Source organism: Pieris napi, chromosome 5 (genome assembly GCF_905475465.1).
Source record: "Pieris napi chromosome 5, ilPieNapi1.2, whole genome shotgun sequence".
Lineage (NCBI taxonomy): Eukaryota > Metazoa > Arthropoda > Insecta > Lepidoptera > Pieridae > Pieris > Pieris napi.
Window position 1 is genome coordinate 9,994,532 of NC_062238.1, and position 60,447 is coordinate 10,054,978.

The window sequence follows — 60,447 nt, forward strand, 5'->3', positions numbered from 1 at the left end:
TGAGATTCTATAGTGTGCAGTGGGCACCCAACTATATCGATACTCCTGTGTAGGCTTAGAACGTAGCAATACGCTCTAGGCCGAGGGTGGCAATTACAAGTGGTTAGTAATTGGACATTCCTTTTTAGGGAGGAGAAGGCTGATGCCCTGGCGGCTAGGCTTCGTGTGGTGCTGTCGGAGGAGGCCTTGGTGGGGAGGCCCGTCAAATGTGCGGACCTCCTTATTCGGGACCTCGACGACAGCATCACTGAGAGGGATGTGACGGAGGCGGTGGCTGCCATGGGTGGGTGCCTGGCTGAAGCGATCAAGCCAGGTAAGATTTGGAGGCGTGGGATACGGGGCTTGGGGGAGATGTTCCTCCTGTGTCCGGTCGCCGCCGCCGAGAAAGTGTGCCAAGGAAAGCTCCTCATTGGGTGGAGCTCCTGTCGGGTTGAAATCCGAGAGGATCGCCCTTTGAGGTGCTTTAAGTGCCAGGAGTTTGGTCACGTGCGGGTCACCTGTACCTCGGCGGTGGACATGGCGGAGGCGTGCTTTAGATGTGGGGTTGTAGGTCACAAGGCCCATGAGTGCAGCTCGAAAGAGCTGCATTGTGTGGTCTGCTCAGCGGCTGGGAAGCCGGCAGACCACAAAATGGGGGGTAGGGCTTGCAACCCTCCAAGGCGGAGGGGGGCCCCGTATGCCCCTGTAGGGTCCAGCACGGTGGTGGGGAATGCTCCCATGGAGGTTAGTGTAGAGCTGTCAAACAAATAAAATGTCTGACAGCCTTACTAGCCTCCTTCAGGGGAATTTAAGGCGCTCCGCTGCGGCTCAGGACTTGTTCCTGCAGTCGATGGCGGAGTGGGGGGTGATGGCGGCCGTTGTTACTGAGCCCTACTATGTGTCGCGACAGAGCTCATGGGTGGGGGACCTTCGAGGTGATGCGGCTGTGATTGCTCGGCCGCATGGACCTCCTCTCTCTCTAAGAGAGAGAGGTTCTGGGTTCGTTCTGGCTGATTGGGGGGAATGGACGTTCGTCGGAGCGTATTTTTCCCCCAATGAGCGTCTGAGCCATTTCGAGGGTTTCCTTGATGCCATGGGCCTGGCCATACGGGGGGCTCTTCCGCGGCCCCTTATCCTCATGGGAGACCTTAATGCGAGGTCTCCCACCTGGGGTGACAGGGTGTCGTGTCGGAGGGGCCCGGTTTTAGAGGAGTGGGCGGCGGAGTTGGGCCTCGTATTCTTAAACGAGGGAACGGAGCCCACCTGTGTCCGCCCGCAGGGCAGTTCAAGGGTGGATGTGACCCTTGCTTCTGCGGCGGCGGCCCGGGTTACAACGGCATGGACTGTGCTGGACGGAGTGGAGACCCTATCGGATCATCGTTATATCCAGATGTGGGTCTCTACTTCGATGAGGTGGGATGTGCGGGGGCAGACTCGGATGAGATTTCCTCGCTGGTCCATATGCCGACTGGACCGTCAGATTGCGCAGGAGGTGGCAATTGTCGAGGGGTGGTGTGCGCCCACTGGTGTTCTGGATGTAGATGAAGGAGCTGGCAGACTGAGCCTAAGTCTCCGAAGGGTGTCGGATGCGGCAATGCCCAAATGGAGGCCGCCGAAGGGGAGGAGAGCGGTCTACTGGTGGACGTCGGAGATTGGCAATCTCCGAAGCGCATGTGGTGAGGCCAGAAGGGCCTACTACAGGAGCCGTCGGAGGAGGGGAGATAGCCCCAATGTCACGGAGGGCCTTCGGTTGATCTATAATGATCGCAAGAAGGCTCTCCAGGGGGCTATCTGTGAGGCAAAGGAAAGGACTCATCAGGAGATGCTTCGGGGGTTGAATGATGATCCATGGGGGCGCCCCTACCGATCGGCTCGTAAGAGGCTGAAAGGTACGGGGATGCCTCTCGTGGAGAGTCTGGAACCGACCTTCCTGAAGCGGGTGGTGGCGGATCTGTTTCCTTTGCCTCCTGACACTATCCCTCTGAATATGGCGGCGTCTGTGGGGGATGTGGCGGGCGGAGAGGAAGGGATAGCTCCGGAAGTCTCTGATATAGAGATGGAGGCTATCCTTACCCGTCTCAAAGCCCGCAAGAAAGCACCTGGCCCAGATGGTGTGCATGCGCGTGTCCTGGCAGTAGTCCTCCCTCATATGGAGGTCTCCGTCCGGGAGTTGTACACCGCGTGTTTGCGCGGTGGACGGTTCCCGGTGGCTTGGAAGATGGGACGACTGTGTCTCGTGCGGAAGGAGGACCGCCCGGCGGACAGTTCGGCGGCTTACCGCCCTATTGTCCTTTTGGACGAGGCGGGCAAGGCGCTGGAGTGGGTCGTGGCGTCTCGGTTGTGCCGGCACCTCTCTGTTGAGGGGCCGGATCTGAGCGAGGCACAGTACGGCTTTCGGGCGGGTCGGTCGACGCTAGATGCTCTTCGGGACCTGAGGTCTCACACCGGTGGGGTGGTTAGCGGGGGTGGAAGGGCATTGGCAGTATCATTAGATATTGCCAATGCCTTCAATAGTCTCCCTTTTGGCGTGGTTGGAGAGGCCCTTGAATTTTTCGAGGTCCCTCTGTATCTGCGCCGGATAGTGGGGGACTATTTTGCGGAGAGACAGATCGTGTACTCCAATAGAGAGGGCACGGTCTGTTACCACCCTGTGCGGTGTGGGGTACCTCAAGGCTCGGTCCTAGGGCCACTCCTGTGGGACATGGCCTACGATTGGGTATTGCGGGGCGCGCTTCTGCCAGGATTGCGCGTCTTCTGCTATGCAGACGATACCCTCGTAGTGGCCAGTGGGGCAAGCCCCAGTGGAGGTGGCTCGACTTGCAACGATTGGCACCTCCCTTACTGTTAGACGGATAGGGGCCCTGGGACTTAGGGTGTCTCTCGATAAGACGGACGCCCTATTGTTCCATGGCCCTAGGAATGGTCCACCTCCTGGGGCGGTCCTGATGGTGGAAAGTGTAAGGGTTCCGGTGTCGTCCAAGATGAAATACCTTGGTCTCGTCTTGAACGGTCGCTGGAACTTTGAGGCCCACTTTAAGGCTCTCGGCGGGAAGTTAGTGGGGGCAGCGGGGGCGCTAGCAAGGCTTCTGCCTAATATTGGGGGCCCTCAGCAGAGTGTACGGAGGCTGTACTGCGGTGTCATACGCAGTATGGCCTTGTATGGGGCCCCAATATGGGATGATAGGCTGGGGGCGAAGAACTGCGCCCTGCTCAGGAGGCCGCAGCGAGTGATGGCGGTTCGGGCAGCTCGCTGCTATCGGACTGTCTCATTCGAGGCGGCGTGCCTGTTGGCGGGGACTCCGCCCTGGGAGTTTGAGGCGGTGGCCCTAAGTGGCCTGTATCGTCTCAAGTGTGAGACGAGAGCAGGTGGCCGATGGGCCGAATTGGTCGGACCAGCGAGGAGGCAAGCCAGGGAGGACACCTTTAATAGGTGGGCCCATGATCTGGCTATGCCAAGGGCGGGTTTAAGAACAGTGGAGGCGATTCGCCCATTTTTACGGGAATGGGTGAATCGTCCGGGTGGGGCTGTGTCCTTTCGGATGGCGCAGATGCTGTCCGGGCATGGGTGCTTCGGACGGTTTCTGCACAAGGTGGCGGGACGGGAAATCCTTCCCATCTGCCACCATTGTGGCGCCCCGGAGGACACGGCGGAGCACACCCTGGCTGAATGTGCCACTTGGTCGAGGCAACGCCACGACCTAGTGTCGGTCATCGGGACGGACCTCTCGCTGCCGAGCGTTGTTGCAGCAATGCTTGGTAGCCAAGAGGCATGGCGAGCGGTAGCTTTCTTCTGTGAGCGCGTTTTGCTGCAGAAGGAGGCTGCTGAGCGTCAGCGGGAGGTGTGTGGCGATGGCCGGAGGGGTTGTGCTCGGCGAGGGCGTGGCGTGGGCGCAGGGGCTAGACGCGAAGAGCGTACGCCCAACAGCGTTCAGCTGCGCCGTCGTTGAGCCCTTATGCGGACATATTCGCCTGAATTTCCTGGGTTGAATGCCTTGTGCGACCCCCGGGGAATTCAATGCGGTGCCAGATGTCATTCATTCAGAATGGATGTGTCTGGCACTGCAGGTGATATGGAGGGCCTAGGAGGAATTTTTAGTGGGTCGGGTTTCTCCCCTCTGGTTAGCAGAGGGATAAGAGATAACCATCCCCACAGTCCCCGCGGTAGCGACTGCATACGCCCGCGGGCCTGCAATTGTGCATTTTAACCTCCTTCATAAAAAAAAAAAAAAAAAAAGTATATGAATATTTGGTCGCCGAGAAGCCAAGGCTTGAATAAACAATTATTATTTAGATCGGAGCTGTCCAAAAAAACAAATATTATTTAGATGGGTTAGGTTAGGTTAGGTTAGGTTAGGTTAGGTTAGGTTAGTATATGAATATTTGGTCGCCGAGAAGCCAAGGCTTGAATAAACAATTATTATTTAGATCGGAGCTGTCCAAAAAAACAAATATTATTTAGATGGGTTAGGTTAGGTTAGGTTTGGTTAGGTTAGGTAAGGTTAGGTTAGTATATGAATATTTGGTCGCCGAGAAGCCAAGGATTGAATAAACAATTATTATATAGATCGGAGCTGTCCAAAAATACAAATATTATTTAGATGGGTTAGGTTAGGTTAGGTTAGGTTAGGTTAGGTTAGGTTAGTATATGAATATTTGGTCGCCGAGAAGCCATGGCTTGAATAAACAATTATTATTTAGATCGGAGCTGTCCAAAAAAACTAATATTATTTAGATGGGTTAGGTTAGGTTAGGTTAGGTTAGGTTAGGTTAGGTTAGGTTAGGTTAGGTAAGTATAAGGGCCTCATAGCCAAGCGGCTTTGTATGTGACCGTGGTGGGTGTGAGGTTCCGGGTTCGATTCCCGGTCCGAGTGTAAATTTATATTTATTCTCGGCCTTTGGTAGGGCTGTACGGTGCCGGGCGAGTGTTTAAACCGTACATAGTGGGCACAGTTGAGATTCTATAGTGTGCAGTGGGCACCCAACTATATCGATACTCCTGTGTAGGCTTAGAACGTAGCAATACGCTCTAGGCCGAGGGTGGCAATTACAAGTGGTTAAGTAATTGGACATTCCTTTTTCGGGGGCCCTCAGCAGAGTGTACGGAGGCTGTACTGCGGTGTCATACGCAGTATGGCCTTGTATGGGGCCCCAATATGGGATGATAGGCTGGGGGCGAAGAACCGCGCCCTGCTCAGGAGGCCGCAGCGAGTGATGGCGGTTCGGGCAGCTCGCTGCTATCGGACTGTCTCATTCGAGGCGGCGTGCCTGTTGGCGGGGACTCCGCCCTGGGAGTTCGAGGCGGTGGCCCTAAGTGGCCTGTATCGTCTCAAGTGTGAGACGAGAGCAGATGGCCGATGGGCCGAATTGGTCGGACCAGCGAGGAGGCAAGCCAGGGAGGACACCTTTAATAGGTGGGCCCATGATCTGGCTATGCCAAAGGCGGGTTTAAGAACAGTGGAGGCGATTCGCCCATTTTTACGGGAATGGGTGAATCGTCCGGGTGGGGCTGTGTCCTTTCGGATGGCGCAGATGCTGTCCGGGCATGGGTGCTTCGGACGGTTTCTGCACAAGGTAGCGGGACGGGAAATCCATCCCATCTGCCACCATTGTGGCGCCCCGGAGGACACGGCGGAGCACACCCTGGCTGAATGTGCCACTTGGTCGAGGCAACGCCACGACCTAGTGTCGGTCATCGGGACGGACCTCTCGCTACCGAGCGTTGTTGCAGCAATGCTTGGTAGCCAAGAGGCATGGCGAGCGGTAGCTTTCTTCTGTGAGCGCGTTTTGCTGCAGAAGGAGGCTGCTGAGCGTCAGCGGGAGGTGTGTGGCGATGGCCGGAGGGGTTGTGCTCGGCGAAGGCGTGGCGTGGGCGCGGGGGCTGGACGCGAAGAGCGTACGCCCAACAGCGTTCAGCTGCGCCGTCGTTGAGCCCTTATGCGGACATATTCGCCTGAATTCCCTGGGTTGAATGCCTTGTGCGACCACCGGGGAATTCAATGCGGTGCCAGATGTCATTCATTCAGAATGGATGTGTCTGGCACTGCAGGTGATATGGAGGGCCTAGGAGGAATTTTTAGTGGGTCGGGTTTCTCCCCTCTGGTTAGCAGAGGGATAAGAGATAACCATCCCCACAGTCCCCGCGGTAGCGACTGCATACGCCCGCGGGCCTGCAATTGTGCATTTTAACCTCCTTCATAAAAAAAAAAAAAAGGTTAGGTAAGTATATGAATATTTGGTCGCCGAGAAGCCAAGGCTTGAATAAACAATTATTATTTAGATCGTAGCTGTCCAAAAAAACAAATATTATTTAGATGGGTTAGGTTAGGTTAGGTTAGATTAGGTTAGGTTAGGTTAGTATATGAATATTTGGTCGCCGAGAAGCCAAGGCTTGAATAAACAATTATTATTTAGATCGGAGCTGTCCAAAAAAACAAATATTATTTAGATGGGTTAGGTTAGGTTAAGTTAGGTTAGTATATGAATATTTGGTCGCCGAGAAGCCAAGGCTTGAATAAACAATTATTATTTAGATCGTAGCTGTCCAAAAAAACAAATATTATTTAGATGGGTTAGGTTAGGTTAGGTTAGATTAGGTTAGGTTAGGTTAGTATATGAATATTTGGTCGCCGAGAAGCCAAGGCTTGAATAAACAATTATTATTTAGATCGGAGCTGTCCAAAAAAACAAATATTATTTAGATGGGTTAGGTTAGGTTAGGTTAGGTTAGTATATGAATATTTGGTCGCCGAGAAGCCAAGGCTTGAATAAACAATTATTATTTTGATCGGAGCTGTCCAAAAAAACAAATATTATTTAGATGGGTTAGGTTAGGTTAGGTTTGGTTAGGTTAGGTAAGGTTAGGTTAGTATATGAATATTTGGTCGCCGAGAAGCCAAGGCTTGAATAAACAATTATTATTTAGATCGGAGCTGTCCAAAAAAATAAATATTATTTAGATGGGTTAGGTTAGGTTAGGTTTGGTTAGGTTAGGTAAGGTTAGGTTAGTATATGAATATTTGGTCGCCGAGAAGCCAAGGCTTGAATCAACAATTATTATTTAGATCGGAGCTGTCCAAAAAAACAAATATTATTTAGATGGGTTAGGTTAGGTTAGGTTAGGTTAGGTTAGGTTAGGTTAGGTAAGGTTAGGTTAGGTTAGTATATGAATATTTGGTCGCCGAGAAGCCAAGGCTCGAATAAACAATTATTATTTAGATCGGAGCTGTCCAAAAAAACAAATATTATTTAGATGGGTTAGGTTAGGTTAGGTTAGTATATGAATATTTGGTCGTCGAGTTTCCGAGGCTTGAATAAACAATTATTATTTAGATCGGAGCTGTCCAAAAAAACAAATATTATTTAGATGGGTTAGGTTAGGTTAGGTTAGGTTAGGTTAGGTTAGGTAAGGTTAGGTTAGTATATGAATATTTGGTCGCCGAGAAGCCAAGGCTTGAATAAACAATTATTATTTAGATCGGAGCTGTCCAAAAAAACAAATATTATTTAGATGGGTTAGGTTAGGTTAGGTTTGGTTAGGTTAGGTAAGGTTAGGTTAGTATATGAATATTTGGTCGCCGAGAAGCCAAGGCTCGAATAAACAATTATTATTTAGATCGGAGCTGTCCAAAAAAACAAATATTATTTAGATGGGTTAGGTTAGGTTAGGTTTGGTTAGGTTAGGTAAGGTTAGGTTAGTATATGAATATTTGGTCGTCGAGTTTCCGAGGCTTGAATAAACAATTATTATTTAGATCGGAGCTGTCCAAAAAAACAAATATTATTTAGATGGGTTAGGTTAGGTTAGGTTAGGTTAATATATGAATATTTGGTCGCCGAGAAGCCAAGGCTTGAATAAACAATTATTATTTAGATCGTAGCTGTCCAAAAAAACAAATATTATTTAGATGGGTTAGGTTAGGTTAGGTTAGGTTAGGTTAGGTTAGTATATGAATATTTGGTCGCCGAGAAGCCAAGGCTTGAATAAACAATTATTATTTAGATCGGAGCTGTCCAAAAAAACAAATATTATTTAGATGGGTTAGGTTAGGTTAGGTTAGGTTAGTATATGAATATTTGGTCGCCGAGAAGCCAAGGCTTGAATAAACAATTATTATTTAGATCGTAGCTGTCCAAAAAAACAAATATTATTTAGATGGGTTAGGTTAGGTTAGGTTAGTATATGAATATTTGGTCGCCGAGAAGCCAAGGCTTGAATAAACAATTATTATTTAGATCGGAGCTGTCCAAAAAAACAAATATTATTTAGATGGGTTAGGTTAGGTTAGGTTAGGTTAGTATATGAATATTTGGTCGCCGAGAAGCCAAGGCTTGAATAAACAATTATTATTTAGATCGGAGCTGTCCAAAAAAACAAATATTATTTAGATGGGTTAGGTTAGGTTAGGTTTGGTTAGGTTAGGTAAGGTTAGGTTAGTATATGAATATTTGGTCGCCGAGAAGCCAAGGCTTGAATAAACAATTATTATTTAGATCGGAGCTGTCCAAAAAAATAAATATTATTTAGATGGGTTAGGTTAGGTTAGGTTTGGTTAGGTTAGGTAAGGTTAGGTTAGTATATGAATATTTGGTCGCCGAGAAGCCAAGGCTTGAATAAACAATTATTATTTAGATCGGAGCTGTCCAAAAAAACAAATATTATTTAGATGGGTTAGGTTAGGTTAGGTTAGGTTAGTATATGAATATTTGGTCGCCGAGAAGCCAAGGCTCGAATAAACAATTATTATTTAGATCGGAGCTGTCCAAAAAAACAAATATTATTTAGATGGGTTAGGTTAGGTTAGTATATGAATATTTGGTCGTCGAGTTTCCGAGGCTTGAATAAACAATTATTATTTAGATCGGAGCTGTCCAAAAAAACAAATATTATTTAGATGGGTTAGGTTAGGTTAGGTTAGGTTAGGTTAGGTTAGGTTAGGTAAGGTTAGGTTAGTATATGAATATTTGGTCGCCGAGAAGCCAAGGCTTGAATAAACAATTATTATTTAGATCGGAGCTGTCCAAAAAAACAAATATTATTTAGATGGGTTAGGTTAGGTTAGGTTTGGTTAGGTTAGGTAAGGTTAGGTTAGTATATGAATATTTGGTCGCCGAGAAGCCAAGGCTTGAATAAACAATTATTATTTAGATCGGAGCTGTCCAAAAATACAAATATTATTTAGATGGGTTAGGTTAGGTTAGGTTAGGTTAGTATATGAATATTTGGTCGCCGAGAAGCCAAGGCTTGAATCAACAATTATTATTTAGATCGGAGCTGTCCAAAAAAACAAATATTATTTAGATGGGTTAGGTTAGGTTAGGTTAGGTTAGGTTAGGTTAGTATATGAATATTTGGTCGCCGAGAAGCCAAGGCTTGAATAAACAATTATTATTTAGATCGGAGCTGTCCAAAAAAACAAATATTATTTAGATGGGTTAGGTTAGGTTAGGTTTGGTTAGGTTAGGTAAGGTTAGGTTAGTATATGAATATTTGGTCGCCGAGAAGCCAAGGATTGAATAAACAATTATTATATAGATCGGAGCTGTCCAAAAAAATAAATATTATTTAGATGGGTTAGGTTAGGTTAGGTTAGGTTAGGTTAGGTTAGGTTAGTATATGAATATTTGGTCGCCGAGAAGCCATGGCTTGAATAAACAATTATTATTTAGATCGGAGCTGTCCAAAAAAACTAATATTATTTAGATGGGTTAGGTTAGGTAAGGTTAGGTTAGGTTAGGTTAGGTTTGTATATGAATATTTGGTCGCCGAGAAGCCAAGGCTTGAATAAACAATTATTATTTAGATCGTAGCTGTCCAAAAAAACAAATATTATTTAGATGGGTTAGGTTAGGTTAGGTTAGATTAGGTTAGGTTAGGTTAGTATATGAATATTTGGTCGCCGAGAAGCCAAGGCTTGAATAAACAATTATTATTTAGATCAGAGCTGTCCAAAAAAACAAATATTATTTAGATGGGTTAGGTTAGGTTAGGTTAGGTTAGTATATGAATATTTGGTCGCCGAGAAGCCAAGGCTTGAATAAACAATTATTATTTAGATCGGAGCTGTCCAAAAAAACAAATATTATTTAGATGGGTTAGGTTAGGTTAGGTTTGGTTAGGTTAGGTAAGGTTAGGTTAGTATATGAATATTTGGTCGCCGAGAAGCCAAGGCTCGAATAAACAATTATTATTTAGATCGGAGCTGTCCAAAAAAACAAATATTATTTAGATGGGTTAGGTTAGGTTAGGTAAGGTTAATATATGAATATTTGGTCGCCGAGAAGCCAAGGCTTGAATAAACAATTATTATTTAGATCGTAGCTGTCCAAAAAAACAAATATTATTTAGATGGGTTAGGTTAGGTTAGGTTAGGTTAGGTTAGGTTAGGTTAGTATATGAATATTTGGTCGCCGAGAAGCCAAGGCTTGAATAAACAATTATTATTTAGATCGGAGCTGTCCAAAAAAACAAATATTATTTAGATGGGTTAGGTTAGGTTAGGTTAGGTTAGTATATGAATATTTGGTCGCCGAGAAGCCAAGGCTTGAATAAACAATTATTATTTAGATCGTAGCTGTCCAAAAAAACAAATATTATTTAGATGGGTTAGGTTAGGTTAGGTTAGTATATGAATATTTGGTCGCCGAGAAGCCAAGGCTTGAATAAACAATTATTATTTAGATCGGAGCTGTCCAAAAAAACAAATATTATTTAGATGGGTTAGGTTAGGTTAGGTTAGGTTAGTATATGAATATTTGGTCGCCGAGAAGCCAAGGCTTGAATAAACAATTATTATTTAGATCGGAGCTGTCCAAAAAAACAAATATTATTTAGATGGGTTAGGTTAGGTTAGGTTTGGTTAGGTTAGGTAAGGTTAGGTTAGTATATGAATATTTGGTCGCCGAGAAGCCAAGGCTTGAATAAACAATTATTATTTAGATCGGAGCTGTCCAAAAAAACAAATATTATTTAGATGGGTTAGAATAGGTTAGGTTAGGTTAGTATATGAATATTTGGTCGCCGAGAAGCCAAGGCTTGAATAAACAATTATTATTTAGATCGTAGCTGTCCAAAAAAACAAATATTATTTAGATGGGTTAGGTTAGGTTAGGTTAGTATATGAATATTTGGTCGCCGAGAAGCCAAGGCTTGAATAAACAATTATTATTTAGATCGGAGCTGTCCAAAAAAACAAATATTATTTAGATGGGTTAGGTTAGGTTAGGTTAGGTTAGTATATGAATATTTGGTCGCCGAGAAGCCAAGGCTTGAATAAACAATTATTATTTAGATCGGAGCTGTCCAAAAAAACAAATATTATTTAGATGGGTTAGGTTAGGTTAGTTTTGGTTAGGTTAGGTAAGGTTAGGTTAGTATATGAATATTTGGTCGCCGAGAAGCCAAGGCTTGAATAAACAATTATTATTTAGATCGGAGCTGTCCAAAAAAACAAATATTATTTAGATGGGTTAGGTTAGGTTAGGTTAGGTTAGGTTAGGTTAGGTTAGTATATGAATATTTGGTCGCCGAGAAGCCAAGGCTCGAATAAACAATTATTATTTAGATCGGAGCTGTCCAAAAAAACAAATATTATTTAGATGGGTTAGGTTAGGTTAGTTTTGGTTAGGTTAGGTAAGGTTAGGTTAGTATATGAATATTTGGTCGCCGAGAAGCCAAGGCTTGCATAAACAATTATTATTTAGATCGGAGCTGTCCAAAAAAACAAATATTATTTAGATGGGTTAGGTTAGGTTAGGTTAGGTAAGTTAGGTTAGGTTAGGTTAGGTTAGGTTAGTATATGAATATTTGGTCGCCGAGAAGCCAAGGCTCGAATAAACAATTATTATTTAGATCGGAGCTGTCCAAAAAAACAAATATTATTTAGATGGGTTAGGTTAGGTTAGGTTAGGTTAGGTTAGTATATGAATATTTGGTCGCCGAGAAGCCAAGGCTTGAATAAACAATTATTATTTAGATCGGAGCTGTCCAAAAAACAAATATTATTTAGATGGGTTAGGTAAGGTTAGGTTAGTATATGAATATTTGGTCGTCGATTTTCCGAGGCTTGAATAAACAATTATTATTTAGATCGGAGCTGTCCAAAAAAACAAATATTATTTAGATGGGTTAGGTTAGGTTAGGTTAGGTTAATATATGAATATTTGGTCGCCGAGAAGCCAAGGCTTGAATAAACAATTATTATTTAGATCGTAGCTGTCCAAAAAAACAAATATTATTTAGATGGGTTAGGTTAGGTTAGGTTAGGTTAGGTTAGGTTAGGTTAGGTTAGTATATGAATATTTGGTCGCCGAGAAGCCAAGGCTTGAATAAACAATTATTATTTAGATCGGAGCTGTCCAAAAAAACAAATATTATTTAGATGGGTTAGGTTAGGTTAGGTTAGGTTAGGTTAGTATATGAATATTTGGTCGCCAAAGGCGACCAGGACGCCGAGAAGCCGAGGCTTGAATAAACAATTATTATTTAGATCGGAGCTGTCCAAAAAAACAAATATTATTTAGATGGGTTAGGTTAGGTTAGGTTAGGTTAGGTTAGGTTAGGTTAGTATATGAATATTTGGTCGCCGAGAAGCCAAGGCTTGAATAAACAATTATTATTTAGATCGGAGCTGTCCAAAAAAACAAATATTATTTAGATGGGTTAGGTTAGGTTAGGTTTGGTTAGGTTAGGTAAGGTTAGGTTAGTATATGAATATTTGGTCGCCGAGAAGCCAAGGATTGAATAAACAATTATTATATAGATCGGAGCTGTCCAAAAATACAAATATTATTTAGATGGGTTAGGTTAGGTTAGGTTAGGTTAGGTTAGGTTAGGTTAGTATATGAATATTTGGTCGCCGAGAAGCCATGGCTTGAATAAACAATTATTATTTAGATCGGAGCTGTCCAAAAAAACTAATATTATTTAGATGGGTTAGGTAAGGTTAGGTTAGATTAGGTTAGGTTAGGTTAGTATATGAATATTTGGTCGCCGAGAAGCCAAGGCTTGAATAAACAATTATTATTTAGATCGGAGCTGTCCAAAAAAACAAATATTATTTAGATGGGTTAGGTTAGGTTAGGTTAGATTAGGTTAGGTTAGGTTAGTATATGAATATTTGGTCGCCGAGAAGCCAAGGCTTGAATAAACAATTATTATTTAGATCGGAGCTGTCCAAAAAAACAAATATTATTTAGATGGGTTAGGTTAGGTTAGGTTAGGTTAGTATATGAATATTTGGTCGCCGAGGAGCCAAGGCTTGAATAAACAATTATTATTTAGATCGTAGCTGTCCAAAAAAACAAATATTATTTAGATGGGTTAGGTTAGGTTAGGTTAGATTAGGTTAGGTTAGGTTAGTATATGAATATTTGGTCGCCGAGAAGCCAAGGCTTGAATAAACAATTATTATTTAGATCGGAGCTGTCCAAAAAAACAAATATTATTTAGATGGGTTAGGTTAGGTTAGGTTAGGTTAGTATATGAATATTTGGTCGCCGAGAAGCCAAGGCTTGAATAAACAATTATTATTTTGATCGGAGCTGTCCAAAAAAACTAATATTATTTAGATGGGTTAGGTTAGGTTAGGTTTGGTTAGGTTAGGTAAGGTTAGGTTAGTATATGAATATTTGGTCGCCGAGAAGCCAAGGCTTGAATAAACAATTATTATTTAGATCGGAGCTGTCCAAAAAAATAAATATTATTTAGATGGGTTAGGTTAGGTTAGGTTTGGTTAGGTTAGGTAAGGTTAGGTTAGTATATGAATATTTGGTCGCCGAGAAGCCAAGGCTTGAATAAACAATTATTATTTAGATCGGAGCTGTCCAAAAAAACAAATATTATTTAGATGGGTTAGGTTAGGTTAGGTTAGGTTAGGTTAGGTTAGGTTAGGTTAGGTTAGGTTAGGTTAGGTTAGTATATGAATATTTGGTCGCCGAGAAGCCAAGGCTCGAATAAACAATTATTATTTAGATCGGAGCTGTCCAAAAAAACAAATATTATTTAGATGGGTTAGGTTAGGTTAGGTTAGTATATGAATATTTGGTCGTCGAGTTTCCGAGGCTTGAATAAACAATTATTATTTAGATCGGAGCTGTCCAAAAAAACAAATATTATTTAGATGGGTTAGGTTAGGTTAGGTTAGGTTAGGTTAGGTTAGGTAAGGTTAGGTTAGTATATGAATATTTGGTCGCCGAGAAGCCAAGGCTTGAATAAACAATTATTATTTAGATCTGAGCTGTCCAAAAAAACAAATATTATTTAGATGGGTTAGGTTAGGTTAGGTTTGGTTAGGTTAGGTAAGGTTAGGTTAGTATATGAATATTTGGTCGCCGAGAAGCCAAGGCTTGAATAAACAATTATTATTTAGATCGGAGCTGTCCAAAAATACAAATATTATTTAGATGGGTTAGGTTAGGTTAGGTTAGGTTAGTATATGAATATTTGGTCGCCGAGAAGCCAAGGCTTGAATCAACAATTATTATTTAGATCGGAGCTGTCCAAAAAAACAAATATTATTTAGATGGGTTAGGTTAGGTTAGGTTAGGTTAGGTTAGTATATGAATATTTGGTCGCCGAGAAGCCAAGGCTTGAATAAACAATTATTATTTAGATCGGAGCTGTCCAAAAAAACAAATATTATTTAGATGGGTTAGGTTAGGTTAGGTTTGGTTAGGTTAGGTAAGGTTAGGTTAGTATATGAATATTTGGTCGCCGAGAAGCCAAGGATTGAATAAACAATTATTATATAGATCGGAGCTGTCCAAAAAAATAAATATTATTTAGATGGGTTAGGTTAGGTTAGGTTAGGTTAGGTTAGGTTAGGTTAGTATATGAATATTTGGTCGCCGAGAAGCCATGGCTTGAATAAACAATTATTATTTAGATCGGAGCTGTCCAAAAAAACTAATATTATTTAGATGGGTTAGGTTAGGTTAGGTTAGGTTAGGTTTGTATATGAATATTTCGATGCCTCCAATTAACACTACTCTAACTCAAAAAATTTAAAATTTCGTTTTTCACGTAATTTGATTAACTATTTCATAAGGATTAAGTCCACCAAATTTTGTAAAAATATCATGAGAAACAAAAAAGTTTTGAGATTTACATAACGCTAAGTATATGTACTTCCAGCAATCGTGTGGTAGACAAACCGCTATCTCAATATAGCGAAGTGTATGCTGCACGCACGGCAGCGGCCCGCGAGATATATTCCGCCAACTAAGATTGGCGGGGTGACGCGCGGGGAATTCTCGCCGACATTGACAGTTAGCGGTGTTTCGCCCGTTTGTGCACTTTTTATGTGTTAATTAGCTAATAGTGTAGTGAAAATATAATGACCAAAACGAGTATTTATTTTCAAGACAACTATCTCTCCAGCTCACTCGACCCGTAGCCAGATCATAAAGGACGTGAACATACGATTCACCGATGAAGCCTTATTCTCCTAATTTAGTTTTTGTTATTCAAAAACCATCTCTGATAATACTAACTATACAGTCCGTTCGTAGAAAACTATGGACCAGACAACAACGAAGACTTAACAAAATCCCTCATTTCATGTGGCGCAGAAAATGGTGAATATGATAATGAACGTACTCCAATGCCTTCACCTTATTGTAACTTTAGTGATAGTTCTGACAACGTTGATGACACTTTAGAGCAGTCGACAACTGTTAAAGACTTTACGCTAATACAGGGAAATGGTTCCGAAGAAGATTTAACAACTGACACACCTCTGCGTACAATTTCAAATGAACAAAATTCAGAGTTAGATGTGAATCCTCTATCTGTTGCTACGTCTTTGATGTCCAATGAATCCTTTTCTTTAGGAAATGAGACCAGTACCCCAAAAAGTAAAAGAAAATCAAAGAGATCTGACACGGGGCGTAAGCGCAACGTATATGTAGAAGACTGGGTAACTACAAAAAAAAAACGTTTGTGTAATTTGGGACAGGAATATATTTCTAAGAGAGAGTCTGTAAAAAAGCAAGACAGATGAAAGGAAGTTGTGCTAACAGTTGTCGTTTGAATTGTTATATGACTTTCACTGAAGAAATACGCGCAAAATTATTTTAAGAAAAGTAAAAAACTTTGTACGAATCTTGAAAATGTACACGTTCGTCGATTACACACTTTGCATTACCATCTTCCAATTAAATCAAACAAAACAAACAAACAAAGTAGCATTAAAAAGTATGTAAAAATATGTTCCTGAATACTTTTTCCATAAGTAACCATTTTGTTTATACTGCCCTACAAAAAAACCATGAATGAACTGATTTTGATACTTTTTTTGATGGCGGAGGTCACCATAAACATCACCGTAAGTAGTTACAGACGAAATGAAACAAAGTGTTTTAGATAATGTTAATTCTTTTGCACCGATGGAATCTTACTATGTTAGAAAAATTCAACCATCAAATATTTAGATCCCTCATTATCATTTTCAAAAATATTTAACATGTATTCAGAATGGTGTACAGAAAATGGTTATAATAGTAAAGTGCAGACTGTAAGGCAATATAAATATATAGTAAATTATAATATGAAGATTGGCTTTCATGTTCCTAAAAAGATCAATGTGACCTCTGCCATCAATTTAAGAACACACCTGCAGTTACTGACGAGCAACTCCAAATATACGAAAAACATCAGAAGGAGAAGGAATATGCTCGAATGCTAAAGCTGGAAAACAAATTAAAAGCTGGTAATGACAACAAAAAAGCATGCACTGTTTTCGATTTCCAGAAAGTGTTAAGCACACCGCATGGAAATATCAGTATTTACTATTATAAGCGAAAACTACTATTATAAGCTTTAAAAAAGGCATTGTTGCAAAAAATTGGACCAAGAACTTTAGTAAAGTTAAAGTTTCTTGGAATAAAATAAAAGAGATCGAAGCTTCTCCAGATAGTCAAGGAGTTCCGAGTTATGCTCATGCTTATAGCTTAGGTGATGAAGAAAGGCAGCAGATTGAATCCTTTAAAAAATTGGGTCCTAGACGGGGCCGGAAAAAATACTTGTAGTTACGTAAACAATTTAAGTTTGAACTGAACTTTTAATTGTTATTTTATAATTATAATAGTACAAAATGTCAATGGCTTCTTGCTTGACCTCAACATCTCTTTATATTAAGTTCCTACTGTGATTTATTGTATAAGAATATTCATTTCTAGAAGTTTTAAGTTAAATTAATAATTATATTCTTACCTCTGTACGTAATGTGTTAAAAAGACATTTATAAATATTTATAATCAAAATAAATAAATATCTATTTAAAGTAAACTTTGTTTCCATATTTTATACATTCCTGCTACATAATTAGAATAAATTTTTTACAATGTTTTTCAGAAATATTATAAATATTAGGTACATGTTTTAATTGTCTATTTTAAAACAAAAATAGTTGGATAAAATCCTGTTTTTCTTTGATATCTACTAATACAAAACGCTAAGTCCATACACACTATGAGTTACATTACGCTATATATTTATTAGCAGCTTGTAACACGGCAGAAGATTTTCTTTTTATTCCAAACTACAAAACTCCAACTTCTATAAATTGATATAAATCGGTGTTATTAGGAGAAAATATTGGATAAAATAATGTAAACAAGTTACAAATTCGATTTTTGACATAACTAATATATTGTTTTTTATTATTCATAGGATTTCATTTATTTTTCTGTATTATATAACATTTCCTAATATATTCCGCCAAGTGTGAGTTAGCGGAATGTATTCTCATCTTGAACTGGAGTTTTACCTGTTACATTCCGCTAACTGGTGCTAACTTTAAAACCAAAAAGATTAACAATATTTTATTAATGGGGTTTGAAGCAAGAGTAAATCAGCTAGTCACATTAAAAAAATCATAAATATGTCTGTAATAATAAAGATTTTATCAAGTTTTTTCATTCAATTGCTTCTCCTGTAAACCTACGAATTTCGAGTTAGAGTAGTGTTAATTGGAGGCATCGATTTGGTCGCCGAGAAGCCAAGGCTTGAATAAACAATTATTATTTAGATCGTAGCTGTCCAAAAAAACAAATATTATTTAGATGGGTTAGGTTAGGTTAGGTTAGATTAGGTTAGGTTAGGTTAGTATATGAATATTTGGTCGCCGAGAAGCCAAGGCTTGAATAAACAATTATTATTTAGATCGGAGCTGTCCAAAAAAACAAATATTATTTAGATGGGTTAGGTTAGGTTAGGTTAGGTTAGTATATGAATATTTGGTCGCCGAGAAGCCAAGGCTTGAATAAACAATTATTATTTAGATCGGAGCTGTCCAAAAAAACAAATATTATTTAGATGGGTTAGGTTAGGTTAGGTTTGGTTAGGTTAGGTAAGGTTAGGTTAGTATATGAATATTTGGTCGCCGAGAAGCCAAGGCTCGAATAAACAATTATTATTTAGATCGGAGCTGTCCAAAAAAACAAATATTATTTAGATGGGTTAGGTTAGGTTAGGTTTGGTTAGGTTAGGTAAGGTTAGGTTAGTATATGAATATTTGGTCGTCGAGTTTCCGAGGCTTGAATAAACAATTATTATTTAGATCGGAGCTGTCCAAAAAAACAAATATTATTTAGATGGGTTAGGTTAGGTTAGGTTAGGTTAATATATGAATATTTGGTCGCCGAGAAGCCAAGGCTTGAATAAACAATTATTATTTAGATCGTAGCTGTCCAAAAAAACAAATATTATTTAGATGGGTTAGGTTAGGTTAGGTTAGGTTTGTATATGAATATTTGGTCGCCGAGAAGCCAAGGCTTGAATAAACAATTATTATTTAGATCGTAGCTGTCCAAAAAAACAAATATTATTTAGATGGGTTAGGTTAGGTAAGGTTAGATTAGGTTAGGTTAGGTTAGTATATGAATATTTGGTCGCCGAGAAGCCAAGGCTTGAATAAACAATTATTATTTAGATCGGAGCTGTCCAAAAAAACAAATATTATTTAGATGGGTTAGGTTAGGTTAGGTTAGGTTAGTATATCGACGTAGGAAAGCATATTTGCTGTAAGTAGACAAAATACCTAAAGTGACTTTTTCCGGCCATTAGAATCAGAAAAAAAAGCCGCATCGAATGGCCCGGGTCCTGTGTCTCTACGATGAAAAAAAAATTACATACGCCGTTGAAAATGCCCGTACTTCTATTTTTTTTAGCAAGATTAAATGCTGTATGTAGACCAAAATCCAGTCATTATAGACAATTTGTATTTACAGCAAAAGAAAAACTGAATTTTTTTCTTTACAAATACTTACTTCTTCCCATTTAAAAACTTAACGCTACTTACAGCATTTCAGCGGCGTGTGATTTTTACATTCGTTTACTTACAGCAAGTTAGGGAACCTACAGTTTTAGTTTTTTTTTTACCATTTACGACATTTTATTTCAACCAAACATTACATTACCAAATGACCCACTGCATTTCTAGATCTAATCATAATTATAAACTAATCTTACATCTTGAATTGCAATTGAAAGTACCAAAATACATAAATTTACTGCATACAGCATATTTACCGCCTGTAAATTGATAATATTTCCGCGAGTACATTTTTCTTCCTTACTTACAGCGTTTTATGGGTTTGTGATTTAAAAAACTGTTTGCTGTAACTAGCCAAACACGTACTTATAGTAACTTTGGATAAAAAATATACATTGCAAATGGTGACTGGCAGTTAAATAAATATATATTTCAAAAATGGTAGCAATATCATGGATAGGTCAGACACTATTAATTTTTTTCCGAAATTAATAAAGTTTTTTGGCTCTGGTGAACAATTGCAATATGTCTACTTACAGCAAATGTGCTTTCCTACGTCGATATGAATATTTGGTCGCCGAGAAGCCAAGGCTTGAATAAACAATTATTATTTAGATCGGAGCTGTCCAAAAAAACAAATATTATTTAGATGGGTTAGGTTAGGTTAGGTTTGGTTAGGTTAGGTAAGGTTAGGTTAGTATATGAATATTTGGTCGCCGAGAAGCCAAGGCTCGAATAAACAATTATTATTTAGATCGGAGCTGTCCAAAAAAACAAATATTATTTAGATGGGTTAGGTTAGGTTAGGTTTGGTTAGGTTAGGTAAGGTTAGGTTAGTATATGAATATTTGGTCGTCGAGTTTCCGAGGCTTGAATAAACAATTATTATTTAGATCGGAGCTGTCCAAAAAAACAAATATTATTTAGATGGGTTAGGTTAGGTTAGGTTAGGTTAGGTTAGGTTAGGTTAGGTTAGGTTAGGTAAGGTTAGGTTAGTATATGAATATTTGGTCGCCGAGAAGCCAAGGCTTGAATAAACAATTATTATTTAGATCTGAGCTGTCCAAAAAAACAAATATTATTTAGATGGGTTAGGTTAGGTTAGGTTAGGTTAGGTTAGGTTAGGTAAGGTTAGGTTAGTATATGAATATTTGGTAGCCGAGAAGCCAAGGCTTGAATAAACAATTATTATTTAGATCTGAGCTGTCCAAAAAAACAAATATTATTTAGATGGGTTAGGTTAGGTTAGGTTTGGTTAGGTTAGGTAAGGTTAGGTTAGTATATGAATATTTGGTCGCCGAGAAGCCAAGGCTTGAATAAACAATTATTATTTAGATCGGAGCTGTCCAAAAATACAAATATTATTTAGATGGGTTAGGTTAGGTTAGGTTAGGTTAGTATATGAATATTTGGTCGCCGAGAAGCCAAGGCTTGAATCAACAATTATTATTTAGATCGGAGCTGTCCAAAAAAACAAATATTATTTAGATGGGTTAGGTTAGGTTAGGTTAGGTTAGGTTAGGTTAGTATATGAATATTTGGTCGCCGAGAAGCCAAGGCTTGAATAAACAATTATTATTTAGATCGGAGCTGTCCAAAAAAACAAATATTATTTAGATGGGTTAGGTTAGGTTAGGTTTGGTTAGGTTAGGTAAGGTTAGGTTAGTATATGAATATTTGGTCGCCGAGAAGCCAAGGATTGAATAAACAATTATTATATAGATCGGAGCTGTCCAAAAAAATAAATATTATTTAGATGGGTTAGGTTAGGTTAGGTTAGGTTAGGTTAGGTTAGGTTAGGTTAGGTTCCCCCCCTCCGCGGATGGATTTACCCGCGGCTCCTAGGCTTGTCGTGCCGGGGGGGCCCAGTACCTGGAGCGACCGCAGCAATGCCGTCGTAAAGGGGAAGCAAATAAGGAGTTTATACAGGCTGGCCTTTATCTTGGAGGCCAGTCTCTGGAGAGGGCATCAGCGCCCAGCGGAGATGAGTCCGCTAGTCCCTGGCAAGCTGGAGAGATCACCTGATCTCAAAGGTGAGGCTGAGGGACCTTTGCTTTGACCTGGGCCTTGGCTGCTCTCGACTCTTTCTTTCTCAAGAAACATGCGAGATGCTGTGTAGATGTATGTATGTTCTGTTTTCTGGGGGGCAAAACAGCATTCTTTGGTGATATGGTCAGCGTATGGTGGAGGACGCTCGACGCACGATTTGAGGACAGGCCTTATTGGGCAATAAGAGGAAGGAAACCTTGATACAAAAATCCCCTAACGTTCGGCGCTGATGAGCGTGGCGTCGGACACCTAATCCCCTCTTTATGAGGAATTGAGGTCGTTGGCGGGCAGGTCAATGCCTAGCGCCAAAAAAACGCGTCCCCGGATCCCTCCGGAGTGACGGCGAGGACTCGCTACAGCTTGGGCTCTCGGCTGTGGTACATGGGTCTTTAAGAGGGCCACAGGGGAGCGACCCCTGTTTAAATAAAAGCAAGCATGAGTTTTAATACACGTTTAACTACTCCAGGTGGGTTAAATCCCACCCATGGCGATGCCATGGCTAAGCCCCACCGTACTCTGGGGGGGGGCAAAACTCATGAGAAAGAGAAGGAGGAGAGAGGTGTAGGATGTGAAGATGTGAAGGAGAATGAAAGGGATGAGAGCGAGATGTCCAACCGGAGTACGCCTGTCCCTCTCAAAGAGTGTAGAGTGGTCTTGGTGCGAACTCCACTACCCTCATCGAGTCCAAATAACATCATAGTAGACCGAGAAGTTGAGGCTATTACTGATATTGAAACAAATATGGGACGACAAATGATGGAGGCCAGTCTGGAGACGAGTTGTGAGATGCTCAGCGCTGACGCGTCGTATGCCTCCATCAACTCACCACATGTACAAGGACGACCGGCGCGATTCTTTCGTCGGAAAAGAAGGAAGGCGGAATGTAGTTCTAGCGACACTGGAACCCCTCACTCGACGAGAAAGTCCCGGGCTGCCTTAACTAAACTCCAACGAGTAGAACGGGAGAAGAGGACTGAAGCGGAATTGCTAGAGGCGACTCCCAGTCCCCCAACAAAAATAAGTAGCATAGCGCAAACGGAACGGCTCGCTGACCCAAAGGTGAGGATTGAGGCCAGCCTCGCCGCCGTGGATAAAGTCGCCCGAAATTCGAGCAACCTAAAGGGCACCTTTGTGGCAGCGCTTAAACAGGCGGTAACCTCAATTCGCAGAGACGCCGAAGAGCTAGCTGACCGTACAGTCAGTGATGAGACGAGGGCTCTCCGAAACGAAAATGAGAGGCTTCGTGGACAGGTGGAAGCACTTCAAAAAGAAATGGCTGAGTTGAGAACCCTGATCCAAGAGTGTTCCAGGAAACCGGTGCATAAAGAGCAACCACGGAAATCCTCACCATCTCCGCAGCTACCACAACTTTTGGCCGAGCTCGAAGGTCGTTTAATGAGACAAATGGGCGAATGTCTTAGTGCGAGACTCGCCAACCTGGAGCCTCGCCTAAATGCGGAACCAAAAATTCGACCACCATTAGCAGCGGATCCGATTCCAACTGGAGACTCTACGCCAAAGAGCATAGGAGGAGACTCGCTAGAGCAGAAGCGGAAACCTAGGAAAGGAAAGAAAATGCGGGCACTTGATGCTAACAATGCACCCGATGCCCTAAGTGCGCAGATTCCACCAACCCAGAGCAACCTGGAGGCCACTGGCGAGCAGGAGTGGAAAACAGTGACCAGGAAGCGCAAACAGGCCAAGAAGGGGAACGCAACTAGCAAGGATACCCCAACCGCTAGCATCGTAAAGCCCGCAGCTACGACCGTTCAACGGCCACGAGTAAAGCTGAAGGCCCCAAGATCTACGGCCGTTGTACTCACGATCACCGAGAAGGAACAGGATATGTCTTACGCCTCCGTACTACGGGAGGCAAAGGAAAAAATTTGTTTGAGTGATCTGGGCATTGAAGCCGTCAAGTTTAAGCGGGCGGCGACGGGAGCGGTGATCCTAGAGCTACCTGGATCACATAGTGGAGACAAGGCCGATGCCCTTGCCAGGAAATTGAAGGATGTCTGTCCTAGCGGGGTGAACGTGTCGCGACCTGAAAAGTGTGCCGAGGTTCGAGTGGCTGGCCTTGATGACTCAGTCACGTCAGATGATATCAAAATAGCTATAGCGGAGAAGGGTGGCTGTAACCGGGAGCTAATAACGGTGAGTGAGGTGCGGCCGGACAGGACTGGTTTGTTTGGGGCCTGGGTCCGTTGTCCGATCCTTGCGGCTAAACAAATTTCTAAGGGTCGACTTCTCATAGGCTGGGTCGCAGCTAGGGTCACCATTCTGGAGCGGAGAGAGATAAGGTGTTACCGGTGCCTTCAAAACGGGCACGTAGCCAGCAGGTGCACATTTGGTACAGATCGTAGCGGTCTCTGCTACCGCTGCGCACAACCAGGTCACAGGGCCGCGACTTGCGTGGGCAAACTCATGTGCGTCCTTTGCCAAGAAGCGGGCCGAAAGGCTGACCATCGGCTGGGGAGTGCTAAATGTCCGGCCCCTAGCGCCAAAGTTGCAAGAAGAGAGAGGCCGCGGCACAACAACGTTCCGACCGAGTCTCCCCCACCGGACGGGGAACCAATGCACTTAGATGGAAGCGTGAATGCCTAGCACAACCCTTCGATTCCTCCAAGGTAACCTTAACCACTGTGCCAATGCCCAGGATCTCCTGACACAAAGTATGGCACAGTGGTCCATCAATGTCGCCATAATGTCTGAACCGTACATCTCAGACTTGAGGACCGTATCTCAAAGACAAAATTGGTTTGTGGATAGGGAAGGCCTCGCGGCCGTTATACTCGACAATGACCGGGTGGCACTTTCAGGACCGCACCGAAAGGGTCGCGGCTGTGTCGCCGTCCGAGTCTCAGAGAATCTTGTCGTAATAAGCGCCTACTGTTCTCCAAACAAGACGCTCATGGAGTTCGAGCGGTTCCTAGTCGAGATAGGCGCACTGGTCGATTGGGCCCGCCCCCACGAGGTAATCGTCGCCGGTGACTTTAACGCGAAGTCGGCTGCGTGGGGGACGCTGGATGACCGTGGACGAGGACAGGCCCTGTTACGATGGGCCGCAATGTATAATCTGACAGTGCTAAATAAAGGCTCCGAGCATACGTGCGTACGCAGAGCGGGAGGCTCCATCGTTGATGTCACTTTTGCGAGTTCCTGTCTTGCTCGTCGCGTGGAAGATTGGGAGGTTATGACAAAGGTAGAAACATTGTCGGATCATAGATATATCCAATTTCGAATCCTACCATTGTCCTGTATCACTCCAGCTGGACAAAATCTCATTCCGTCTGAAATCGGCAATAAATGGTCGCTGAGGTCGTTGGATAGAGTCGTGTTTGAAGAGGCGACAATAGTTAAGTCTTGGTGTTCTGGCCCGATTAGGAATACTGATATAGAAAATGAAGTTCGGTGGCATACGAAAGCGTTAGCGGACCTTTCAGATGTGTCAATGAGCCGCGTACGAATCTTGAGGCCGAGGAATAAGGTTTACTGGTGGTCCGACGAACTGGCTGTTCTTCGATCGTTTTGTGTGAGGTCGCGAAGGATATTTACGCGGTATAGGCGCCGACCACAAGCACGTCGTAGTCAAGAGGAAGAGGAACGGCTATACGTAGATTACCAGGCTGCCAAAAGGAACCTAAGGGTAGCAATAGCGGAGTCCAAAGAAACGGCTTGGAATGAGTTCCTTAATACGTTACAAGAAGACCCCTGGGGCCGCCCCTTTCGACTTGTAATGAGCAAATTGCGACCCTGGGCGCCGCCACTGACGTCTAGCATGCAACCTTCGCTTCTTGACTCAGTGGTAGCCACTTTATTTCCGTGTGGAAATGGGTGCACACCTACACTAGCGAACTACTCGATTCCAAGCGAAGAGTCAATGCACGTGACACGCGAAGAATTAGATGCAGCATTGGCAAGGATCGTGGCTAAGAACACAGCCCCAGGCCCTGATGGCCTTCATGGCAAGGTGTGGGCTCTCGCCCTTAAAGATGAAGAAATGGCGTGGCGGTTCTGCGGCTTGTTGACGCGGATAATGCAGAGGGGAGAGTTTCCTTCAGCCTGGAAGACTGGGAAATTAGTGCTGATTAAGAAACCCGGCAAAGCAGAAACATCCCCCTCTGCTTACCGCCCAATTGTATTGCTGGATGAGAGTGGCAAAATCCTAGAGCGGATTATGGCCAAAAGGATAAATACACACCTGGAAACTATCGGACCAGATCTGCACAGTGCCCAGTTTGGATTCCGGCGTTCGCGGTCAACTGTGGACGCAATCGCAGAGGTCCGAGAAATAAGCGAGGAGACCACGGAACAGGGTGGTGTTGCAATAGCGGTATCCCTTGACATTGCCAACGCCTTCAACACCATTCCTCACGAGGCTATTCTGCGAGGTTTAGTGCATCATGGAATACCATTATATCTCCAAAGGCTTGTAGAGTCGTACCTCCTTAATCGTAAAATTGTGTTTCCTGGTAGGGATGCTTGGAGAGGCTACCGAGTCACATGCGGTGTGCCACAGGGTTCCGTTCTCGGGCCTCTGCTGTGGAACATGGGCTATAATGGTGCTCTTCAAGCATCGTTGCCCTTAGGTGTTCGGGTGATCTGTTACGCCGATGATACCTTGGTTGTGGCATCTGGCGGTACCTACGTCGAGGCGAGTCGTCGAGTGACTGCTGGGGTAGCTCAAGTCGTGGCGCAGATAAGACACCTCGGCCTGCGTGTCGCACTGGAGAAGTCCGAAGCGATCTGTTTCCACGGCCCAAGGCGAGCGCCTCCAGCGGGAGCGCACATCGTCGTTGCAGGAGTGTCCATTGAGGTAGGAAAGTCCTTGAAGTATTTGGGCCTGGTACTAGATTCCCGGTGGACATTTCGATCGCACTTCGCGGCACTTGCCCCGAAGCTCACCGCCACGTCATTGGCTCTCAGCCGGATTATGCCGAATCTAGGCGGGCCGAGTGAGGGTTGTCGCCGACTCTTTTCCGGCGTTCTTAAATCCCAAGCCCTGTACGGGTGCCCTGTATGGGCTGATAGGTTGTCCCGGCAAAACAAACACATTCTCAGGCGAGCCCAAAAATCAATAATGATCAGGGTTGCGCGGGCGTATCGCACGGTGTCATACGATGCCGTGTGTTTGATCGCAGGTTCCGCGCCCTGGCACCTCGAAGCTACCGCTCTGGCTGACGTCTATTGGCGCAGGGCTGATGCACGCGAAGCGGGAACTGAACCAGCCACTGAGACCATACGCTCCTGGCGCCTGGACGCCGGCCAGCGCGTGATACTAGATTGGAGGGCCGAGTTGGACGGTGCACAAATGGGACGGAATACGGTAAATGCGATCTTGCCCGTCCTGAACGAGTGGCTGGAGAAGAAGCGTGGTCCTTTGACTTTTCGTCTGGTGCAGGTCATATCAGGACACGGCTGTTTTGGCAAATACCTCCACCGCATCAGACGGGAACTGACCTCTGCGTGTCACCATTGCCAGAAACTTGTTGACGATGCCGCACACACATTAGCGGCTTGTCCGGCGTGGGCGGAAGAAAGGCGCAACCTGGTTGCAGCCTTTGGGACAGATCTGAGCCTTTCTACAATAATAAAGAAGGCTGTGGCCGATTTAGAGAAGTGGACAGTTTTATCCACATACTGTGGCGTGGTAATGCGGTGTAAAGAGCAAGCCGAGAGGGCCCGGGAAGTCCATGTGGAGTCCTCTTAAAATTGTAATTATGTGTGTGTATATGTATATAAAAATAAACCTATTATGAGAGTCGCGTAAGCGGCATTCGCTGGACGGGGCGCGGTGAAAAGGCCTAGCTGTTACCCGCCCTCGTCCCATAGCGAACAGTGGGCCCTGGTGGTTTTAGTGGGTATGGGGTCATCGCTTTATGACCTTGACCCCCACACTCCCCGCGCCATTGAACAATTTGCCCAGGCGCGGGCGCCCGTAATCGGGTTTCCCCAGGATAAAAAAAAAAAAAGGTTAGGTTAGGTTAGTATATGAATATTTGGTCGCCGAGAAGCCATGGCTTGAATAAACAATTATTATTTAGATCGGAGCTGTCCAAAAAAACTAATATTATTTAGATGGGTTAGGTTAGGTTAGGTTAGGTTAGGTTTGTATATGAATATTTGGTCGCCGAGAAGCCAAGGCTTGAATAAACAATTATTATTTAGATCGTAGCTGTCCAAAAAAACAAATATTATTTAGATGGGTTAGGTTAGGTTAGGTTAGATTAGGTTAGGTTAGGTTAGTATATGAATATTTGGTCGCCGAGAAGCCAAGGCTTGAATAAACAATTATTATTTAGATCGGAGCTGTCCAAAAAAACAAATATTATTTAGATGGGTTAGGTTAGGTTAGGTTAGGTTAGTATATGAATATTTGGTCGCCGAGAAGCCAAGGCTTGAATAAACAATTATTATTTAGATCGGAGCTGTCCAAAAAAACAAATATTATTTAGATGGGTTAGGTTAGGTTAGGTTAGGTTAGTATATGAATATTTGGTCGCCGAGAAGCCAAGGCTTGAATAAACAATTATTATTTAGATCGGAGCTGTCCAAAAAAACAAATATTATTTAGATGGGTTAGGTTAGGTTAGGTTTGGTTAGGTTAGGTAAGGTTAGGTTAGTATATGAATATTTGGTCGCCGAGAAGCCAAGGCTCGAATAAACAATTATTATTTAGATCGGAGCTGTCCAAAAAAATAAATATTATTTAGATGGGTTAGGTTAGGTTAGGTTTGGTTAGGTTAGGTAAGGTTAGGTTAGTATATGAATATTTGGTCGCCGAGAAGCCAAGGCTTGAATAAACAATTATTATTTAGATCGGAGCTGTCCAAAAAAACAAATATTATTTAGATGGGTTAGGTTAGGTTAGGTTAGTATATGAATATTTGGTCGTCGAGTTTCCGAGGCTTGAATAAACAATTATTATTTAGATCGGAGCTGTCCAAAAAAACAAATATTATTTAGATTGGTTAGGTTAGGTTAGGTTAGGTTAGTATATGAATATTTGGTCGCCGAGAAGCCAAGGCTTGAATCAACAATTATTATTTAGATCGGAGCTGTCCAAAAATACAAATATTATTTAGATGGGTTAGGTTAGGTTAGGTTAGGTTAGTATATGAATATTTGGTCGCCGAGAAGCCAAGGCTTGAATCAACAATTATTATTTAGATCGGAGCTGTCCAAAAAAACAAATATTATTTAGATGGGTTAGGTTAGGTTAGGTTAGTATATGAATATATGGTCGTCGAGTTTCCGAGGCTTGAATAAACAATTATTATTTAGATCGGAGCTGTCCAAAAAAACAAATATTATTTAGATGGGTTAGGTTAGGTTAGGTTAGGTTAGGTTAGGTTAGGTTAGGTAAGGTTAGGTTAGTATATGAATATTTGGTCGCCGAGAAGCCAAGGCTTGAATAAACAATTATTATTTAGATCGGAGCTGTCCAAAAAAACAAATATTATTTAGATGGGTTAGGTTAGGTTAGGTTTGGTTAGGTTAGGTAAGGTTAGGTTAGTATATGAATATTTGGTCGCCGAGAAGCCAAGGCTTGAATAAACAATTATTATTTAGATCGGAGCTGTCCAAAAATACAAATATTATTTAGATGGGTTAGGTTAGGTTAGGTTAGGTTAGTATATGAATATTTGGTCGCCGAGAAGCCAAGGCTTGAATCAACAATTATTATTTAGATCGGAGCTGTCCAAAAAAACAAATATTATTTAGATGGGTTAGGTTAGGTTAGGTTAGGTTAGGTTAGGTTAGGTTAATATATGAATATTTGGTCGCCGAGAAGCCAAGGCTTGAATAAACAATTATTATTTAGATCGGAGCTGTCCAAAAATACAAATATTATTTAGATGGGTTAGGTTAGGTTAGGTTAGGTTAGTATATGAATATTTGGTCGCCGAGAAGCCAAGGCTTGAATCAACAATTATTATTTAGATCGGAGCTGTCCAAAAAAACAAATATTATTTAGATGGGTTAGGTAAGGTTAGGTTAGGTTAGGTTAGGTTAGTATATGAATATTTGGTCGCCGAGAAGCCAAGGCTTGAATAAACAATTATTATTTAGATCGGAGCTGTCCAAAAAAACAAATATTATTTAGATGGGTTAGGTTAGGTTAGGTTTGGTTAGGTTAGGTAAGGTTAGGTTAGTATATGAATATTTGGTCGCCGAGAAGCCAAGGCTTGAATAAACAATTATTATTTAGATCGGAGCTGTCCAAAAAAACAAATATTATTTAGATGGGTTAGGTTAGGTTAGGTTTGGTTAGTATATGAATATTTGGTCGCCGAGAAGCCAAGGCTTGAATAAACAATTATTATTTAGATCGTAGCTGTCCAAAAAAACAAATATTATTTAGATGGGTTAGGTTACGTTAGGTTAGATTAGGTTAGGTTAGGTTAGTATATGAATATTTGGTCGCCGAGAAGCCAAGGCTTGAATAAACAATTATTATTTAGATCGGAGCTGTCCAAAAAACAAATATTATTTAGATGGGTTAGGTAAGGTTAGGTTAGTATATGAATATTTGGTCGTCGAGTTTCCGAGGCTTGAATAAACAATTATTATTTAGATCGGAGCTGTCCAAAAAAACAAATATTATTTAGATGGGTTAGGTTAGGTTAGGTTAGGTTAATATATGAATATTTGGTCGCCGAGAAGCCAAGGCTTGAATAAACAATTATTATTTAGATCGTAGCTGTCCAAAAAAACAAATATTATTTAGATGGGTTAGGTTAGGTTAGGTTAGGTTAGGTTAGGTTAGGTTAGTATATGAATATTTGGTCGCCGAGAAGCCAAGGCTTGAATAAACAATTATTATTTAGATCGGAGCTGTCCAAAAAAACAAATATTATTTATATGGGTTAGGTTAGGTTAGGTTAGGTTAGTATATGAATATTTGGTCGCCGAGAAGCCAAGGCTTGAATAAACAATTATTATTTAGATCGTAGCTGTCCAAAAAAACAAATATTATTTAGATGGGTTAGGTTAGGTTAGGTTAGATTAGGTTAGGTTAGGTTAGTATATGAATATTTGGTCGCCGAGAAGCCAAGGCTTGAATAAACAATTATTATTTAGATCGGAGCTGTCCAAAAAAACAAATATTATTTAGATGGGTTAGGTTAGGTTAGGTTAGGTTAGTATATGAATATTTGGTCGCCGAGAAGCCAAGGCTTGAATAAACAATTATTATTTAGATCGGAGCTGTCCAAAAAAACAAATATTATTTAGATGGGTTAGGTTAGGTTAGGTTAGGTTAGTATATGAATATTTGGTCGCCGAGAAGCCAAGGCTTGAATAAACAATTATTATTTAGATCGGAGCTGTCCAAAAAAACAAATATTATTTAGATGGGTTAGGTTAGGTTAGGTTAGTATATGAATATTTGGTCGTCGAGTTTCCGAGGCTTGAATAAACAATTATTATTTAGATCGGAGCTGTCCAAAAAAACAAATATTATTTAGATGGGTTAGGTTAGGTTAGGTTAGGTTAGGTTAAGTTAGGTAAGGTTAGGTTAGTATATGAATATTTGGTCGCCGAGAAGCCAAGGCTTGAATAAACAATTATTATTTAGATCGGAGCTGTCCAAAAAAACAAATATTATTTAGATGGGTTAGGTTAGGTTAGGTTAGGTTAGGTTAGGTTAGGTTAGGTTAGTATATGAATATTTGGTCGCCGAGAAGCCAAGGCTCGAATAAACAATTATTATTTAGATCGGAGCTGTCCAAAAAAACAAATATTATTTAGATGGGTTAGGTTAGGTTAGGTTAGTATATGAATATTTGGTCGTCGAGTTTCCGAGGCTTGAATAAACAATTATTATTTAGATCGGAGCTGTCCAAAAAAACAAATATTATTTAGATGGGTTAGGTTAGGTTAGGTTAGGTTAGGTTAAGTTAGGTAAGGTTAGGTTAGTATATGAATATTTGGTCGCCGAGAAGCCAAGGCTTGAATAAACAATTATTATTTAGATCGGAGCTGTCCAAAAAAACAAATATCATTTAGATGGGTTAGGTTAGGTTAGGTTAGGTTTGGTTAGGTTAGGTAAGGTTAGGTTAGTATATGAATATTTAGTCGCCGAGAAGCCAAGGCTTGAATAAACAATTATAATTTAGATCGGAGCTGTCCAAAAATACAAATATTATTTAGATGGGTTAGGTTAGGTTAGGTAAGGTTAGTATATGAATATTTGGTCGCCGAGAAGCCAAGGCTTGAATCAACAATTATTATTTAGATCGGAGCTATCCAAAAAAACAAATATTATTTAGATGGGTTAGGTTAGGTTAGGTTAGGTTAGGTTAGGTTAGGTTAGGTTAGGTTAGGTTAGTATATGAATATTTGGTCGCCGAGAAGCCAAGGCTTGAATAAACAATTATTATTTAGATCGGAGCTGTCCAAAAAAACAAATATTATTTAGATGGGTTAGGTTAGGTTAGGTTAGGTTAGGTTAGTATATGAATATTTGGTCGCCGAGAAGCCAAGGCTTGAATAAACAATTATTATTTAGATCGGAGCTGTCCAAAAAACAAATATTATTTAGATGGGTTAGGTAAGGTTAGGTTAGTATATGAATATTTGGTCGTCGAGTTTCCGAGGCTTGAATAAACAATTATTATTTAGATCGGAGCTGTCCAAAAAAACAAATATTATTTAGATGGGTTAGGTTAGGTTAGGTTAGGTTAGTATATGAATATTTGGTCGCCGAGAAGCCAAGGCTTGAATAAACAATTATTATTTAGATCGTAGCTGTCCAAAAAAACAAATATTATTTAGATGGGTTAGGTTAGGTTAGGTTAGGTTAGGTTAGGTTCTATCTTAGCAGATAGAGAGGTGCAATGGTTCGGAGAGGCTTTGCGACGTATTAGCGACGCTGCAATGCCAAGGATCCGCCCTATTCCGCCCCGCCGACAAGTGTACTGGTGGTCGCCTGAACTCACCCAGCTACGGACGGCTTGTGTAGTTGCCCGACGTCGCTACACCCGATTACGTCGAAGACGCCTTGCTCCACACGATCCGGAAGAAGAAAGAAGGTGCTACGGCGAATACCAAGCAGCAAAATTAACTTTGCGCATTGCAATTGGAGAGGCCAAAGAGAAAGCTTGGGAAGATCTTTTACAAACTTTAGAGCTAGACCCATGGGGGCGGCCATATAGGCTAGTGATGACCAAGCTGCGCCCCTGGCTTCCGCCACTCACTACCACTCTAGAACCGGTGTTCCTGGATACGGTAGTCTCCGCACTATTCCCGGCTAACAGTTCGCATCCAACATCTCGCGACGACCTCCACTATGATGAAGAAGTCCCAGAAGTGACGCCTGAGGAACTCTCTGTTGCAGTACTTAAGCTTCAGAGCAAAAAGACAGCCCCCGGACCAGATGGTGTTCACGGGAAGGTCTGGGTCCATGTCCTCAATAACGGGCTGGAAGAGAGGTTTCGGGAGTTGCTAACCCATATTTTAAAGAACGGCCACTTTCCGAGTAGCTGGAAGACGGGAAAACTTGTATTATTAAAGAAAGAGGGTAAATCACCTGAGTCCCCATCGGCCTATAGGCCAATTGTTTTATTAAATGAAGCAGGCAAGCTATTCGAGCGAGTGCTAGCATCCCGCATAGTAAAACACCTTGCAACGGACGGGCCGGATTTGGCCGATACCCAATTCGGTTTCCGGCGCGCCCGGTCTACCATCGACGCCGTTGCAAGGCTAAGAGACGTTTGCGAGGAGACACTCGCGCAAGGAGGGGTGGTGCTGGCGGTGTCACTAGACATAGCAAACGCTTTTAACACCATTCCCTGGAATACCATTATAGACGGCTTAATCTTCCATGACGTGCCAGTATACCTCCGGCGCATGATAAGATCATACCTTTCGGCCCGTACCGTCATCTACCCGGGCCGGGGAGGTTGGAAGGAACACAGGGTTGAGTGTGGTGTTCCACAAGGGTCTGTTCTAGGCCCACTCCTATGGAATATCGGATATAACTGCGTCCTTCGTGGCTCACATCTGCAAGGCGTCAGCCTAATATGTTATGCCGACGACACACTTATCACTGCAAAAGGTCGTACATACAGAGAAGCTTGCATCCTCGCAACGGCGGGGGTGGCACAGGTTGTGGCGCAAATAAGGCGCATTGGCCTCCAAGTCGCCCTCGAGAAATCTGGGGCGGTCTGTTTCCACGGTCCAAGACGAGCTCCTCCTGACGGTACACAATTGGTCGTATGTGGTGTGCCCATAAGAGTAAGCCCCACTTTAAAGTATCTCGGGCTAGTCCTCGATTCTCGATGGACTTTTAAGGATCACTTCTCGGCACTTGCCCCGAAGCTCGCTACCACGGCTATGGCACTCTGCCGGTTAATGCCAAATCTTGGTGGGCCGAGTGCGGGGTGTCGCCGGTTATTTGCAGGTGTGGTCCGGGCGAAGGTCCTCTACGGATGCCCCATTTGGGCCGATTGTCTATTCGCTCAAAACAGGGCGATTCTAAGACAGTCGCAACGGGCGATGGCCATAAGGGTGGCAAGGGCGTACCGCACCGTCTCTTGCGAGGCAGCGTGTGTTATTGCAGGAACTGCCCCCTGGCACCTCGAAGCGGCTGCCCTAGCCAAGATCTATTGGCATAGGGCAAATAGTAGAAGTAGGGGTTTCGACCCCCTTCCTGAGCACATAAACAGCTGGAGACGGGAAGCCCAAGTGACCGTCCTTCAGAAATGGATGGATGAGTTACAAGATCACAGGGCAGGAGGCTGGACAATTACATCTATACGTCCAGTGCTCAACTTGTGGGTAAATAGAAGATGGGGGGCACTCTCGTACCGACTCGTTCAGGTCCTCACAGGCCATGGATGCTTCGGTGGATACCTTCACAGGGTTGCCAGGAGGGAGGCATCCCCCATTTGTCACGAGTGTGGTTTCGCAGACGACACAGCGCAACACACTTTAGAGGTTTGTCCGGCGTGGAGCTCTCAACGTAGCCTATTAACCGCCACCTTCGGTTTGGACCTGTCGCTTCCAGTTATAGTGAAAGCTATGATGGAGGCTGACAGTGACGGTCCGTGGAACACTTTCAAAGCGTTCTGTGAGGCCGTCATTACACTTAAAGAGAATGCGGAGAGGGTTCGGGAGTGTAACCCAGACGCCGACCCTCAACGCAAAAAAAGGCCTGGAAGGAGACGTCGCGATTACGCACGTACTCCACTGGGACCTTAGGACAGTATTTGGGCAACGCAGAAGTTGTGCTCACCAGCAGACTTATGACGGAGGCACGGATTAAGGGAAACTGTTACCGTGCCTACCGTCCATAGTAACCAGATGGGGCTGTTGGGTTTTAGTGGGTAGTGTCCATTACACCATACGGACTGACTCCCACACTCCCTGCGCCACTTTTAAATCGTTGCCCCGGCGCGGGGGTCAGTAAATTGATTTCCCAAAAAAAAAAAAAAAAAAAAAAAAAAAAAAAAAAAGGTTAGGTTAGGTTAGGTTAGTATATGAATATTTGGTCGCCGAGAAGCCAAGGCTTGAATAAACAATTATTATTTAGATCGGAGCTGTCCAAAAAAACAAATATTATTTAGATGGGTTAGGTTGAGTTAGGTTAGGTTAGGTTAGTATATGAATATTTGGTCGCCAAAGGCGACCAGGACGCCGAGAAGCCGAGGCTTGAATAAACAATTATTATTTAGATCGGAGCTGTCCAAAAAAACAAATATTATTTAGATGGGTTAGGTTAGGTTAGGTTAGGTTAGGTTAGGTTAGTATATGAATATTTGGTCGCCGAGAAGCCAAGGCTTGAATAAACAATTATTATTTAGATCGTAGCTGTCCAAAAAAACAAATATTATTTAGATGGGTTAGGTTAGGTTAGGTTAGGTTAGGTTAGTATATGAATATTTGGTCGCCGAGAAGCCAAGGCTTGAATAAACAATTATTATTTAGATCGTAGCTGTCCAAAAAAACAAATATTATTTAGATGGGTTAGGTTAGGTTAGGTTAGGTTAGGTTAGGTTAGGTTAGGTTAGTATATGAATATTTGGTCGCCGAGAAGCCAAGGCTTGAATAAACAATTATTATTTAGATCGGAGCTGTCCAAAAAAACAAATATTATTTAGATGGGTTAGGTTAGGTTAGGTTAGGTTAGTATATGAATATTTGGTCGTCGAGTTTCCGAGGCTTGAATAAACAATTATTATTTAGATCGGAGCTGTCCAAAAAAACAAATATTATTTAGATGGGTTAGGTTAGGTTAGGTTAGGTTAGGTTAGGTTAGGTTAGTATATGAATATTTGGTCGCCGAGAAGCCAAGGCTTGAATAAACAATTATTATTTAGATCGTAGCTGTCCAAAAAAACAAATATTATTTAGATGGGTTAGGTTAGGTTAGGTTAGGTTAGGTTAGGTTAGTATATGAATATTTGGTCGCCGAGAAGCCAAGGCTTGAATAAACAATTATTATTTAGATCGGAGCTGTCCAAAAAAACAAATATTATTTAGATGGGTTAGGTTAGGTTAGGTTTGGTTAGGTTAGGTAAGGTTAGGTTAGTATATGAATATTTGGTCGCCGAGAAGCCAAGGATTGAATAAACAATTATTATATAGATCGGAGCTGTCCAAAAAACAAATATTATTTAGATGGGTTAGGTTAGGTTCTGTGAGGCCGTCATTACACTTAAAGAGAATGCGGAGAGGGTTCGGGAGTGTAACCCAGACGCCGACCCTCAACGCAAAAAAAGGCCTGGAAGGAGACGTCGCGATTACGCACGTACTCCACTGGGACCTTAGGACAGTATTTGGGCAACGCAGAAGTTGTGCTCACCAGCAGACTTATGACGGAGGCACGGATTAAGGGAAACTGTTACCGTGCCTACCGTCCATAGTAACCAGATGGGGCTGTTGGGTTTTAGTGGGTAGTGTCCATTACACCATACGGACTGACTCCCACACTCCCTGCGCCACTTTTAAATCGTTGCCCCGGCGCGGGGGTCAGTAAATTGATTTCCCAACAATAAAAAAAAAAAAAAAAAAAAAAAAAAGGTTAGGTTAGGTTAGGTTAGTATATGAATATTTGGTCGCCGAGAAGCCAAGGCTTGAATAAACAATTATTATTTAGATCGGAGCTGTCCAAAAAAACAAATATTATTTAGATGGGTTAGGTTGAGTTAGGTTAGGTTAGGTTAGTATATGAATATTTGGTCGCCAAAGGCGACCAGGACGCCGAGAAGCCGAGGCTTGAATAAACAATTATTATTTAGATCGGAGCTGTCCAAAAAAACAAATATTATTTAGATGGGTTAGGTTAGGTTAGGTTAGGTTAGGTTAGTATATGAATATTTGGTCGCCGAGAAGCCAAGGCTTGAATAAACAATTATTATTTAGATCGTAGCTGTCCAAAAAAACAAATATTATTTAGATGGGTTAGGTTAGGTTAGGTTAGGTTAGGTTAGGTTAGTATATGAATATTTGGTCGCCGAGAAGCCAAGGCTTGAATAAACAATTATTATTTAGATCGTAGCTGTCCAAAAAAACAAATATTATTTAGATGGGTTAGGTTAGGTTAGGTTAGGTTAGGTTAGGTTAGGTTAGGTTAGGTTAGGTTAGTATATGAATATTTGGTCGCCGAGAAGCCAAGGCTTGAATAAACAATTATTATTTAGATCGGAGCTGTCCAAAAAAACAAATATTATTTAGATGGGTTAGGTTAGGTTAGGTTAGGTTAGTATATGAATATTTGGTCGTCGAGTTTCCGAGGCTTGAATAAACAATTATTATTTAGATCGGAGCTGTCCAAAAAAACAAATATTATTTAGATGGGTTAGGTTAGGTTAGGTTAGGTTAGGTTAGGTTAGTATATGAATATTTGGTCGCCGAGAAGCCAAGGCTTGAATAAACAATTATTATTTAGATCGTAGCTGTCCAAAAAAACAAATATTATTTAGATGGGTTAGGTTAGGTTAGGTTAGGTTAGGTTAGGTTAGTATATGAATATTTGGTCGCCGAGAAGCCAAGGCTTGAATAAACAATTATTATTTAGATCGGAGCTGTCCAAAAAAACAAATATTATTTAGATGGGTTAGGTTAGGTTAGGTTTGGTTAGGTTAGGTAAGGTTAGGTTAGTATATGAATATTTGGTCGCCGAGAAGCCAAGGATTGAATAAACAATTATTATATAGATCGGAGCTGTCCAAAAAACAAATATTATTTAGATGGGTTAGGTTAGGTTAGGTTAGGTTAATATATGAATATTTGGTCGCCGAAGGCGACCAGGACGCCGAGAAGCCGTGGCTTGAATAAACAATTATTATTTAGATCGGAGCTGTCCAAAAAAACAAATATTATTTAGATGGGTTAGGTTAGGTTAGGTTAGGTTAGTATATGAATATTTGGTCGCCAAAGGCGACCAGGACGCCGAGAAGCCGAGGCTTGAATAAACAATTATTATTTAGATCGGAGCTGTCCAAAAAAACAAATATTATTTAGATGGGTTAGGTTAGGTTAGGTTAGTATATGAATATTTGGTCGCCGAGAAGCCAAGGCTTGAATAAACAATTATTATTTAGATCGGAGCTGTCCAAAAAAACAAATATTATTTAGATGGGTTAGGTTAGGTTAGGTTAGGTTAGGTTAGGTTAGGTTAGGTTAGGTTAGGTTAGGTTAGGTTAGTATATGAATATTTGGTCGCCGAGAAGCCAAGGCTTGAATAAACAATTATTATTTAGATCGGAGCTGTCCAAAAAAACAATATTATTTAGATGGGTTAGGTTAGGTTAGGTTTGGTTAGGTTAGGTAAGGTTAGGTTAGTATATGAATATTTGGTCGCCGAGAAGCCAAGGCTTGAATAAACAATTATTATTTAGATCGGAGCTGTCCAAAAATACAAATATTATTTAGATGGGTTAGGTTAGGTTAGGTTAGGTTAGTATATGAATATTTGGTCGCCGAGAAGCCAAGGCTTGAATAAACAATTATTATTTAGATCGGAGCTGTCCAAAAAAACAAATATTATTTAGATGGGTTAGGTTAGGTTAGGTTAGTATATGAATATTTGGTCGCCGAGAAGCCAAGGCTTGAATAAACAATTATTATTTAGATCGGAGCTGTCCAAAAAAACAAATATTATTTAGATGGGTTAGGTTAGGTTAGGTTTGGTTAGGTTAGTATATGAATATTTGGTCGCCGAGAAGCCAAGGCTTGAATATACAATTATTATTTAGATCGGAGCTGTCCAAAAAACAAATATTATTTAGATGGGTTAGGTAAGGTTAGGTTAGTATATGAATATTTGGTCGTCTAGTTTCCGAGGCTTGAATAAACAATTATTATTTAGATCGGAGCTGTCCAAAAAAACAAATATTATTTAGATGGGTTAGGTTAGGTTAGGTTAGGTTAATATATGAATATTTGGTCGCCGAGAAGCCAAGGCTTGAATAAACAATTATTATTTAGATCGTAGCTGTCCAAAAAAACAAATATTATTTAGATGGGTTAGGTTAGGTTAGGTTAGGTTAGGTTAGGTTAGGTTAGGTTAGTATATAAATATTTGGTCGCCGAGAAGCCAAGGCTTGAATAAACAATTATTATTTAGATCGGAGCTGTCCAAAAAAACAAATATTATTTAGATGGGTTAGGTTAGGTTAGTATATGAATATTTGGTCGCCAAAGGCGACCAGGACGCCGAGAAGCCGAGGCTTGAATAAACAATTATTATTTAGATCGGAGCTGTCCAAAAAAACAAATATTATTTAGATGGGTTAGGTTAGGTTAGGTTAGGTTAGGTTAGGTTAGGTTAGGTTAGTATATGAATATTTGGTCGCCGAGAAGCCAAGGCTTGAATAAACAATTATTATTTAGATCGGAGCTGTCCAAAAAAACAAATATTATTTAGATGGGTTAGGTTAGGTTAGGTTAGGTTAGTATATGAATATTTGGTCGCCGAGAAGCCAAGGCTTGAATAAACAATTATTATTTAGATCGGAGCTGTCCAAAAAAACAAATATTATTTAGATGGGTTAGGTTAGGTTAGGTTTGGTTAGGTTAGGTAAGGTTAGGTTAGTATATGAATATTTGGTCGCCGAGAAGCCAAGGATTGAATAAACAATTATTATATAGATCGGAGCTGTCCAAAAAAATAAATATTATTTAGATGGGTTAGGTTAGGTTAGGTTAGGTTAGGTTAGGTTAGGTTAGTATATGAATATTTGGTCGCCGAGAAGCCAAGGCTTGAATAAACAATTATTATTTAGATCGTAGCTGTCCAAAAAAACAAATATTATTTAGATGGGTTAGGTTAGGTTAGGTTAGGTTAGGTTAGGTTAGGTTAGGTTAGTATATGAATATTTGGTCGCCGACGGGCGCGTGGCGGGACGGGAAATCCATCCCATCTGCCACCATTGTGGCGCCCCGGAGGACACGGCGGAGCACACCCTGGCTGAATGTGCCACTTGGTCGAGGCAACGCCACGACCTAGTGTCGGTCATCGGGACGGACCTCTCGCTACCGAGCGTTGTTGCAGCAATGCTTGGTAGCCAAGAGGCATGGCAAGCGGTAGCTTTCTTCTGTGAGCGCGTTTTGCTGCAGAAGGAGGCTGCTGAGCGTCAGCGGGAGGTGTGTGGCGATGGCCGGAGGGGTTGTGCTCGGCGAAGGCGTGGCGTGGGCGCGGGGGCTTGACGCGAAGAGCGTACGCCCAACAGCGTTCAGCTGCGCCGTCGTTGAGCCCTTAAGCGGACATATTCGCCTGAATTCCCTGGGTTGAATGCCTTGTGCGACCCCCGGGGAATTCAATGCGGTGCCAGATGTCATTCATTCAGAATGGATGTGTCTGGCACTGCAGGTGATATGGAGGGCCTAGGAGGAATTTTTAGTGGGTCGGGTTTCTCCCCTCTGGTTAGCAGAGGGATAAGAGATAACCATCCCTACAGTCCCCGCGTTAGCGACTGCATACGCCCGCGGGCCTGTATTTGTGCATTTTTACCTCCTTCATAAAAAAAAAAATTTTTTTAATTATTATTTAGAACGGAGCTGTCCAAAAAAACAAATATTATTTAGATGGGTTAGGTTAGGTTAGTATATGAATATTTGGTCGCCGAAGGCGACCAGGACGCCGAGTAGCCGAGACTTGAATAAACAATTATTATTTAGATCGGAGCTGTCCAAAAAAACAAATATTATTTAGATGGGTTAGGTTAGGTTAGGTTAGGTTAGGTTAGTATATGAATATTTGGTCGCCTTCGGCGACCAGGACGCCGAGAAGCCGAGGCTTGAATAAACAATTATTATTTAGATCGGAGCTGTCCAAAAAAACAAATATTATTTAGATGGGTTAGGTTAGGTTAGGTTAGGTTAGGTTAGGTTAGGTTAGTATATGAATATTTGGTCGCCTTCGGCGACCAGGACGCCGAGAAGCCGAGGCTTGAATAAACAATTATTATTTAGATCGGAGCTGTCCAAAAAAACAAATATTATTTAGATGGGTTAGGTTAGGTTAGGTTAGGTTAGTATCTGAATATTTGGCGACCAGGACGCCGAGAAGCCGTGGCTGGAATAAACAATTATTATTTAGATCAGAGCTGTCCAAAAAAACAAATATTATTTAGATCGGTTAAGTTATATAAATATAAGGTTATATAAATATTAATATACCTACTAACCGTATATTATTTTTTTTTAAATAACTGTTCAACTGAAACTCGAAATCGAATACAAAATCATCAGAATAGATTATTTTTCACATACCTATTCATTTTATAAAGTATAAACGCAATCGGCCATTTCGAATGTGGATTTTGCCAGAACAGTGTGTTCACAGTGATCAAGTGCAAAAAAACTGTGATTACTACACCCCTCCCCCCTCCTCCCCCCCCCCCCCCCCCCGCAACCCCAAATTTGGGTACGTCGTTTTCGCATCGTTACCATCCTTTTTATCATGAAATTGTTTTATTACATCTAAAGGGTGTATAGCTACTCACGTATTTGTTTAATTTTGAACGAAATAAATTAATTCGTCGTTCACATAAAGTCCATCATAAGTTATGAGTCCGATGAATGTCAAATAGCACAATTTATCTTTCAAATAAGCTATGTAACATAGCTATTTGGTACTTTATCCATACATTGTGAAAAACCCTTAATGTAATAAAATTAATTGTATTGTAATAGTAAGTGTGTACTTGTATTTCATAATCACCGAAGTCATTCGAATTTTAAAAAGTTACAGTTTCTTCTTCATAAATATTTAACAGTTGATTGTCACCTGTAACATGGCGCTTAGTGATAATATTAAAAAAAAACAGTATCTTCAGAATAAAATATTACAAGTCTCACCTTTGTCACGTAAAAAGAAATATTGTTAGAGTCAAGGAAGATTCATTGTATTCAAAAGTCGTTGGGTGCGTGGCAATAAATCACTGGATTAAAAATCGGGACTCGGTCGATAGGGTCGGCTATATATCACATGGTAAACTCACCAGCCGGACACAACTGGACTCTGCTATTTCATTTGACCGGAGATTATTTTTAACGCGTCATTTTGGTCCTTGTGGTCATAAAGATATGTATAGGCTGTCGGATTTATACAAGACAGTAACGACGATAAACAAAAATTGTATTTCTTTTCTTTAGCTTTATAATCGTACTTTTGAAGTGAAACTTCTTTATCGGGGTTGGAAAAAAAATTAGTGTAACATTTTTTCGTTACGCGTCACATTTTTCGGTTACGCGTCACATGTTTCGGTTACGCGTCACATTTGACCGTTACGCGCGTCTTTTTCTTGTCCCTACCACGGTTGATTCAAAGAGATTCTAAACCATTAATAACAAAAATGTATAATAACGATAACAATGACACCTACTAAAAATTCTATTACAATTTATGAAATTCTGGAATAATCTTAGTGGTAATAAGGTAAAATTAAATAATTGTATTATTTGTATTCAAGTATGTGATATTAAAAGCCTTTTGTTAAACTTTATCTAATTTAACTTAATTTAACCAATTTCTGTAAAGTTGCATATAGATAATTTTTCGAAAAATAAGGTCATAAAGAAGTTTCACATCTAACGTGTGTACACTAGTACACGCACATTTTTTTTTATGGCTCTGGCACGATTTGTGCCTTAGCCAGCGTCAAGTATAGGATTTTTTTTTATAATTCGTGCTTGTCTTTAGAAATTCGACCATGTCCTCCATGTACGGTTTAAGCACTCGCCAGGTACCGCACAACCCTCCCAAAGGCCGAGAACAAATTTAAATTAAATTAAAACTTGCCCTCGAACCGGGAATCGAACCCGGTACCCCTCACCTAGCTGCCACTTAATAAGACCGCTAGGCTATGAGGCCCCTATAATCTTACTTAATTACTATTTATTTAGAGCAGTGTCTTCAACGTGCGTCTCTCATTCCTGAGGTCGTAGGATCGATCCCCGGTTGTGCGCCAATGAACTTTCAATCTATATGCGCATTTGCGCTCGAACGGTAAAGGCAAATCTTGAGGAAACCGGCTTGCCTTAGACCCAAAAAGTCGACGGCTGCGAAAGTTGTGTGATGCGATTTTGAGGGCTACTCGATTGTAAGGAGGTTGCATGTATCTGGTTAGCGCTGCACCTTATTAAGTTCTCATGTCATTGTTACACGTGTATATCCATTTTCTAACACATAAGTATTAGATTGTGCTCATTTTAAAATAGCACCATCATTCGTAAAGTACACTTTTTCAGCCGTGGCATATTAATACAAACAAATGAGTGTTATCTACGTAAAATGTAAACGTTTTGTAATTTTCAAATATATGTAGATCAAGTACAGCTATCTTTGCTGTATTTACTCCTATCTAAGCGTTAGCAAAAGTGTTAATTACTATTGTAGAAAATGTTAAATTATACAACGGACTCAAATTCTTTCATATTGCCTTTAATAGCAAATTACTTTTAATCAGTTGAAATTGATTTCAGGAATACTCGGAGCAGTTACATCTTTAAATCCTTTTTTTTTTTAAAGACAATTCACACCAATTGAATTGACCGAGTCCCATGCTAAGCTGGTGAAGCTTGTGTTATGGGTACTAGGCAACGGATATACATACATATTATAGATAGATAGACATATAAATACATATTTAAACACCCAAGACCTAAGCCCAACACCAAATGCTCATCACATCGATGTTTGTCTCAGCCGGGGATCGAACCCGGGACCCATGGATTCGCAGTCAGGGGTACTAACCACTAGACCAATGAGTCGTCAATTCTATGTAGCTAGATAAGTAAAAGATTTTGACCTACGATATTTTTGGGGCATAGAAGTCTTCGCGTACAATCCATAAACTAAAACAAAAAGAATTAAATTGCCAATACAACACGATAAGAATAATTATTTTCTTCTCTGATAGTATTGTTATGATTTGTTTTTAGAGCCTACGGGTAAACCGTCAGTCACCGCACCCCTTGTACATCCATTTTAGTGGGTGCGTTGCCGGCCTTTGAGGGATCTTTTTTAACATTTGGAGGTCGTATCTCCCGGGGAAGACTAACTAACTAGCGAGTTTCTACAGTTCGTTAGTTTGCAAAAGAAAATGTGTTGTGAAGCAATCAAGGATGTGGGCGAAATTTTGAGTTAATACATGTGTGTACATACAATTTGAAATGGTTTTCTCTAAATACTATAAAATAAAAACATACGAATCTATATGTGTTTCTATTATTGTATTGTGTGTAGGTGAATATGTATATATTTGTATCATGGAATCTTACCCTAAATTACTATAATTGTATGTTATTCTAACGTGTTTTGTGTACCACAATTTACACGGTATAATGGTTGTATTGCAATAAAAACGATTACATAAGTGGAGCAATATCTAAAATGTATGAGGGCTGTAATAGGAAGCGAGTTTTTATTGCCGAACGTAAAGAAAACAGCTGCAGAACAAATCAAGCCGTTAACTGCTCTGGAAATAAAATTTATTTATGGGGTATCTTATCACGTAGAGCAGTGTTGGCCTAGTGGCTTCAGCGTGTGACTCTCATACCTGAGGTCGTAGGTTCGATCCCCGGCTGAGCACCAATGGACTTTCTTTATATTTGTATTTAACATTTGCTAGAACTGTGAAGGAAAACATCGTGAGGAAACCGGTTTGCCTTAGACCGAAAACGTCGACGGTGTGTCAGGCACAGGAGGCTGATCACCCACTTGCTTATTGGATTAACAAATGATCATGAAACAGATACAGAAATCTGAGGCCCTGACCTGAAAAGGTTAAAACGCAACTGATGTTACTACTGTATGTATATATAATATAGACCTATATTTCAGCACTTCGAAACACCCCATTGACCAATAAATAAATTTTCCTTATATTGTAATAATCGGTTCAAATATCTCTGCGCAGGCTCATTATAATTAGCAGGCGTTGAATAGAATCCCTATGTATGTAGTTGATGCCCACAAGACGCCAACAAAACAGTACACTGAACTTTTAGTAGATAATTTTTCAAACATTTCTATTGTTTGCGATATCGGCGCTACGGAATTTGAAAGTATTATTATTCATTACAAATATTAATGTTATTGATTATTCATTACAAATATTAGTACTGAATCGTTTATTAAAACCTTAACACAACAACTGAAAATACTTAAAATTTCCAGAAAACAAAGTCAACAGTTAATAAAATGTTTATTTACATAATAACGATGCATGGCAATCTCTTTTATTTACATTACCATGGTTAACTTTCACTGTATTACCATTTACATTTAAATTACAATAAATATAGACAACTGTATGTTACAAAGTATGAAACTTTTATTGCAATTTGGGCAATTAATTTGGCTTTACACAGATTGACAAAATTATATATGAAGGCAAAATTTTGGTTTATCAATAAATTATAGTAAAATTTCACGCGTATACTTTAAATTAGTAAACTAGCTTGAATCAAATCTTTATTAATACTAATTTTCTGATATAATAAAAGATGCGGGGAGGCGGCGTCTTTTCAAGCGATATCGACCGATGGCTCGATATTCCATGATACGATTTTGTGACACTCTGATCCTTCTAGAGAACCAGTCGAACGGAGTCTTTGGGCTTTGGCTTCACTTATTACGCCAAGGGGCGTACAAGTATTACGTAAGCACTATACGGGTTTGTTTGATTTTCTTATTTGGTGATTACGTCAACAGTAATTATTTACTTTTTTACACATATTACCCACACATTGTCTATGCTTGAAAACGAATTGCATTTTCGAAGATTCCTACAAATAAATATAGTTTAAAAAAACTAAAAAACACGCTTTTAAAGCTAAAGGGTTGCTCGATAGACGAAAAATATGGCACAGAGCGCGCCACGCTTTTTCACAATAATACCAGTATTTTTTGTTCATTACCATTTTCAGCCAAATTAGGAATTATTTTTCACTTTTTAGTTTGATGTGCTTTAAAAGCGTGTTTTTTAGTTTTTTTTAACTATATTTATTTTCCACTTTTTAGTCCTAGCAGCAATACGTGTTGTCTCAATTTAATCGCTTTGTGGACTTCAAAAAAATTTCATTGTTTTTTCGAGATAAACCTATGAAATTATTATATTGTCGCTGATTCTTTATAAGTGTACAAAGTTTGAATTAAATCTTTTCGTTTAATGTGGGTCCAAATCGAGTCCGAAGGAGTCGGTTACATACATACATACAGGTGAAGCTAATATAAAGCGTGTAAAAATTACATACGCTTACGTAATTTGAACGACCCCCTAAGAAGCGGTAGCGCATGGCCGGCAAAAGCGTTCTCTTGTTTCAGTGGCCAAGTCTTGCTGTACTAGCAGAGTAAGTACTTAAAACTTAGTTTCACATGCCCTTAGGAACACAGAAGTGCGGGATCTAAAAACGACCGCAATTCATTTTCACCGTAGACCCTATCTTTCCGGTCATTATAATTTAACGCTTCACAGACTCGACAGTAATGAAATGACTTCGTTCCGAAATAGCCGTGCTCACTTAAAACTTTGAAATCATTCCTCCATCGGTGGTATTCGAGTAGAATGTGTTCGTTTTCACTTAAAAATTTTATATATTCCGCTAAATTGTTCGGTCCATTGAAGTTATCCACGTGTAAAAATGAGTTGGGTGGCAGAATTTTTGCGCAGTCATCGTTTTTCGGTCCCATTATGACTGGGATAGCGCCCTTTTCATAAGCGTTGTTGAATACCTTCTCCGTAATGTACTCGCGGCATTGAGAGTTCTCAAACACGAGGTAAAATAAATATTGGCCCGTCACCTTGCAGTCGGCTTTGAAATGGCCGGGACAGCTGAAATTTAATTATATTATAAGTACATTATTCATTATTGTTAGATATTTAAAGTCTGCTATATCCTACTAAAATTATAAACGGATAGTAAAACTACTGAATGGACTTTACAATAATATAGCTAATACATCAGAATAACAAATAGGCTACAATTTATAAGGATATTGTGTGAATTGTCCAAAATACCAAGTAAGTAAATAGGAAATCTATAATAGATCTACCATCTGCGAGCTATTCTGGGGTGCGCTGCCAAAACCGCTTGAATTACACATATGTAATGTATGATGGAAATGTCTATCTTAAATAGTCCTACAAAAAATCTCGCCACAGTATATATATATACCTTATGTGAAAGACATTATAACCAAAATAGGGGTTTGCGTTTTATATGTCGTCGCACTTATTTGATGATACTAATTATGCAGGAGTCTCGGGGGACCTTCATTGGAACACCTACAAGTGATTTTTGCTGCGGAAACGCGTCTAAGTATTTTTTTTTTTAAATTGGAGCTGCGAGAACCGATTAACGGCAACTATTTGTAGATGGGCCGCGAGCGCGCACTAATTTGCTCAGAGATCACCAACGATTGAGTTGCACACTTATTAATGTTGAAGACCGATATATATTTAACACAGACCAAATTTAAAAGAGTCGCATTGTCCATTTATTATAATGAGTGTAAAATTCACAGATAATCGGTACAGTACTTAAATTACGTCCGCGCGCTAAGGCCGCAGACAGTCGACTGCCCCCCACTACTGTACTTCAGTATACTACGATGACGTTTAGGTTATTTTTTTTCTATCGAATTAGTGTTAAGTTGCTGTAATAGTCGAAAATAAGCTTAAAATAAAAACATACTTTGAAGCTGAAAAGGAATAAATACTAAATGCAATTACGATATCCCCGCAAAGTAATTAAAGTACTGTTAACACTGAGAAATGTAATTAAAATAACTATTAATCACGCTTTCGATAATCATTGAATTCATTACCTATTTTTATGATCCTTAGAGCATTTTCCATGGACATCCAATGGTAGGTATTTTTCTAACTCGTGCAAGTATTCGAGTCTTTTCGGTGGTCCACAATGAGACATCAGGATTGACGCCAGCTTATCACGTCGTTTGATATGCCAATTTGGGACCAACTCAGATAAAGCCTTCATTGTGATGTCATCAAGTATTGGTTGCTGAAGGGGCACTGTGCGACCGTAGGGGACTGGTATATCCGCATCGATCCTAAAAAATATTGCTATGATATCCTTTGAAAGTTAAAGCTATATAATTTACCTGGGACCAGTACTAGACTGGGACTAGTACTTCTAAATAATTTGTGTTGTTTGCCATAGTCATTACCGTAGTACCGAGAGTTTTTTACGGCGGCTTTTTTTCTCGGCCTACACCCTCTGTCTTCTTTGCCGATGAGTAGGGATGTCTACCAATTCAAACTTAATAACGTGGAATAAGTGATACCTGTATCTTACATACTATAATAAAATAAAATAAATATTTTAAAGAATTACCATAAATACGAAAAATTTCTATAATGAAATCGGTTTGGGTAGGCCTTTTCGTACATACCTGGACCAAATCTAGGAAGTACCTACTAGATAAGGGACGAAGTTAAAAGTACCCACGAGCATGCTTGATGAATGTTATGAAAGTGGATGTAGAGAGAGAGGTATGATAGTACCGTACCATGAAGAGATCCGTGGCGAGAACTGTATATACAAATTTTGTAAGGTATAACCTGGCTTTTCATAAGCAGATTGAATTAATTAAGAATACCTTTGTAGGCAAATTTTTCGTCATAATTAAATTAATGACATTGTCTTATGCTTATGAATTTAGTAGTCCTAGAGTCCGCCGTTTACAAATAAATATAGAATATTTTCTTCTGCTACGAAGTGTTAGTTGCTGTATCAAACCACTGCGACCCCATGGCCTATCCTAAGAAATATTAGGTTAATGATCAGAGGCGTAACTATACCCGTGGCAAATTCTTTTGATGGGGCCCTATCAGTAAAAATAGTCACGTTCTAATCAGTTTCATTTTAATAAACTTTGAAATTTTCAGAGCACTTTAATTACACATTGTATATGTCCCACTACTGGCCATAGACCTCCTCTGTTAGGCGAGAGGGAATGGTCTGTACTCTGTAGTCCCCACGCTAGCCCAATGCGTATTGGAGACTTCACATTCATCCATAGAATATAATATCTCTTGGGTCGGGGGCCCGTGGCATTTTGCCAGCCCTGCTACCCTATTGTTACGCCACTGTTTACGATGTCTTTGTCACCGTAAAATTGTAAACACCGTTAGATTGTAATCTATCTCGCGAGATTATAAACTGTCGAAAGATTGTGAACCTCAACGAACTGCTTACAATTTAACGTTTAATTATTCGGTAGTTATATGAAATTTTTGGAAAGTAAAATTAATCTGTAATTGACCAAAGAAGTTTGAATGATAACTAAGTTAGTGTAGTACAATCTACCGAATAATAATGCGTTAAATTGTAAGCAGTAAGCTGAGGTTCACAATCTTTCGACAGTTTATAATCTCGCGAGATAGATTACAATCTAACGGTGTTTACAATTTTACGTTAACGTCTTCTTTCGAAGGTTGGCGATTTAATAATAAATAATAATGAAAACTTTATTTTTAGACATGAGGGTTGTGAAAAATTCATATATTGCTAGTCCCCACCTTAGAGTCCCTGTGTTGTGTAAATAGATGACAATTATTCCGTTGTACATGGTACATTTTTAAAACAGTTTAAAAAAAAAGTAATTTTAGTATTACAACTGGCTTATAAGGCATTAAGTATGAGTGAATGTGTGAGTGTGTGAATGGATGTTGCACATGTATTTGGGCGTGTGGCTGAGAGTTATGATCGTGCGCTGTGTCTGTGATAGTTTTTAGAACCTCAACATTTTTATGCCTACTTTGATCGATGAACGATGAAATTAATTTGGTGCCTAAACCTCAAAGACTACCTGTCTGCGAACAGGTCTCCTACCTACCGGGTTTAATTCTTTTTCTTTAGATTTATATGAATATACTTAAGAAATTTTAAATGTTTATCCGCGTGAATATTAAGATTGTCTACTGTGTTTTATCCTGCCTTTGTCGTAATAGCGATAAATGAATCGTTTATGCGACAAAATATAGGTATAAATTCTTCTCTTACTGTCTACAAACGCGATAATAATCGCAACAGACAATTGTACTATAGTTAGCTAGCAAGCCAATATACGCCAATATAGGCTTCGCTTAAGATGTAAATCAATGTGACGTGATACGCAATACGCACGGGCAATCCTTATTGGATTGGTTTATTTCATTTATAGTCTAGTCGACAAGTTGAAAATGGAACAAAATAGAGATACTGCTCTTAAAATTATGTGCGATAGCTCATTGGAACCGGAATGACGCCTAGAAAAATGTGCTAAAAGCGTGTATTAGCACATAAAAAATTGCAAAAGTTATAGACAATTAAAGATGAAAAAAAAATGGCATTTAGTTTTTTGCCAATATTTAACAAACTATTAATATTTAAGAAATTTCAAATAAAGATTCTGAAAGAAGAGGAAATTTCCAATAAAAAACTACTAGCTCCCGGAACTCTATCTCCATTATTTATAATTTTAATTTAACGCTGAAAATAGGTCTGCGGGTGACATTTTTAGGATTCGCGCGTGGCGTCAAAAGCGACTACGGCACATTAATTAATTTATTTAAGGTATTGAATATTTTTTTTTAAATTTGAAAAAATTATGGTGTGTTCTGAACACTATAATTAATTTATTCCCGTTGAAAATTTTACTTAAAGTTAATTTTTCAACAAGTTAAATAATTGTTAACAAACGAAATTTTCTCGAACGACCGTCTTAATTGTAAGTGAAAAATAGTATATTTCATTACGAGTGCGGAAAGCTTGTCATTGCAAAGAGTTCCGACATATGTCTACCCGAGCCGAGGCGCAGCCGAAGGTGAGGGTTGACAGTCGGAACAAGTTGCAATGATGGTTCCGCACGTGTACTGAACGACTATTTTTAATACAGTTGCGAAAAAATTAAGCAATTTAATAAAATATTAAAACACAATAACCTCAACTAACTAATCAGTTATTTCTTATAAAAGGTATAATTCACATATTCATCGAAATTACAGTTTTTTTACTAACTGGGGAAGTTTTAGGTTGCATATTTACTGTTTGAGACAAACTATTATTAATTTCGTATGATTGTATATTTAATATATAATATAACAAACAACTAAACTAGCAAAGAACATTTTTGGAAAATGGCGCCAACTGTAAAAGAATATGAGCAGAGATTTTTTTTTTCTTCACCCATTCTGGGTAGGCAAAGGGAACTATGCCCATACAGCCAAATCTTCAGTAGAATTTTTTTATTGATATGAAATTTAATGAGATGAAATGAAATGAAACCTAACCTAAAACTCATTGAATCAAATCATTAAATCTGATATTAAAACAAATGAGTAGCTTCTTTTTTGAAATATTTGCATGAAATATAAAAACTTCTATGATTTTTTTTAGTAAAAACTTCGTGGTTGTTTTTTTCTTTTTAATAGACATTATCTTGACAGTTGGGAAAGAAAACGCACTAGTTCGGAAAAGGTAAAGAAAAAGCACGAGTGTGTAATAGCCCACATCCCGAACGCTATACGTCCCTGCAATACGCCACTTTTTGAGCAACTGTATTAAAAAAATGTTTAAATAATGGTCGTAAAAATATTTCGCTTCGTAGAGCCTTTCTTACATACATACTTAACAAGATCGTGCCATAAAAGTTAAAAAAATATTTATACTTTGTTTATAACATTTTTTTTACTTAAACAAAAACTTAAAAATCCATGTAATGTTGTTAAAAAAAATTTTTTTTTTCTAAATCATCATATAATCGTTTTTTTATTTATACAAGATATTTATTGATTTGCAAAAAAAAAAATTCCCGCCATTTGTTGATAATTTTTTTTTTTACAAATTGAATAAATCAATATTTTTTTTAAAAGTTTTAACACAACTTTATTACATTAAAAATTTTATGATTTTAAAAAAAAAATTTTTTCCTTAATAACAATTTTTAATTGTTTATAATCGTTTTTTTTAATTTTCTATTGTTTAAATAATTAGTTAAAAAAAATTTTTTTTCTAAAAGTCATAATTGACAGTCTTCTATAAAGTAACAGAATTTTTTTTTTTTTTATTAACAATTCTATTGTTTATTAACTTACCAAGTTTTTATAAACAAATATTCAACTTTTTTTTATTTTTTTTCTAAAACTTCTAAAATTAACAAAAACAACCATATATAACAAAGTATAGAAAAAAAAAAATTTAATTTTAAATAAAAGTAATATTCATGATAATCAAAAAATTTAAAAAAAAAATTTTTTCTATACTTTGTTATATATGGTTGTTTTTGTTAATTTTAGAAGTTTTAGAAAAAAAAATAAAAAAAAGTTGAATATTTGTTTATAACAACTTGGTAAGTTAATAAACAATAGGATAATTAATAAAAAAAAATTTTTTTCTGTTACTTTATAGAGGACTGTCAATTATGACTTTTAGAAAAAAAAATTTTTTAACTAATTATTTAAACAATAGAAAATTAAAAAAAACGATTATAAACAATTACAAATTGTTATTAAGGAAAAATTTTTTTTTTAAAAATCATAAAATTTTTAATGTAATAAAGTTGTGTTAAAACTTTTTCCTAAAATATTGATTTATTCAATTTGTTAAAAAAAAAATTATCAACAAATGGCGGGAATTTTTTTTTTTGCAAATCAATAAATATCTTGTATTAATAAAAAAACGATTATATGATGATTTAGAAAAAAACAATTTTTTTTAACAACATTACATGGATTTTTAAGTTTTTGTTTAAGTAAAAAAAATGTTATAAACAAAGTATAAATATTTTTTTAACTTTTATGGCACGATCTTGTTAAGTATGTATGTAATAAAGGCTCTACGAAGCGAAATATTTTTACGACCATTATTTAAACATTTTTTTTCACTTACAATTAAGACGGTCGTTCGAGAAAATTTCGTTTGTTAACAATTATTTAACTTGTTGAAAAATTAACTTTAAGTAAAATTTTCAACGGGAATAAATTAATTATAGTGTTCAGAACACACCATAATTTTTTCAAATTTAAAAAAAAATATTCAATACCTTAAATAAATTAATTAATGTGCCGTAGTCGCTTTTGACGCCACGCGCGAATCCTAAAAATGTCACCCGCAGACCTATTTTCAGCGTTAAATTAAAATTATAAATAATGGAGATAGAGTTCCGGGAGCTAGGAGTTTTTTATTGGAAATTTCCTCTTCTTTCAGAATCTTTATTTGAAATTTCTTAAATATTAATAGTTTGTTAAATATTGGCAAAAAACTAAATGCCATTTTTTTTTTCATCTTTAATTGTCTATAACTTTTGCAATTTTTTATGTGCTAATACACGCTTTTAGCACATTTTTCTAGGCGTCATTCCGGTTCCAATGAGCTATCGCACATAATTTTAAGAGTAGTATCTCTATTTTGTTCCATTTTCAACTTGTCGACTAGACTATTACGAGTACGTGAAGTACCGAAAATCCGAAAAAGCTGATTTAAAAAAGTCCCATACAAATCTTTACACGTTATTATAACTATTACTAGCTGACCGGGCAAACGTCGTTTTGCCATGTATATAATTTATAATAAAAAAATATGGGTTGGTCGTAGAGGGGTGTAAGTTAGGGGTTGTATGTATTTTTTAATGTTGTATCATAAAAAATAAAAATAAAAAAAATATATATTTAGGGGTGGACTGCCCTTAACATTTAGGGGGAAGAAAAAATAGATGTTGTCCGATTCTCAGACATACCCAATATGCACACAAAATTTCACGAGAATCGGTCGAGCCGTTTCGGAGGAGTTTAACCACAAACACCGCGACACGAGAATTTTATATATAACTATTATGTAACTTTCTGACTGAGCCATAGCAGGCAGGTATAGGCTTAGCTTAGTGTATTAGACCACTAGCTTCAGCATGAGTTTCCCATCCCTGAGGAGATAGGTTCAAACTCCGGCTGTGCACCAGCGAACTTTCTATGTGAATGCGTCATTTGTTCGGTGAAAGAAACATCGTAAAGATTAGACCCAAAATGTCAACGGCGTGTGTCAGGCACAAAAGGCTGGTCAGTTGCGTCTTAAGGTGCGTACAGACTATATAACATAACATGTTATACCACATGTTTCAGATAATGTGGACACTGAATGTTATAAAACATGTTATAATAACATGTTATTGATATGTATGCAAGGACAAACCCAGCATCTACGTTTTTTTGTTTTTCTTTTGTGATTTAAAATGGTTATACATAGTTATGTATAACATTGTTATATTGCATTGTTATTCTAATGTGTACAGTATGGTTTTATGTTATAATGTTGAATAACAAGGTTACATAATGTGGACGTGTTATAAAACACAAGTTATATAATATGTTACATAGTCTGTACGCACCCTTAGACAAATGATCACGAAACATATACACAAATCTGAGACCTCTGGGGCCTATACTGAATTAAAAATGGTTTCAATATAATTGATGTGAATTACACTTCGATGAAAATAAAAATATTTCCTAGTTAAATTTCTCGTACGAAAACGGCAGTGTTAATAACAAAAATGAGCTCTGACTGCATCGCTATTACAAAATCCATTAATGGCCTGTTGGACCCGAGATGTCGATCCAAGCTTAAAGCATCAGCTCCTAGTTCACTTGCCAACTCAATTTTCAAACGATATCAGATTGAATGGATGTGCCAAATTTACACCTAACTTTCATTATAACCTAAAAAGTAAAGCTGAAACGTGAACATTATTTTCGGCAGAATTTTGCGAAACGATTAATTATCCGCTTTTGTTATAGCACTACCAAGCTATAAGGGGGAATCTTGTGACTGTCAGATGTGTCTGACACATTTCTCTAAGCTGTGGCTTAGACACATTTCTGTATCTGAACATTAATATTTTATTTATTTATCTTTCTTATTATTCGAACAAATTTATTTACTACTTTACTTAATGTAATGTCCAGCTTCTTGGAGTGTTTTACGGCTCACCAACACCGCAACACCTGTACAGACGTCCTACACACAACCGCTCCGTTCGGGTGTCGGTTTACGACTGACAGTCTGACAAGTGACAAGTGACGTAGGCGCATGAAACAACCAAGCAACACTTTATTTAGTCAATATGTTAACGTAAAATTGTAAATACCGTTAGATTGTAATCTATCTCGCGAGATTATAAACTGTCGAAAGATTGTGAACCTCAGCTTACTGCTTACAATTTAACGTATTATTATTCGGTAGATTGTACTACACTAACTTAGTTATAATTCAAACTTCTTTGGTCAATTACAGATTAATTTTACTTCCCAACAATTTCATATAACTACCGAATAATAATACGTTAAATTGTAAGCAGTTCGTTGAGGTTCACAATCTTTCGACAGTTTATAATCTCACGAGATAGTTTACAATCTAACGGTGTTTACAATTTTACGGTGACAAATACACAACACTAACACACTTAATATATCAGTTGTAACTCTAGATTAATAAAATAACATTTTCACTGAAATATTTCTGGAATTCGGGCCTATACCAATCAAGATAGTTCCAAGTAACTAATTGGGCATGGACAGTTTAATTAACATAACACATACCTGTACGTCATGGACCAATTAAAAATATTTTTCAAGTCTTCTAACTTTGGTTTAACTTTCGCCATCGAAAACGCATTGATTGGAGATTCGTCGTTGAGAAATATCCATCTTTGTCTGTTATTTCTTCTTGATGTGTTAGGAAACACGCCGTATTGGATGTGTACTACGACAGCGTCAGCAGATTCCAGGTATTTGTCATCTCCTGTCAATAAGCAGTTTCTCACGCTGCACTGCTCTAGTGGATCGGGCTCGCTTAAACTGAATTATATAGAACATAAGACATAGATCTTACGTGCCTCTATTTATTACATAAATATTATATTCAGATTGTTTTAATACGTCAAAGCATGGTGTCAATAGTCAATTTTCTTGAAAGCTTGGCGGTTAAAAACAGTGGCGGTGGGTGTTGCCATGTCGTCTCGCACGCTCTACCTTTGATTTGGTGGGAAATTTAGACCGTATTTTTTTTTTAATATTGATTTATCAACATTGTTTGTTCTCTCTTCCACGTGTATTGTTTTGCATTATGTCATTTGCAAATTGAAATTTAAATAACTAAGAGCCCACATTAGACGTCCTCCAACTCTATAAAGGCAGTCAGAAAGAAAAAAGTATACAAATTAAAACAGTGTAAATTTATTTAACCTGACTCATATTAAAATGAATATATCAGTACCTAGAAACAAAAAAAATATCTACACATATTGGTCTAAAGATTCAAATGTGACTCTATAACATAATCCGGTCAAATTAGACTAAAAAATATCGGTAAGGTTACAAAAATTCCCACTTGGCTGAATATTGGTAGGATTGTTCAATACACTATTATAAAGGATATGTGAAAAGTCCTCATCGATCCGGCACGTGCAAAAAAATTTACTCGGGGTTAAAGATCACAAAAACGGGTATTTCGCGATTTTCAGCAAAATGGTAAGATTTATCGTAAAATTAGTTTAGACAAAAATTGTAGATCAGATAATTATCTATAAAAAATGTCTATATACTTTTTTTCCTAAGAGCCACCGTTTTTGAGATATAACGATTCAAAAAGTTGAAAGAGTTGTAATCGTCATAATATGCACACGTTTCCAAGCCACCTTTGAGGTAGTGTACTTAGCGCGTTTTTTTAGTGTTGTTTTATCTGATCTACAATTTTTGTCTAAACTAACTTTATGATAAAACTTACCATTTTGCTGAAAATCGCGAATAACCCGTTTTTGTGATCTTTAACCCCGAGTAAATTTTTTTGCACGTGCCGGATCGATGAGGACTTTTCACATTTCCTTTATAATAGTGTATTGAACAATCCTACCAATATTCAGCCAAGTGGGAATTTTTGTAACCTTGGATGTCTAAATTGACCGGACTAAACATTACAGTTCTTTCAGACTTAAATAATAAAACGTGACCTTGAAAATTTATAAGTAATTCTCTTTGTGGAAATTACTATAGAGGATGTGCGCATTTTATATTTATTACCGTAAAGGTTGAAGCCTGAAGGACACAACTATCACGTAATTTTATCGGTGATGCCTATGCTTTGAGATAGTTAAAAATAACACGTTTATCACAAAGTGACTTTAACATATATTCGTCGAGATTTATTAAAAGGAATAATTAAAATATTTTCACCGTATTATCTGAAGCTAGAAATACTAAATGACTCTAAGTATAATTTGGAGATGACAACGAGCGGATGACTAAATCTTATTTTTATTTTATTTTAAAAGGCACACTAACGAAACAAACACTTATAGAGAACACATGAAAAAAAATATCAAAAAAATCAAAAACAAGTGTGCACAACATTTAGAGGGAAACATTACAATGATGAAGAGAAAATAACTTAAACATTAAAAGTAAAAAACAAACTAGATTAAAAAATACAAACGTGCAGTTTACAAATAATTTTCTACTTTGCAATTATCTTATATCTATACTAATATTATAAAGAGGAAAGAATTTGATTTTTTGTTTGTTTGTTTGAAATGAATAGGCTCCGGAACTACTGGATCGATTTCAAAAATTCTTTCACCGTTGCCAAGCTACACTATTCCCGAGTGACATAGGCTATGTTTCATTTTCAAAAAAAATAGGCATGCTTACTTGAATAATCTTACTCCAATCGCGTGCGCTGCGAAAACTATTAATGATAGAACAAAATTATGTATTACAATTTTTCAGGACACATCACTATCTATAAAAATGTCGCAGCATGTCACTATCTTTTATAGTTACGTCACAATAAGCGTCTTTTTATTAATTTTTTTTTATAAAAATACCACCGCGAGAAAAGGCTCTTTATTCGTACCTAGGTATTGATCCTTATCAAAATAAATACCAACGTTTCACATCAGCTACAATTTAATGGCATAACCACCAAAAAAGTATGGTGGATTGGTGTTCTCCTGCCGTTTCTCTTGAATAGTTTACAACTATGTAATATAACAAAAATCTTAGCCACATCAACGCTTGGCCGAGTCTACTAGTGTATATATCTGTCCGTGCTAAGTTTATATCGTCAGTACCTCGGTTAAGTTTAATTATTTAACCAACTACAAAAAGCCGAAGCCTTTTTCACTCAAACGCGCCTCAACTTCGCCGGTACCCAGTAACTTTGAATAGCGGTATCGATTTAGTATGAAATTTCAATATAGTTCTTTATCGCTAATGTCCTTGGAATAAACTCAAAATTGAGTAGGTACCGTAATCGTTATTCCTGTTGGGAGTCATAATGTACCAGCGCAACAGCCTTTCGATTCTGTAACTCACTTTTTTTTACTGATAAACAATAAACTACAAGCTCCCACCTTTTCAGAATGCCAAATCATAAAATGACTGCTTCGCGACTGATTTGAGAGCGACCGCCGATGCGAAAACCGCTGTGTGAGTTCGAAAAGTGAGTTACAGAATCGCAGGGCAGATGTTTCCTTTAAAAAACACCTGTTATTACAACAAATAATTGCCTATAAATGTCGTCTACTAACCGTTCGTTATCAAAACTATAAATGTGACGATTCTTCAGCCAGTCCCAGTGTTTCCATATTAAAACAATAAACCTTTTGTTCTCGCTTCCACGTGTGTTGTTTTGCATTATGTCATTTGCAAATTGAAATTTAAATAACAAAGAGCCCACATTAGACGTCCTCCAACTCTATAAAGCCAGTCAGAAAGAAAAAAGTATACACATTAAAACAGTGAAAACGGCTTTATTAAACCTGAGTTATATTATAAATAAATATACGATACCGAGGAACAAAAAAATCATCTAATTATAAATCTAAACCATTCTCAAATCCGCATTAAAAACACACAAAAAAATCATCAAAATCCAGCTATTTAAGATTATTATATTATATTTAAAAAACAATTTACCTCTCTCTGTTCAAAAAATCGTCGAACTATCACATCGTGTGTGTTAAATTCCTTATAATATTTTGTGTCTATATTATAAACCTTGCCTAAGTACACTCCTACTATGATTATACTAAATAATGTTACAATTAATATGTTACACAGTACACTCTTTTTCCTTAATTTAAATAACATTTTATTTAAATAACTCAGGTTTTACCGGTAATGACTACACTAAACTGATAGTTATCACATTTAAATACATAATGGATCATTGTAAAACATTGTTTTAATTTATATGGCACTCCACAACTTATATTGACGATTTTGATATTTATATTCTTATTAATCAATTCGAAAAGCTTAAAAAAATTTCGTTAATACTTAACAAGCAATTAGTTTACGATATTTCATGTAATATGTATAAATACATTTGAACATCTTTACGTTACACTGCGCTCACTTTACATGACGATCTGCGTCCAGACCACGTCTCGTTAATTGTTTTCTATTTGGTAATCTAAACAGGCTTTTTTCTACGTAACGACTAATTATTATTTGAAGAACTACTAGTTAAAATAATATGGTTATCTGATAAGATATCTGATTAGATATTATCAGCAAATTTTCTTTAAGTAATCATTCAGTTTAATTAGTATCACTTATCACCTTTTAACATAACTGGAACATGTTATCATTGCAATTAACAATTAGCCTAATTAATAATTAATTTTGTTGTTGCGTAACTAAAAAAGTATTATAACACATCAAAGGACTCAAATCTTTATAGTATTTCAAGCACATATTGTCTTTGCATTTAACAATTATGCTAATTTATAATTAGTTTCGTTATTATGTAATTAAAAAGTAAGGCTCAAGTTATTAGGTAAGTACCTACCTAACATTTGTCGCGTTATTTTATTTAAAATGTATTATATTGCAGCTGATACAAAGACATATCAGAGAACTGGATATAAGAATTAGGTACATATATCATACATAATCTTACATCAAGACACCAACAGAATATCAATTAATGTAACAGAGAAAAATGTATATAAATGTATGAACATGGCTTGGTGAGTGAGTAATGAGTTGGGTAATGGAAGCTTAGGTATATAACAAATTTTAGGTAATGCATGAGCAGTTGTGTGTGATTTAATGCACGATAATCATTTATATCGTATATTATATACTATTTTCTTTTTTATTGAACACGGCCGGTATTTCGAGATCTAAATTTTCGATTTGTGAAAGTCCAAACTTATCTATCGCAGAGATGCGTCTTTGAATTGCAGCTAAGTTCATATCAGAAAGGAAATGTCTTAATGTTTATATAGCTACCAAGTAACATCAGTATTATTATGAATAACAATTTATCCACATTGCTAATTATATAAATAAAGATAGTTCTAAGACAGATTCGAGAATTTCTGACCGTTACTAGGAACTTGAAAAATTCCTGATTTCTCAAGTTCCTAGTACCGTAGTTTTATAATTAAAATTAATAGGAAGTTCAAATAAAATATTCTGTTAAAATATAAGTATAAACAGTTGTTAATTTGAGTCGCGTAGAAATAAAATATAACTAAATATTTCCTTAATACTAAATATACTTTTAGTTTGCCACATATGCCAAAAATATCTTTAGAATGCAATAAACGTTCGTTTCTCCTTCTAAGGACGAATTACTTAAAGAAATAGCCTTAATTTTAATACATATATAGCAAGATATACATAAT

The 60,447-nt window shown here is 38.9% G+C and overlaps 1 protein-coding gene across 1 annotated transcript; it reads right to left on the reverse strand.

Moving 5' to 3' along the window:
• Positions 1-45,952: 45,952 nt before the first annotated feature.
• LOC125049802 (4-galactosyl-N-acetylglucosaminide 3-alpha-L-fucosyltransferase FUT6-like) lies at positions 45,953-59,178 on the reverse strand. The gene is made up of 5 exons (XM_047649260.1): positions 58,727-59,178; positions 58,339-58,505; positions 55,352-55,609; positions 47,584-47,829; positions 45,953-46,588 (listed from the first exon to the last, which is right to left on the reverse strand). The coding sequence occupies exons 1-5, from the start codon at positions 58,898-58,900 to the stop codon at positions 46,138-46,140; spliced, it is 1,296 nt and encodes a 431-aa protein (XP_047505216.1). The 5' UTR covers positions 58,901-59,178; the 3' UTR covers positions 45,953-46,137.
• Positions 59,179-60,447: the final 1,269 nt, after the last annotated feature.

What these genes read in the sequence shown, in the direction of transcription:
- LOC125049802 (XM_047649260.1), bottom strand. Translation starts at nt 58,900, where the DNA reads ATGTTATTTAAATTAAGGAAAAAGAGTGTACTGTGTAACATATTAATT. An exon ending in TATAGTTTTGATAACGAACG is followed by an intron (nt 55,610 to 58,338) that starts GTTAGTAGACGA and finishes TATATAATTCAG; the next exon opens with TTTAAGCGAGCCCGATCCAC. An exon ending in AATTGGTCCATGACGTACAG is followed by an intron (nt 47,830 to 55,351) that starts GTATGTGTTATG and finishes AATATTTTTTAG; the next exon opens with GATCGATGCGGATATACCAG.